This window comes from Rhineura floridana, chromosome 5 (genome assembly GCF_030035675.1).
Source record: "Rhineura floridana isolate rRhiFlo1 chromosome 5, rRhiFlo1.hap2, whole genome shotgun sequence".
Lineage (NCBI taxonomy): Eukaryota > Metazoa > Chordata > Lepidosauria > Squamata > Rhineuridae > Rhineura > Rhineura floridana.
In genome coordinates, this window is record NC_084484.1 from 38,975,089 (window position 1) to 39,047,177 (window position 72,089).

Genomic DNA, 72,089 nt, shown 5'->3' on the forward strand with positions numbered 1-72,089 from the left:
TTAACAATTATGGCATTCCTCTAAAACAACTTGCATTTTCCCACCTGGATATAATGGTGGTGTGCTGTGTGGGACATAGTATGGTTTTTGTGCAGTAAGCATATTTTAACAAATAAATAAATATTTCAGGATGAACATAGGAAGCTACATTATACTCCATCAGGCCGTTGGTCCATCTGGATCAGTAATGTCGATGCTGATTAGCAGTAGATTTCCAAGGTATCAGGCAGAAATTTTTCTCATCTCTACCTGGAGATGCCAGGGACTGAACGTAGGACTTTCTGCACACAAAACAACTACTCTCCCACTGAGCCACATCCTTTCCCCCAGTATACCAGGCTACTATTTCTTTAAGAGCTCAAAGAAATAACAAAGATCCACAGGCCAATCATTCTTGTACCACAGGAGGAGAAGGATTCCAGAGATAGGGGAAACACTTTTGCTGAATGTTTCCCTGTTGTGTAGATCTTAAATGACCTGTATCTTTGGAAATGTGTTGTCCTACAGTATAGAGTAGATACACTGCTAATGTTTTATTGCTGCAATCCTAAGCATGGGCAGAAAGTCTCATTTAACTTTATGGGATATACATCTGAGAAACATGTTTAGGGGATTGTGCTGTGGTTTCAGGATTCCTGACAAATCTTTGTAGTAAAGACTATGTAATTACTCAAAACTGTGGTATACTTTGGATAACATAATACATTTTTGATACCTGATTTTCAGCTATTGAAATTATACTCCAAACATGTTTCCTTAGAAATCTTACAGGAAAGAAAGCCCATATGACTGAATCACTTTCGCTGAAAATGAGGGTTGCCAATGTAGATCTCTTACTTTGCAACAGAAGACACATTCTCTTGTAGCCAGTATAATAGACTGCAGTGTGCACTTGGTTGTAGTGTATGTATGGTGCCAAATTTATCCAGTTCACAAATGTGCCCACTAGCCCCAGAAGATTGATGACCTCTGTTTCAGGTCAGCAAACAACTGGAGCTATCCTGCACAATCTGTAACCCACCCAAAATCCCAGAATGCAACACACCAGCAATAAATCAGAGGTACAATAAACCTCCAGTGTTTTGTACCTGCTTGGGATTGCTAAAGAGGACAGTTGTCAAGTTCCCTGACAGGCCACAATACACGACTTGTGAGCTTCAACTTATGCAGGCCTAGAGCAGAGGGATATACTGTTTGGTCACCTGAGTAGAATAGTATCCATGATCTTGCAATGCAAAAAGATGGGCAGCGCAATCCAACTTACAGGTAGCCTGCAGGAGGGGGGCAGAGGTGGAGGAGCCAGCAGAAAGCTCCATGGCATCCATTTTCTGCTCAGGAGCTGCTGGCCCAGCTGAATCGAGGCTCTGTTGGGACCCTCGTGCAGGAGCCAGACAGGAAGAGGCAGCTCAGCAAATACCCCTTCCAGGGGGTAAGTGCTCCCTATAGACCATCATTGTCATTATTTTACTCTGCTGGCCTTTTTGCTGATGGAATTCTCATGTGGACCAGGACCCGGGAGAGCACTTCAAGGGGGACTTGGATCTCATGTAGACCCCCCCACCTGCCACGCCCCCAGAACATCCCACTTTCGTGGCTTATGGCGGCTCTCCATCCGCTGGGCTGTCTGTCTCCAGTGGACTCCCAGTGGTGCCGGCAGGGTCCTGGCAGTGCCATAGCTCAGCTGAGATGGGGGGGTTTATGTTGGCAGAGCCCGGTGGAGCCCAGCAGCTCCAGAAGTCTTCCAGTTCAGCTGGGGGTCTGCCTCAGCCAACTCCCCCCAGTCTGGCACAAAATCAAGTTGGATTGCACCCACAAATGAAGTTCAGAAAGCAGAGAATGAAACCATTACAATAAAAATAATGGCTTGCTTCAACTGCCCTAGGATGCTCTTTTTTATATAAAAGTCAACACACATCATAGCATAAAGAGAAATTAATCTAACTATAGCATATGGGTGTGCCTTGGAGCAATGAACTATAGAACCAACAAGAAGAAAGAAGACTCTTGACTTCATCCCAAATGAGGTGCCGCATGGCATAGCACTGTCAGGTTACAGCAACATTGGCCACAACAATGATCTGTTCAATGTGCATGTGGGTGGGAAATTGCCTGAATGGGTACATTGTTGAGAAAAGAAAGGTGGAAGTTAAACAGGTGAAATCACCTCTGGCTGTGCAGAAGCAATTTAGAGTTGATATGATAAATACAAGTATAAAATCCATACTACACATATTTTTAAAATCTACATTGTAACTGAATGAGGCCAGTATTATTAAATAAATGAACCAGGGAGGCTATAAAAGGCATAATGATTATGACTGCTTTATTCTTGTCCAAATTATTGTTATTATTTTAAAGACTCTTGGTGAAATGAAGAAATTAGAAATGAGTACAAAACCTGGTAATTACATGAAAAACTATGGTCAGGGCTATACTAAGTAGATGTCACTGAAAGAAGGGGCTATCAGCACCTTCATCACTCTTTCTGGTAATGGGTATTAAAGCAAAACACAAGTCACAATAGGTCTCTTCAGATGATGTCCATGCAAAGGGCAACAAAGATACAAAGATACAAAGGGGCTGCAGGGATTCTGCCATAAGTCGTAGTTGACTCGGAGGCACATAACAACAACAAACTTACATGTCCATTTAAAATTCTTGAGAAAAAATAATCCTCCAATGTTGCTTGTAATTACCTATCACAATTTGGTATCTCTTCATCCATCATCTGAGGTGCAGATAGTGGACATCAGGAGAAGGGCCTTTTATGTCATGGTGCCAAGACTTTGGAACATTCTTCTGAAGCATGCACATGTAGTTCCATCTTGACTTGCTTTAGGCACATGGTAAAGACTGAATACTAGTTGATTTTGTGGTTATTTTCTATGGCCTGGATTGAAAGATGAGCTAATTTTAAGGAAGTTCATTGAAGAAAAGTCTCCTCCTTCCCCTCATAGCTCTGAGTACCCATTCCACATGTTCATGAAGATCCCCCATCTAAGGGATTTTTTAGGGGGTACAGGTGGGTGCAGAATGGAGTGGGGTTGGAAAACTTCCATGAATCTCCTTAAGGTAACCTCTTGTAGGATTTAAGATAGTGGTGGGGAATCTTTCAATTTCAGTTTCTCTCAGTTTCTCAGTTTGCTACTCTTACATTCTGTATCAGTTTGCAGTTGTTTTTAAAAAAGTCTACAGTACATGAAAATTCATCTACACATGTGCACATTTGTCTGATTATACACCTCTTGCATACAATTTAACACAGAGATTTTTGCAATCAATTTTCCATAATATAATGCATTTTTGTACACAATTTTCACTCATGTATAACATTTTGTATGAATTGGTGTGTGTGGATTGGAGAACTGCATTGCAAAATTCAGTGAGGTGCAAATTCTGAAGGACAACTGCTTTTCAGTTCACATATTGATTTGGGAATGGGAATCGTAGGTTCACTTTAAAATGTAAACCAAATTTCTTCCCTCTCTCTCATCTAATCCTATGTCTTCCATTTTTCTTTGTAAAATAATGTGCTCTTTTGTATTATATTGTGTGCTTTGCCTTTTATTTCATGTTGGCCACTTTGATCACTGAGGAAAAGCATTCTATAAATATTTTAAATAAACAAAATGAAACTCTGAAGTGTCATGTGTTGCTCCTAGTAACTCTTCCCCAATGTATTAGCTACTGAGTGATTCAATTACTGCTAAGCATTTCCATCTGAGTAAATTGTCTGGAAAACACAGGGAAAATGCTTGTTTATGCATGGAAGATGAAGTCCAAGAATCATTGTAAATAATCTCTGTTTTCCAACATTTTCCATGAATAGAAAAGAGGCAATTGTCCACATAAGCTGAGCAAAAAGCCCCAGGAAGCTTTTTACCAGGCTTAAATGGCCTAAAAATTGTCAATTACCACATGTAGGCTTTAAACACTTAAATTGTCATCCTGAGGCTTTGCATATTGATTCTTCATTGCTGTTAAATCCTTATTCGCCAAGCGAAAGAAATCATTCAAACCTCTCAAATGAAATTGTTTTGTCTTTTACATTACTATTATTCTGTCGGAGTCAGGAACCTAATCCCTTCAACACTTTACTGCCTCTTCATCTGAGAGCTCAAGTTTGTAGTAAAACCTGATTTGGGGGGGGGGGTTGATTTTAAATATAGGTGCAGTATTGTGCCACATACAAAGAACATACAAAAAAATGCATCTGTTTCAAAATATTCTTTTTGAATTTTTGGTCCCTAAATATCTAGGTCCCAGATACTTGTAGGACTGCAGTCATATCCACATAGGGTTGCCAGGCTCAGGACCTGAGACTGATCCTGTATCTTTAGGAGAAGAGAAAGTCAGCCAAGTGCAGGTGTTCTTGCAACACTATAATGAGAAAAACCACAAGGTGGAATTCTCCTTTCCCCCTGCACAACTTTTAAAGATACAGAAGACCTCTTGGTTGCCAGGCCCAGCCTCCAAAAGATTTCCGTATCTTTAAAAGTTGTGCAGGGGGAAGGGAGAATTCCACCTTGTGGTTTTTCCCGTTACAGTGTTGCAAGAACACCTGCACTTGGCTGACTTTCTCTTCTCCTAAATATACAGGATCAGTCTCAGGCCCTGAACCTGGCAACCCTATATCCACACCTTACATTTGAAGCACATTTAAATGACATGGCTTCCCCCAAAGAATCCTGGGAATGGTAGTTTGTTAAGGGTGCTAGGTATTGTAGCTCTGGAGAATAAACTACAGTTGCCAGGATTCTTCTGGGAAAGACCTGTCCTTTACATGTATGGTGTGCCTCACATTCTGTATGTCCATTTGTAGCAGGACCTTTATTTGCTCCCCTCACAACAAATCAGTTCCCACCCAGTTGGGGGAAGGGTCTTAGCTCAGAGGTGAAGGACATGCTTTGCATGCAGAAGATCCCAGTTTCAGTACCTGGTGTCTCCAGGTAGGGCTAGGGAGAACTTTGGAAACTCTGGCAAAGCTGTTGTCAGTCAGTATAGACCAACCAATGTGGTTCCTAGGGCCAATGGTAAGGGAGTTGTAGTCCAGCAACATCTGCAGGGAACCACACTGGTTACCCTTGTCATAGACAGTATTGAGCTAGCTCAGGTATGGTGAACCTTTGGCGCTCCAGATGTTGCTAAACTACAATTCCCATAATCCCTGGCCATTGGCCATGCTTGTTGGGCTGATGGGAGCTGAGGCCCATATCTGAGCTAGATGGATCAGGTTGGACTCGATATAAGGCATATTCTTATGTTCACCTGAATCCCATGAAATAGATTGGAAGGTAGACAGGTGTGTGTGTGTGTGTGTATATTGCACCACAGCTCTGATATAGGAACTGAAAGCCTGTAGATCCGTTTTTGGTGAGAAAAGGTAACTGAATCCATCCTGTCTGTTTTCCACCCCTAAACAGGTGTTCAGTGAGATTTCAGCTTTTTAAAAGGACTGTGCTGTTGGATTCAATTAGGAATCATGCATGCACTTCTAATTTGCACATGCAGTTCCTCATTTAGCTAGGGATACAGATGTCGAAGCCTGTGTCTATGCATGCTGAGTTCCTAAATGAGCTTCATCATCAGCCTAAAAACAAAAATATTAACTTCTAAAATACATAGAGGCATGATTTATGTTACCTGCAGTAAGTATTTGTCCAAGTGACCTTTCCTCACCATATCATATGAATCTGATGATAAAAAAACCCTGCACTTTCCCCCAACTGCTTAAAGCACATATATTCTTTGCTCTGGACTATTTGGCCTTCTGTCCATGGTGACAGCATTCACACTTGACAGCACCTCTGCAATTATTGGGTGACATTCTAATTTGTAGAAACTCCAGGTTCCTGCCTTATTTATGGTACTTGCAGAAGTAATTGGGCCAGTGTTAGCAAGTTCCAACTTGCTTTTTTATAATCAATGGCTGATGGTGAACCTTGGTGAGGAAGTAATGACCATATTTTAAAGTTTGCTGGGAAAGTTTCCCAGATCTTCAAAAGATATGGCCAATTCTTCCGCACCCTGTTTCTTCTGGCTAGCTTGTTTTTATCTTTTATCTTCAACTATAAAGATGGTAGAGATCATTAGGAAATAGATTTTAAAAAATGGAACTGCAAATATCATAATGCCATTATTCCAATGTATGGTGCAACCACACTTAAATTCTGTGTGCAGTTCCAGTCACTGCACTTCAAGAAAGATATCCTAGAGCTGTAAAAGTTTCAGAAAAGGGCAAATAAGATCATCAGGGGGCTGGACCAACTCCCCTATGAGCAGGGCCAGTGCTATCATTAGGCCAACTAGGCAGTCACCTATGGCGCACACCTCAGAGGGGCACAATACTGACCTTGGAGGGGCACAGTTTTATACAGATTAGTTTTTTTAAGCCTTGTAAAAATGCAACTGACAATTTATATTTTTTATTGTAAGATAAATACCACAACAGGGCTATGCAATATAATTAATTATAAAGTCTTATGAAAAGTTGAAGTTAGCAATTTTTGGGTGTGTGTGTGTAAGTAGTTAGCCTTGCCTAGAGTGCAAAATAGCCTGGCACCGGCATTGCCTATGAGGAAAGGATATATCAGTTGTGGCTTTTCAGGTTAGAAAAAAACAACGAATGAGTAAGAGGGGAACGTGATAGGGGTGTGTAACCGTAGGCATGGTATGAGGAAGGTGGATAGAGAGAAGCATTCCTCCTTCATGATAATAGAGCCAGGGATCATAAAGTGAAAGTGAATAGTGAGGTGTTTGGGGCAAACAAATTAGCACATAGTGAGTATATCAAATAACTACCAGAAGATGTGGTGATGGTCACTGTAATGAAAGTGCCACTTGCTCCCTTCTTTCTTCTGAGATAGAACATGTTGAGGAGGTGCATATCTGACTGCCACCACCATGTTAATAATCCTAAATTTGAACACATGAGATCCAACTCTCTGGGATTTTACTTATGGAGAAGGGGCAGACCTTTGACCAGAAATGTAGGTACTCCAAAGCAGAAATCACATGTGGACTGGAATTCTTGGACAGAGTCTAGCAACTCAGTCTGACCTCCCTAGAAAGTGTTCCCTGATGGCTCCTATATTCCCATGTGCCCTTTATTCCTTTGTTTCCTGCTAGAAGCCTTATATTTAAATATATTTCCAGCTTTAGATAGCATTACCAAGCACTAAGTTACTTTATGTGTTCTTGCCTGAATGTCAGACATTTTCTGCAGTCTAGCTGACGAGCTTGTGTGAAATATTTTAACTCTAACTCTGCCCTGAATTGCTTCTCTGTGATGTTTAGAACCCTTTACTTTGTTTCCAAGAACATTTATGTTTTACATTTTAATTTCCTTCTGCTACTTCATATAAGCACATTTACTTCTCAAGTGTTAAGGTCTGATCCTTTTAAATGCCTTTTATATGCTATTTTAATTTTTGCAAGTTTCACCCTCCACACACTCACAAAAAGAAGTGTATGTAACTTGGCATGCATCTCCCCATTCAATGTTTCAATGTCACTCAGATCTTTCGGTAACAAATAGCTTTTGAATCATTTTTATCTCCCCTCTTCATCATCCTTTGCCGGAAGTACTGTCAAGATCTGCCAACAGAAGAATGGAAGGACTGTTATCTAATAATGCTGAAGTTTGAAACTTTGGATATGAATACCCCAGTTCGGAATTGCCAAGCCCGTTCTAATTTGGCTGTCCCCCAGAGTTGAGGTCCCGTTCATAATGTGCTCACTCCTTGCAAGCCCTTTCCCTTGTTGCACCATTGTTGTTGAGAGGTCATAGTTGGGCCGAGCAGCAGACGGCATTGTGGGGATGTGCTGCTCACCTGACCTCCCTCTGGTTGAGTCACTGCAGCATAGCAGGACAGACACAGGAAAGGCTGCAGTGGTGGTGAGGTCAGTGTGATGCAAAAACAGTGGCAGGAGTGATGGATTGGCTCAGCCAGCACATTTGCACTATACTGACCTCACCACTGCTGTGGCCCTCCTCTCCATCCCAGTGTTCTGGAATGAGTCAGCTGGACTAGGTATGGGTGAGAAATTTGATTCAGTTCACATTTCAGGATGAATCTAAATTCACGCCTGCTGAAACAATATGAGAACCAAAACAGAGTAATCCTTCAAAATTCACACTTATTCAAATTTTACAATGCAGCTCATAAACCAATGTTTACAAAAATGCATATGTTAGAGGGAAGGGTGTAGAAACATGAATATATGAATGAAAATAACATAAAATGTGTTATATGATGTGAAATGTCTTACAAAAATGTGTACATTAGTAAAAACTGCTACAAAATATGTTTATTAGGAGACATTCAAACTAAAGTACTGGAGAATTTTCATGAGGATTTTTTTAAAAAAATCATAAATTGCTGCAGAAATGTGGAGAACTGAATTTAAGATTGGAATAACGAGAAACTGAGAGAACTGAAATTGACAGATCTTTCCATCCCTAAGCTGGACAGAGGTCAGGTGAGTGGTGCAGCTCCACAATGCTGTCCATTGCTAGTGGGGATTCTATTAGACTCTAGCTGACAGCCACGAGGAAGCATGGATAATATGGCTCCAATTATTCTTGCAGCACACTGAGCAGTATCTAGGGCAGGAGTGGGAAACCTGAAAGCCACATTCTTTTGTGGACAACCTTCCAGGGGCTGTATGTGTTGCCCTCATAGCAACAGCTACCATGGGGAACAGAATGTTGAGGAGGAAAGAAAAGGAGGGGGAAGGACAGTTGGAAAAGGTCAGTTGGAGAGGAAGGGGGTGGGGCTCTGTGAGAAGAAGACTGAAGAAGAAAAATTGAGGAAGGGAGATGGGAAGAGAGAGGTAATGTGGGACAGAATGGCTATGAGGAGCAGAGGCTCCAGCCACCTGCAACACATGTGTTAAGGAGGAGAGATATTCATCTGATTTACCTGGGCAACAGGCAGGGCCCTGAAAGAGGAAAAGGACTAAGCAGCAGCACTTAGTTCCTTTTATGAGGCCCAATATTTGTGAGGGGGTTGTTTAATAATAAAGTAATTGGGTTTCCCCCCCTAAAAGTCTGAAGTGCTTGCCTGGTTTCAGTATACACCTCCCAGATTCCCTGAGCCTTGTCACACATGCCCAGGTGGGTGTGGCCAGACACACACAACTCTCAATACTGTTTTCAGACAAGCAAGAGATGCTGTATTGTTACAGTTCAATGGCACATTCCAGCCAAGTAGAACCAGTAGACGAGGGCACAGAGCAAGGCCAATGAAGGATGTGGCCAGGAAAGAGTACCAAGGGCCAGGGAGAGAGACTTGGAGGGCTGTATTTGGCTCCTGGGGCTGAAGTTCCCCACTCCTGATCTAGGGCTATGAAAAACCATGGGAAGTATGTTTTTCAGGACTAAGGGAGGCTCACTACAAGCCTTTTCTTTTTACTTCCAGGTATATGAAAGTGAATGAGCCAGAGACACTAAAGGTGGCAGTGAAGGTGAGGAGGTCTATCGTACACCTAGGGAATGACTGAGAACATAACAGAACTGTAGCTCAGAATGGGGCCAAACTTCAAACAGTATATTTGGGTCCAATCAGAATCAGGTGAAATTTACTCACTTGATGTGGGTCCATTATAAACTGTGCCACACACACACTGCATCACAGTTAGCCTTGAAAACAGCCATCTAAACGACACCATAGTGGCTCTTAACAAACACCAATGTGAATCTTTTTTCAAATTTGATTTTCCAGATAGAATTCTGCATACCAATTATGTGCAAAAACAAATTTTATAATGCTAAAATGTCATACTATCTAAACAACGCACCATAGAGCAAAATGTCCCTCTTTGTAACACCGCCTGTCCAAAACCTTTAAAAAAACCATATTTTTCCTTCATACATGTATTAAACACATTTCCTATCATACTTCAAATAATTTCATGTAATATGGTAGAAAATTGGTCAGATTTTGTAAGCAATATTTTATTATTTCTAACATTGTCATTTGATCAAGTGGATGGTAGCCCACGAAAGCTTATGCCATAATTAATTTGTTTGCCTTTAATGTGCCACAATACTTTTTGTTGATTTTGCTGCAACAGACTACCATGGTCACCCCTCTGGATACTGCCATTTCTTTCTTTCACATATACTTATTAATCATGAAATGACTGCCTTTTAAGTGAATGGTGTTCCCTTACTGTCTGTTCTAACTTGTAACATTATTATTATTTGTGGTTACATCCAAAAATGAAAATTAAAAAATGCATGTGTAAAAACAGACTATAGAAACGTGAAATTAGGAAAGAGGCATGGGATATTCTTGCACTGCTCATTCATCATTTGAAGAACTGTTCCCTTCACAATCACACCGTTCTTGACACCAACATGTACATCGAAGTGCATTATCTATGCAAGAGTGTGTGCATATTTTCCTATGCACACAGGATCACTAGTTAATGTGCTGACATCAGGATGTGATGTCCAGAGAAGTTGACAGGCTAAGCTTGTCAATTGCTTTCCATTTTGGTCACATGGATTCTCTGGACCAGAAGATTGCGAGTAATGCAAGCCTCCAGATGTTGAACTGCAAAGTAGGTCGTTGGAATGCTGAAACAAGACTTCTGATATTGAAGGAATACAGTTCCTGCTTTCTGCAGGAACATATTTGCATCTACTCCTCCCTCCATCAAAAGGAGGCTGGTCAGAAGGGAGGAGGCTGGTCACATGGCCTGGGGGTAATCAGGAGGGGGCAGGGAGCATGGCTTATAAGCTCTCCATCATTGCATTTCTGCTGCACCCAGCCTCCCACCCTAGGCATTGCTAGTTCCTGCTTAGGGGCTGAATAGGATTTTTTTTTGTGGGATTCATGATGAGAATCCCTCCCATTTTTGTCTACTCCATACTGCAGGGTTTAATTCAATTGGCTATTGGAGTGGTGTGGTTGCCTTCCCTGTTGGCATGGAATATGGGCAGGAATATGGAATATGAGGTTAGGGGCACCCTTTGGGGATCTCTGGGTGCATTCCTGTGAACGCTGGTACAGTGGGGCCTGTATGTGTAGGGTAGGTGCCTAGCAAGAAGGGAGGTATTTCCTCCCCATCCTTGGCTGGGGATCCACAGCTGGTGACATGCCCAGGGTACTGGGGGAATGCTTCCCCACCAAATGTAGTTATAACCTCATCTGCCTGAATGGTTTTAATTTGGTTAATTTTGTTGATTTTGTCTGCAGGTTCTCCAAAATTCTTGTTATATTTTAATAAATATAACACTTTCCCAGTCTTTGTGTCTCAAGACTTCTTTGGGGTGTGTGGTGGAAATGGTTGTACCATGGTCTAGTTCTCTGGAAATATGATTTGTCCTGTATACACTAACATTTCCTATGCTACTAGGAGGATGATACATTAATGTTTCAAAATGCTGAGATCAACCAAATCCAGGCATTCTGCTGATTGCTAAAGCAAAATTGATAGTTCAAAATGACACTCATATTTTCAACACAATTTTGTTCCACCAGTCTTTAAAAGCAGATATTGTATCAAACTGTAAAAGAAACAAAAGAGGGGAAGCCAATCAGCCATGCCAGCAGGAGAATAATAACGTAACACATAGATGGGAAGATAGTGACAATGGCTTATAGCTCTTAACTCAGTCCATAATTCTGCTAGGCCTGGAACACGTAGGGGCCCAAACAGTGCAAAAACACCACCATCAAAATCCATTGTTTTGATAATAATTATGCAGCCACGAGAGTGGCTGTATACGATAGCCAGCGTGGATTTTTCACATTCCACAATGTTAAATTGAAAATACCCACATGCCATTCTGCTGCTTCCCATAGGCTCATTTCAAAACAAAACCTTACAAAACTTACAGTCCTGAATGCAGAAACGCTTGCTTAACAATGCTCTAAATTTTCATGGTGATACACAAAACAGTCAGAGAGAACAGAGAGTCCAAATTGTAAAAAGAAAGAAAAAAAAAACCCAGAGCCCTTTTGGACTTTTTTCTGACAGAGTTCTCATAATCTGGTGAAATTCATTGAAAATCAGCCATGTTCACAGAGTACCTGTAATCCTAATACTGACCTTGCCCCATACTCTGACCTTAATCTTATGCAGTTTAAAGCTTAAAAAAAATGCCTGGCTGATTTTTAATTAATTTAAGAAATTTTGGCTGGAACCCTTTGATAATGTCAGGCATGCTCAGTAAGAACCAACTGTCAGTGTTCTAAAAGCCAGACTCACAGCTGTTTGGCTTGGCTAATCAGGGGGCCACACCCACACCAGACTTTGATTTCACTTGAGACAGTCATGGCTTCCCTCAGAGAATCCTGGGAAGTGTAGTTTGTGAAGGATGCTGAGAGGAGACTCCTGTTCCATTGAGAGAGCTCCAGTGGCCAGACTGGTTTAACATTCAGCTGCTCTGATTGAAGGTCTGTTAGGGAAACGGGATGTCTCCTAGCAACTCTCAGCACCCTAACTACACTTCCCAGGATTCTTTGAGAGAAGCCATGACTGTCCAAAGTGAAATAAAGGCCTGGTGTGAATGTGGCCAGGGACAGTTTTGGTTTAAATTTGGGTGGGAGGCTACATGTGCCTGCTGTAGAATAAAAAGGTGGGGGGAAAGCTGAAAAGCAATGATACTGTTCAAGGTTTCCTTTTGGAAAGGAAAGGGGGTTCCCCTCTGCCCAGTGCCAACCCACCCAATCTATGCCCCTCCCCCCTCCTCCCCCCTCCTCCCCCTTTCTCCCCCCTCCTCCCCCCTCCCCGGGTCAGTGATGGACTACGACCTAGGAGACCAGGGTTCAAATCCCCACACAGCCATGAAGCTCACTGAGTGTCCTTGGGCTAGTCACTGCCTCTCAGCCTCAGAGGAAGGCAACGGTAAACTGCCTCTGAATACCATTTACCATGAAAACCCTATTCAAAGGGTTGCCATAAGTGCGGTCGACTTGAAGGCAGTCCATTTCCATTTTCAAACATGATTGCACAGAAATAAATCCCATTGAACTCAAAAAGTATGCAAATGATCAAACCCACCCTCCCTTCTCCTCCCTCCTATCCCCTCCCTCTTGCCCCCTCCCTCCCCTTCCTTTGCCCCTCCCTCCCCATCCCCTTCCAATCCCCTCCCCCTTCCTCCTCCTCCCCATGAACAGTTTTACCTGTCTTAAGCATAATTGCACGGAAGTCAATACCATTGAACACTATAAACATTCAAATGATCAAACCTGCCCTCCCTGCCCCCATCCTTTGGCCCCTCCAGTATGCTCCTCCCCTCCCCCTCCCCCTCCCCCTTGATCAGTTTTTCCTATCCTAATCATGATTGCATAGGAGTAAATCCCATTGAACTCAATAAGCATGCAAATGATCAGTCCTGCTTTTTCTCTCTCCTTTTATTTATTTTATTTATTAAATTTATTAGTCGCCCATCTGGCTGGTTGTCCAGCCACTCTCCTCTCTCTTCCTCCTCCCTCCCCCTTCCTTCTTCCTCCTCCCCTGCCCACTCCAGCCCTCCCTCCCCCCATCAGTTTTACCTAACCTAAGCATGATAGCACAGGAGTAAATCACACTAACTGAATAAACATGCAAATGATCAAACATGTCCTTCTCCCCTCCCCCTCCAGCCTGCTCCCATCCCAGTCCTCCCCTCTGCCTTTCCTCCCCCCTCCTCCTCTTCCTCCCCCCCTACCCATTCTCTGTGGTCAGTGTCACCTATCCTAACCATGATTCCAGGTGAGTAAATCCCACTGAACTCAATAAGCATGCAAATGATCAGAGCTGATTTTCCCTCCTTCCCCTCTCGCTCCCCTCCTCCTCCCTCCCTCTTCCTTCTTCTTCCTCCCCTCCTCACTCCAGCCCTCCCTCCGCCCTAGTCAGTTTTACCTACCCTTAGCATGATTACATGGGAGTAAATCACACTAACTCAATAAACATGCAAATAATCAAACCTGTCCTTCTCCCCTCCCCCTACTGCCTGCTCCCATCCCAATCCTCCCCTCTGCCTTTCAGCAGTTGAAGTCATTGATGAAGTAGCAACATTTTGTAATCAGTCTGATTTTACATCAAACTGCAGTTTCAGATTCAACTGTTAATGCACCCAAAATAGAAATAGAACATAACCTCCAATTTGAAACACAAAAGGCTGTCTTCACCATCACATGACATTGACCAATAAAAAGGATTTGAAGTTAATAAAAATAATTTTTACAAAGATTTCTAGGATGAAAAATGAGGGAAATATAATGTTCTAGTTTAGATTCTCTGTAGAAACAGTAATAACCCCAGAAAGAAGCAAAGTAAGAAGAACACCAACAAACATATAAAAATATAATGCTACATCTTTGGAGATGGCAGGTGTTACCACCACTCACCATATGCTCAGAGGCACATGTTACCAAATTATTCCAAGCTACACAGGAAGTGGATTGGACTGTGAAAGACCAATCCAAATGGTGTTTGCATTTTGACCAATTTGTAGGGCAGTCCAATATCTCAGAGAGGAGGTCAGGTCTCCTGCTCCCCTGGTGCATTCACTACAGCTGCCCAATTTCCCTGCTTTTTGAAGTTTGCTAGAAAGATCTGTGGGGTATAGGTTAGTTCTTAAACCACAAGGTTTTTGTATATTAGTGAATTGACTTGTGGTCATTCTTCACAGAAAGCCATGCATGTGACAAAGCCTCACATCTAATTTGTCATGCAATGAGTTTTATAAGGAGGTAATCTTGATATCTTCACTAAGTTCTTCTTAGGTGCAGACACTTGTTTTCTCATTCTTGACTTCAGAATTAGATCCCTTGCTAGAAGGCTGAAAGCATCTTTATTTTTATCAACCAAATGGAATTTGTACCCATCATGTTATGTCACATATACATGAAATGACCCTAATGCACATATGAATAGGATGGTTGTTTTATATGTTGATTGTTGGGGAAGAGAAGAATGAAAGAGTGACATCTTGCTGTATGGTGCATTGTTGGGGTAGTATCACATTTTTTCATATATTTGTTCTTTTAACAACATTGATTACTTAAAGAACAAATATACCAAAAAAGTCATACTACCTCAACAATGCAGTATAGAGCAAGATGTCACTCTTTAATTTATTTTGTTCTTTTAACAACATTGATCCCCCTCTAGGATGCACACCTTAACGTGGTGAAGGGGTTTTAGAGTGTGGAAGAAACTGAAAGCAATGCCGTCTGAGACACCAGACTAAGATGCATCCAAACTCAAGGGAAGGTAATGGTAACCACCCCTGAATACCTCTTACCACGAAAACGCTATGAACAGAGTATCCAAAATGCAACACAAGATAGTGCTGGAAGATGAGACCCTCAGGTGACTTCCGGGAAGGGTGACTTAGCCTGTGCCTGCTTTTGAGACGGGCTCCTGCCTCAAAAGAAGCTTATTCAGATATATCAGTCAGTTTTTTCTTTTTTTTTTGACTGATTAAACTTCTCCCGGGTAGGGAGAAACGAAGAGATTAACCTCAAAGCCTATTTTTGTTGGGACGACCAGATCTCATTAATTTATGGGACGAGGTCCAGCCGACGAAGGTGGGACGGATTTTCAACAGCAAGCTCTATCTGATAAAGCGAACGTTCACCTTATCTTCTAAGAGAGAACGCACTAACAGGCAAGCACCCTTCTTTCTATATTTTTCTTTTACTTGACTTAAATTGTTGCTGTTTAAAAGAGATTTGCCAGATTGATCGGTTTTTGACATCTCACTGGGGAGCCATAACTTCTCTCTGCTACGCACTAATTAATAGCTTATCTCTGTTTTTGTTGCAAAAAGCTGTCCTGGATTTGCATTCTAAAGATATACACAGAAGAGGGATTTCTATTCCAGATTTTTATTTTGAAGAATATTATATTGTCTGAGACTACTCTCTTTTTGGTCTATTTTATTTTGACGAATCTGTTTTCTGACGACTGCCATTAATTGTTTCGATCCTGGGAATTGCATTTTGTTTACTTAACTATGGAGAGATAAGGCTGTCTGCTCTGTTTATACTGTGATGTCACCAAGTTTGGAGTATTAACCCAATTGTTGCTGAAATAAGAAGTGGTTTTCCTATATTTTTCTTTTAAAATGGCAATTAAGAAAGTGGCTGAGAATCTGGAAATAACTATGTTTCAGAAAATAATGGATGAGATTGAGATAACGAAACAAAACCTGCGACAGGGTTGTAAGGAGTTGAAAATTGAATTGAGTAAAATGACGCAGGAGATTAAAGATATAGGGGTCCCTGTGAGAGAGGTGACCCTGGAAGGGGTCCCTGTGAGAGAGGAGACCCCGGAGATTGGAACAAACGTGGAACAGGAAAAAGATTTGGAGTCTATGGACTTTAGAAATAAAATCTATTGTTTGGAGACACAGGAGATTAAAGACATAGGGGTCCTTGTGAGAGAGGAGACCCTGGAGACTGGAACAGGGGTCCCTGTGAGAGAGGAGACCCTGGAGACTGGAACAGGGGTCCCTGTGAGAGAGGAGACCCCGGAGATTGGAACAAACGTGGAACAGGAAAAAGATTTGGAGTCTATGGACTTTAGAAATAAAATCTATTGTTTGGAATTCAATGTTATCTCTGAAGAAATTAATGAAGATTCTAGAGATAAAGTTATCAATGGCATGGATAATCTTCTGGACTGGAATGACGTGATGGAGCCCAATATAGAGAAAATCTATGGAATTAACTGCAGCCATGTGACAATGGAAAAACTTTCAAGAGATGACCCAGTGTATTTTGAAAAAAAGAACAGAGATATGATTTTACAGCAGTATTTCAGCAACCTATTCAGAATGGATGGCAAGAAAATATTTGGGATAGAGGTAATTCCCATCAGACTCTTACTATATGACTATGGCTTTGACAGCAAGATTATTATGGAATACTGATAATGGAAGATTGGATACTGAAATTACTGGACTTAACAAGACTACTGAAGATGGAAGATGGAAAATGGAACTAATAGGGATAATAGAACAATGGCTACTGAAATTACTGAACCTAACAGATTCTGATGTGATGGATTAATTGAAATGTTTATTTTGACTATGGTTATGACAATAAGATTATCATAATTAGTAATGAGATGGATTAATCGATATGCTTATCTGGAAAAAAAAATTGATAGATATATTTCTTAAAGAATTGAAACCTCTCTTTGACTTTTTGTGGAAAGAATAAAGTAATGTTTATGAGATTTGATGATTAAGTAAGATAACTATTGGAGGAAAGTGATTTTATAATATGACTTAAGAGACAGGATTGTTATATATTATAGATTTATAACTGATCTGATCTTTGACAAATGGGAAGTCAATATTTTACTCTTTATTTTTTATTTTTATTTTTATTTTTATTTTTTTTTTTGTTTAACTATTTTTGATTTTGTTTTTTGTCTTTGAATGTTTTATGATTTCGTCTTGTATGTTTTATGAAAATTTGAATAAAAATTATTGAAAAAAAAAAAAAAGAAGATGAGACCCTCAGGTCAGAAGGCACTCATTGAGCTACTGGAGAAGAACAAAGGACTTGGCGTGAATGAATTAAAATGAACAGGAATGGGACATTTTCAATCAGGCAACAACAAAATATTTTATGCAGGAAATGAGAAATGAAGAAGAAATGGGGTGACTTTAATAGTGGGAAGTGATGTGGCAAAAGCAATTAGGAGCTACAACGCAAGGTCTGAGTGAGTGATATCAATGAGATTAAATTGGAATCCTATTAACATAACCAGCATCCAAGTCTATGCTCCAACAGCAAACACAGAAGAGGAATTGGAGAGATTTTACGCAGAAGTATAGGAAGAAATAGATCACACACCAAAACAAGATGAGCTGATAATCATGGAGAACTGGAATGCAAAAGTAGGGATCAGAGAAGAACTAGGAATTGTGGAGAAATGGGAGGAGAAAGCCGGATAAAGACTTATTGAATTCTGTGAAGCAAATAATTTGTTTCTTGCAAACACATTTTTTGAGCAACTGAAAAGACGACTGTACATGTGGACATCACCCAATGGTCAATATAGGAATCAAATTTATTATATAATTGATAGCAGACAATGGAGAAGTGCCATACTTTCTGTGAAAACAAGACCAGGAGCAGACTATGGTACAGATCATGAACTGGTTGTATCAAAAATCAGAGTAAAGCTAAATAAGAACAACAAAGTAATCATAATGGCAAAATACAATTTAAATAACATCCCAGAAGAATATAAAGATCAAATAAGGAACAGGTTTGAGGCTTTAACTTAGTTGACAGAGAACCAGAAGAACTATGGAGTGAAGTCAGAGACATTATGAGGGAAGAATGCAAAAAAGACAATACCTCTAGTTAAAAAGAGAGAAAGACCTCAATGGATGACTGACAAAACTCTAAAAATGGTTAAGGAAAGAAGGAAAGCAAAAGCAAAAGAAGACAGAAACACGGTCAGAACCCTAAATGCAACAATACAACAACTAATAGGTAGGGACAAAGAGAACTATTACAATAGTTATTGTATAGAAATAGAAGAGGACAACAAAAAAGGAAGAACAAGATTAGAGAAATTAAAGGGAAATTTAAACCAAGAGTACAGGGAAACACACTGACTGACTGACCAAGATGAAATAAAAGGAAGATGGAAGCAATACACTGAACAACTCTATAAAAGAGATGCCAGGATGACAGATTCATTCATGGAGGAACTATATATGAAGAACCCAAAAGTTTAGAATGTGAGGTGAAAGCTGCTCTTAAAATACTTGGGGGGGAAATATCACCAGGAACAGATGACATACCAATAGAGTTGCTACAAGCTACTGAGACTGAGTCCGTCCAAAGTTTAACAAAAATTGTCAACAAATATGGAAAACTAAACAATGGCCCACAGACTGGAAGTGTTCAATATACATCCCAATTCCAAAGAATCCCTAGATGGGGTTACACTCCCCCTAAAGGAGCAGGTACGTAGTTTGGGGGTCTTATTAGATCCGCTCCTGTCACTTGAGGTTCAGGTAGCCTCGGTGGCACGGAATGCATTCTACCAGCTTTGGCTGGTAGCCCAACTACGACCCTATCTGAACAGGGAGAATCTCGCCTCAGTTATCCATGCTATGGTAACCTCTAGATTGGACTACTGTAATGCACTCTACGTGGGGCTACCTGTGAAGACGGTTCGGAAACTTCAGCTAGTGCAAAATGCTGCGGCCAGAGTTCTCACTGGGACAAAGAAATTTGACCATATAACACCTGTCCTGGCGCAGCTGCACTGGCTACCGATATGTTTCCGGGCCAGATTCAAAGTGTTGGTTCTTACCTATAAAGCCCTAAACGGCATCGGACCACAATACCTGGTGGAACGCCTCTCTCGCTATGTACCTACCCGTTCACTACGCTCGATGTCGAAGGCCCTTCTCCGGGTCCCAACTCATAAAGAGGCCCGGAGATCAACAACTAGATCTAGGGCCTTCTCGGTGGTGGCCCCCGAACTATGGAATGCCCTCCCAGACGAGATACGCCTGGCGCCTTCTCTGTTATCTTTTCGGCGCCAGGTAAAAACCTACCTTTTCACCCAGGCATTTTAAACATTTTAAATTTAATATTTTAAACCTAATATGGATCTTAATTTATAAACTCAATGGCAATTCTATTTCAGATTTTTATCATGTTTAATGTTTTTATAATTGTACTATATTTTTCACACTTGCTCATATTTTAATTGTGATTTTATTTGTTGTACACCGCCCTGAGAGCTTTCTGCTATAGGGTGGTCTAGAAATGTAATTAAATAAATAAATAAAATAAATAAAGAAAGAAAGGGAATCCCAGGGAATGCAGTAATTATTAAACTAATGCCTTAATATCCCATGCAAGTAAAGTAATGCTCAAGATTCTACAACAAAGGCTCTTACCATATATGGAACGAGAAATGCCAGACATCCAAGCTGGATTTAGAAAGGGAAGAGGCACCAGAGATCATATCGCAAACATACATTGGATAATGGAATGGAGTAAGGAATTTCAGAAGAAAATTGCCCTGTGCTTTATAGATTACAGCAAAGACTTTGACTGTGTAGATCATGAAAAACTATGGAATGCTTTAAGAGGAATGGGGGTGCCACAGCATCTGCTTGTCCTGCTGCACAACCTATACTGTGGAGAAGAGGCTACTGTAACGACAGAATATGAAGAAACCAATTGGTTTCCCATTGGAAAGGGTGTGAGACGGGGCTGTATTTAGCAGCCTATTTGTTTAATCTATATGCAGTACACATCATATGGAAAGTGGGATTGTACCAAGATGAAGGAGGTGTGAAAATTGGACGGAGAAATATCAATAATTTATGAAATGCAGATGATTCCATACTACTACCAGAAACCAGGAATGATTTGAAATGAATGCTGATGAAAGTTAAAGAAGAAAGCACAAAAGCAGGACTAGAGCTGAATATCAAAAAGTCTAAAGTAATGACAACAGAAGATTTATGTAACTTTACAGTTGACAATGAGGACATTGAACTTGTCACGGATTATCAATACCTCGGCACCGTCATTAACCAAAATGGAGACAATAGCCAAGAAATCAGAAGAAGGCTAGGACTGGGGAGAACTAGAAAAGGTCCTCAAATGCAAAGATGTATCACTGAACACTAAAGTCAGGATCATTCAGACCATGGTATTCCCGATCTCTATGTATGGATGTGAAAGCTGGACAGGGAAAAAAGTGGATAAGAGAAAAATCAACTCATTTGAAATGTGGTGTTAGAGGAGAGCTGTGAAAAAGACAAATAATTGGGTGTTAGAACAAATTAAACCAGAACTATCACTAGAAGCTAAAATGATGAAACTGAGGTTATCATACTTTGGACACATCATGAGAAGACATGATTCACTGGAAAAGACAACAATGCTGGGAAAAAGAGGAAGGCCAAACAAGAGATGTATTGATTCCATAAAGGAAGCCACAGACCTGAATTTACAAGATCTGAACAGGGTGGTTCATGACAGATGGTCTTGGAGGTCACTGATTCATAGGGTTGCCATAAGTTGTAATTGACTTGAAGGCACATAACAACAACAGAGCAACATTGATTCACTAATAGGCAAAAAAACACACACCATTTGGTTAAGAATATACCTATAACCATCCGATATTTCTGTCAAACTCTAATAAACAGGGGACCTGGGCTGCTATAGGGAATCACCAGGAAAATGGGAGACCTGACCACTTCTCTGAGATGTTGTACTGCCCTACAAATTTGTAAAAATGCAAATATAATTTGTGTTGGTCTTTTACAGTCCAATTCACATCTTGTATTGCTTGGAAGCATTTGGTAACATGTGCCTCTGAGCAAATTCTTGCAAGCTACACAGAAGTGGATTGGACTGTGAAAGATCAACCCAAACTATATTTGCAATTTTTCAAATGTGTAGGCCAGCATAATATCTCACATAGGAGTTCTGGTCTCCCACTCCCTTCATGCATTCACTATAGCCATTTAATCCCCCTGCTTTTTAAACTTCGATGGAAATATCTGCAGCTATAGGGACATTCTTAAACTGCCTATTAGTGAATTTGCCTGCTTTTTATAAGAGGTAGGAAATGGAGTTACTTTGCAAGTTTGCTGAGAATCGTTTGATCATTTGCATGCTTATTGAATTCAATGGGATTTATTCCTGTGCAATCATGCTTAGGATTGCAGCTTTAGATTTCACCAAAAATATTTTAACATAGTATGCAAATCTGTGCCTCTTTCTTGCTGGCCTTTTCTCTTATAATGTAGAAACTGCTGTATTTGCAATACAAGGAATCATGAAGCAATGCCATTATTCTGAGATTAGAGGGTGTTTCTTTAACATGCTGCAGCAACTTTTACTTCTGTGTGCAGTCGTTCATACCTTAGGATCTCTTTGGTCAAAATCCTAACTCATTGTTCATGGTTTGAATAATACAGTCTTGCTTTGATAATCTACATTCTTAGACAGTTAAAATTATCCAGTCAACTAAACAAAGCAAGGAGAAAGTATTCCCAGTCTCCTAGGTAACAATGCCTCCAGACTTAGACCTATTGAATTTGGTGGAGCTTTCTCTAAGGTAAGTGGGCTTAGAATTGCAGCCTATGTATTGGTTATAATTCTGGCATATGTGCAGGATTTATAGGCATATCCTCTCTATATGTTCATCCTGCTTCCTAGCACACTAAACAGGCCTTACAGCAGTTTCTAGAGCCACTGCACATGACATGAGGCAGTCATAGCTGGCTGCCTACATGCATGTGCTGTGATAGAAAAAACTCCTAATATGCAGTGGGCAGGTGCATGAGGGAGTCACAGCCAATTGTAGCTCCCTGGTGCATGCCCACAATGTTACTAAGAATCTGGAGAAGTTCTGCTTCATATAGGACAGCCTTCCCAACGTTTGGGTCCCCAGATGTTGCTGGACTATAATTCCCATCATTCCTGACCATTGGCCATGCTGGCTGGGGTTGATGGGAGTTGTAGTCCAACAACATCTGAGGACCCAAAGGTTGCGAAAGGCTGAACTAGATCTGAATCTGGAAGTGGTAACCTTTTGATCTGATGCAGGTTTGGTCAGACAAAATGGATCAATTAACGTTCCATGTGGCTATGTCATTGCATGCTAAACAGTGATGAAGACATTTTTTAATCTACATCACAGTGTACTTCAAGAAAGACAGAGACAAAAGAGCAGGCTTTGCCTCAAAATCCATTATAACTTTGAAAAGTACAAGGTATTGGAAGTTGAGCACATTCAGCACTTCCCATGAAAGCAGAATTGTATAGGATGGTTCTCAAGTTGTTCTGAAAACAATAAACACAGAAGCATATTGTGTTGTTGACTAGTTGGCCAATATGGACCATGGAAAGATCCATGCTGGTTTCCCCAAAAGAGAATGAATCTGTCCACATAAAAAACCCATATCATGCTGTTCTTCTACTTTTAGCAATCTTTGATAATGATTTGCTCTATTCCCGTACTTAATAATCAACAAATACGGTTTCTCTTCTCTCAGTTCACTAATATCTCGAATATAATGAGAGCTAGACAAACAATGTCCTTCCTTTCCCCCCCTTCAAATTGCACATTTTACTTGCTGCATTTCCTCTCTCATATAGTAGCTTCTTCCAAATGAACACTGTTCCCAGAGTACACAAGTTATATTTGCTGGCTCTCTTTAAATAGATATGCCACAGTAAAATGGTCCAGAACAGCAGTAGTGCCAATGAACTTGCCAGAGGGAGTGAAATTCAGACAGCCAGAATAAAAATTGATACAATCTTTGACAAACAACAACATAAAAAGCAGATTACAGAATCTACCTGTGAAATGTTACACATGTCTGCAGGCAAAATACAGCTGTCCACCTTATCTTCCTGAACCAGTTTGCCAGCCTTTTTTGGGAGAATAATCATTCAAAACAGAAGAGGGAAATTAGAGTAATCAGCTGTTTGTTTGTTACCATCAGTTCAGGCAAATCAATCCACAAAAGCCTGGCCCATTTCATTGGCATATAAGGTAAAACCCTAAAGAAGACAGGTAATTTAACAACAAATTCCACTCCAAACAGAACCCAAGTCAAACCCATCCCCCAAGGTTTTCATTGGAGTGGAACCATTTCTCAGATTGAAGCCAAGAGCTACACACTATTTGCAGTTTCTGAGTTGTATCTAGACAGGGCCGGCTCCCGGAATGCCGGGGCCCTTGGGCATCAGCCTGCCCCAGGCCCCTCTGCTCCCCTTCTGCGATCCGCAGCATGAGCCATGCCACGGATCGCAAGACAAGAGCTTCCGAGCCACCCGCCATCCCCCCGCTTCACCTACCTTTCTCTGTTGTTCGCGCAGGGTTGCTATCAATAAAGATGGTGGCCGAGGTTTCTGTAAGGGACTGAAGCCTCTGCCGCCATCTTGGTTGATGGCATGCAGCCACGCGCATTGCTGCCATCAACCAAGTTGGCAGCAGAGGCTTCAGTCCCTTATGGAAACCTTGGCCAACCCTGCGCGTGCAGTACGTGTAACCGCAAAGAACAGTAGAGAAAGGTAGGTGAAGCAGGGGGGATCGCGGGTGGCTCAGAAGCTCCTCCTGTTCTGCGATCTGCAGCTCCTGCTGCGGATCGTGGAAGGGGAGAAGAGGGCTTCTCAGGGGCTCCTGTAGCTGCAGGACGCTTGGGCCAGTGCCCCACCTGGTCACCCTTTAGAACCAGCCCTGTATCTAGATATACCATGTAACACAAGGCCTAGTTTGAGCTACCACAACCACCAGGCCACTCTAGGCCTCCTCCCTCATTCTTGGTGGTTATTTCAGAATTCACAATCCACACATGAGATTTTGCTGTTGGAATTCATTGATTCTGGTATCCATCCAGTGGTTCTACCCATGGAGGTTCCCTGTTTTTCCTACAGTGTCTTTAAAACACAACTACATTATGATCATTGTGAGGCAAACCTTGCAGCCCATCAGGCCACTGATTGTTGAAGCTTCATCACCACTTGTGGCAGCGAAACAATAAAGTTAAAGAGCAAGGGGGGAGAATCTCCCATTGCTTTCCCAGTAATCCCTCCACTAAGTATGGGTGAATCTATCAATTTTGTTCTCTCACAGTTTCTAATTTTTCAAGTCTTAAGTTCAGTTCTCCACATTTCCACACCAAATCACATCTTTCTTTCTTTTTAATAAAAATTCCTCATAAAAATTCCTTAGCATTTTAATGTGAATTTCTCAGAACATTTTGGATGCAAATTTCCCTAATAAAATGAATTTTTGCATGTTATGTTTGCTAATATTTATTTATTTATTTAATTCAACTTTTATACCATCCATAGCAAGCTCTCTGGGCGGTGTACATCAATAAAAACACATCACATATAATATAAAAACCACTTAATCATCAAATTACAAAAGATATATCAAAAACTGTCTGTTAAAACATTAAATACAAAATACAAATACAAGAATACGAACATGTTAAATATTAAAATATTAAAATGCCTGGGCCAAGAGGAAGGTTTTCACCTGGCGCCGAAAGGATAGTAATGTAGGCGCCAGGCGAACCTTGTCAGGAAGGGTGTTCCATAGTTCGGGGGCCACCACCGAGAAGGCCCTCTTTCTTATAGTTGCCTTCCGGGCGTCTCTCTGTGTCGGCACCCGGAGGAGGGCCTTCGATGTTGAGCGCAGTGTACGGGTAGGCTCATATCGGGAGAGATGTTTCATCATGTATTGCGGGCCCGTGCCGTGTAACTTTACACAGTACATGCATTTTTGTACCCTTTACTTGACTGGAGAACTGCATTGCAAAATTCAGAAAAGTACAATTTGAGTATGGCTGTATTTTGCTTCTTATGTTGTTTCATAAAGTATGAAAGCTCTACTTCTCCTTTTCATCTTCTTCAGGTGAGGCTGTCAATGTACTGAACCAGTGCCTGGCTGCGACAATGGACTGGATGAGGGCTAATAAACTGAGGCTCAATCCAGACAAGACTGAGATGCTGTTAGTGGGTGGTTCTTCTGACCAGATGGTGGATGTCCAACCTGTTCTGGATGGGGTTGCACTCCCCCTGAAGGAGCAGGTTTGTAGCTTGGGGGTTCTCCTAGAACCATCTCTGCCACTTGAAGCTCAGGTAGCCTCGGTGGCATGGAGTGCCTTCTACCAACTTCGGTTCGTGGCCCAGCTATGCCCCTATCTAGACAGGGATAACCTGGCTTCAGTTGTCCATGCTCTGGTAACCTCCAAGTTAGATTACTGCAATGTGCTCTATGTGGGGCTGCCTTTGAAGATGGTTCAGAAACTGCAACTTGTGCAAAATGCAATGGCCAGATTGGTAACAGGGACCAGACAGTTCGACATATAAAACCGATTCTGGCCAGCTTGCATTGGCTGCCTGTATGTTTATGAGCTTGATTCAAGGTGCTATAAAGCCTTACATGGCTTGGGACTACAATACCTGATGGAACACCTCTCCCAACACAAACCCACCCGTACACTACACTCAACATCCAAGGCCCTCCTCTGGGTGCCTACTCGGAGGGAAGCTCGAAGGCTGACAACAAGGGATAGGGCCTTCTCAGTGGTGGCCCCCAAATTATGGAATTATTTTCCTGACAAGGTGCGCCTGGCACCAACACTGTTATCTTTTCAGCACCAGGTCAAGACTTTCCTCTTCTCCCAGGCATTTTAGCATGTGTTTTTAAAATTTGTATATTTGTTTTTAATGTTTTTAATTATTGTAAACCGCCCAGAGAACTTCAGCTATGGGGCGGTATATAAATGTAATAAATAACTACTACAATAACAACAACAACAACAATAATTATTGTTATTATTATGCTCTCTGGCTTAAGAAAATTACAAGTGTCTGAATCCCAGTGGGAAATGATATTTCTGAAGTTAAGCAGATCATCAGGCTGCTGGTCTGACTATCTGATAGTACACTGGGCTCCCACCTGCTGTTGGTCACATCCTCCTTTCACACAGGTGAGGGGTGTGTGCGGGGCAAGGAAGGATATCCAGGAGGGGGGCTAAAATTGCAGTTAATTTTGAGGTTCAGTCCAGAGAATGGGTGATATCCAACATTAGTCATCCTCAGAGTTGTTGTTGTTATGTGCCTTCAAGTCGATTACAACTTATGGTGACCCTATAAATCAGTGACCTCCAAATCCTCAGAGTAGGCCCATTGAAATTAATGGACATTTTTCTTGACAATCGATTTCACTGGGCCTCCTCTGAATATTAATATGATATATCATGCAATGGGTCTGGGTCATCACAAAATTGGTTCCATTTTATTCTACGGGGGGAGTTCCATTTCAAGTCCTCTTTCTCCATTTGAGTGTTCAGCCCATCTTGGCATGCAAAGCATGTGCTCTGCCACTGAGTTATGGGCCGCAAAGTTACAACCTATCTTCCTTGGGAAGAACTTTTCTGAGATATGACACCTTAAACAGGAGGCCAGATGTGAGTCAGCTGCATATTCAAATGATTAATGCAGTCTTGACTGGGACAGGGAGCAGGGAGAAGGTATACATGAATCATCCACCCAGGCAGCTGTGTCATTTATTCCACTGTAGGCCCAAGCATTCATGCTTCTTTGTGCCTGCCACGAAGGGGCTGCTTAGTAGGGTTGCCAGGTTCTTGGCCTGAGACTGATCCTGTATCTTTAGGAGAAGAGAAAGTCAGCCAAGTGCAGGTGCTCTTACAACTCTGTAATGGGAAAAACCACAAGGTGGAATTCTCCCTCCCCCCATCCCAACTTTTAAAGATACAGAAGACCTCTTGGTTGCCGGACCCAGCCTCCAAGAGGTCTTCTGTATCTTTAAAAGTTGTGGAGGGGGGAGGGAAAATTCCACCTTGTGGTTTTTCTCATTACAGAGTTGCAAGAACACCTGCACTTGGCTGACCTTCTCCTATCCTAAAGATACAGGATCAGTCTCAGGCCATGCACCTGGCAACCCTACTGCTTAGGCAAGTGCATCAGCCAGGACTTGTGGAACTGCAAACAGTAAAAGCAAATCCCTCCAGGTGGCAATTACTCCTTGCTATGTAATTACTTTTAGTATTGTAAGGGGGAAATGCAATCATAATTATCTTTAGAGGACAGGAAATGAAGTAGAAGCTAGTACTTCATTGCTAAAGAGTCATTCAACAGTAATGGGTGCAGGAGAGACAAACACAAATGGAATGTAAGATTCACAACCTGACTCCCTGTTAGTACATCTTTGCTATTGTTTATAGTGACAGATGGCCCACATCATTTAATCTTCCTGGGGTGTGACTGCTTTCCACAGATAAATGATTGAAAGTCTCCATGAAATGACATCATTAGAAAAGGCAACATGAAACCAAGTCCCCAGTAAATGAATTATAGAGATTTTTGGACATCGGGACCTAATGTTTGAGGCCAGCTAAATTATGGGGGGAAAGTTAAATAATGAATGATCGTGAATAAATCCATGATAATCCCTTCTGCAGCAAATGATGAGAAATCACCCTCAAAGAATAGCTGGGGAAAGTATGAAGATAAAAATCATAAGTACCATCAGTTCTGCTATAGTCAGGAAAATCATTAGCATGCATGGATATTTTTATAATAGTTTTAAAAATAAAACCACATTGGTAACATTAATTTTACATTTAAAAATGTAATAATGTACATAATTCCTTCATAAATTTGAGTTTTCATTGAGAGTTTGGTTTTATACTAGGGTTGGAGAACCCATGGCTCTCCAGATATCGGACTCCAACTCTCATCATCCCTTCCCAACATGGCCAGTAATAAGGGATTATGGGTTTTGGAGTCCAGCAACATCTGTACAGGCCACAGGTTCCTCACTGCTGTTTTATACATATATATATACAATATTTTATAGAAACATTGGAAATATATAGTTTCCAATATTAATGTAAACCTGGGGGGGCATTGTTATGGAAACATGGAAACTTATTTGTGAGTACAACATTTTCAGGAATATGGGCCAATAGGGCCAATGTATTTATTATAGGGTTCCCAGATGAGAAACATCCCAAACCCTGAGATTTCAGGAGTGGGCCCTAGTGATGTCATAATGGTGGGCCCTAGTGATGTCATTAAACATGATACATTAAGCATCAACCCCAGTTGCTTGGAACTTATTGCTCAAACAAACAAACAAAAATCTCTGATTAGAAATTAAGATAGAAATCTTAGCTAAGTGAGGATGTTTCCAAAACCAGCTGAAGTGATGGGATCATTCCTTCTCACCTGCTTAGACAGCCTGGGAAAGGAACATTTAATCTAGTCTACTTGCTTATGGCAAGAAGGTTTAAGTGCCTTCAAACCAGGCCAGTCACCAGAAGGCCATTATAGGAAGAAAGCCATTGTTGTGAAGAGCTTAGATGGGAGCACTCAGGACTAAAGATGGATGCCCCTGAAGGCTGCAATTCTAAACACACTTACAAAAGGACTAAACCACATAGAATTCAACAGGACTTATTTCTGAGTAGATATTGTTAGGATTGTGCTGTTGATAAGGCTTGACTAGGGATCATCTGCAACAATATCCATATCAAAGCAAGGTTTGCAACCACCCGCCTGGAATGCCCTGCCTGCCTTTTAAAGTGGCTGCTTCAAACTTCTTTGCACACTTGACTCTTCACTGTAGAGAAAGATTTGAGAAATGAGTAACAGTTCAGAAGATTCTCTACTCCTTACTGCCTATTCTGTGGACTGCTATAAACTCACTTTGACAGTCAACCAAATTCCAGTGAGTAATAAATGAAAGAGAGAAAATACACATGGTTTGGTCTATTTTCACAGGCGGTACCCTGGAAACAACTATAGTCACACTTCCCAGCATGTGACTTTTATTTTACCACTACTGGGCAAGAAACAAACCATCATGAAAATAACAAGGTGCATCATTAGTAGGTTTAAGAGGGTTGAGCTGACCACATGGAACCACTGTTGTTGCTTCTATGGATGTAAGAGAGTAAGGTCTAAGGTAAATGAAATGCAAATACAAAAACAAAAACAAAAGATAGTGATGATTTCCTAAATGCACAAAGGAATCTACCTTATACTGAGTCAGACCATAATTTGTAAATCTAGCTCAGTACTGATTGCATGGACTAGCATTGGCTCTCCAGGATTCCAGGCAATAGTCTCTTCCAGATATTGAATTTTGGACCTTTGCATGCTATGCATGTGCCCTATCACTGAGCTACAGCCCTGTTTTAAAAAGTATATTTTAATATTGTTCTTTTCAATTCACTAACGAATGCAAAGCATACTAGGGCAGATCCACACCATGCATTTAAAATACATTCAACATACATTTGAAGCACATGAATTCCACCACAGAATCCTGAGCACTGTAGTTTGTTAAAGGTGGTGGGAACTATAACTGTGAGGGGGAAACTACACTTCGCAAGATTCTTTGGGGGACGTCATGTGCTTTGAATGTGAGTTGAATGTGCTTTAAATGTATTATGTGGATCTGCATTACTTCATACACTTTACCTGCATATAAATCATTTTAATTACATCTTAAAATGGAAATATGCTACAAAGTTTACTGGATGACCATGGGCTACTCACCATCTATCAGCCTAATCTGCCCCTCAGGGTGAAAACAACAGAGAGGGACCATGACCACCCCAAGAAAGAAGGACACACAATCTAGAGGAAATAATCATTTGTAAATAATAATTTACAACCATAGTGTGAAATCAGATACACAGTATAAAGAAATATTTATATATACATGAATGTCAAAGATGTTTATTAAAGATACTTATAGTGCAATCCTATGCATGTTTACTCAGAAGCAAGTCCCAATGTATTCAATGGAGCTTACTCAGACAGGGAAGCACACAGAGGACTGTAATTCAGTGATAAGAAACTTCATTCACCCAATCCAAAATTCAGAACCATGCCAGTTCAAGCTGTTTTTGCAATTGTTTTATACTTGTTTTATGGTTATTGGATTTTAAATAGCCTTATTACTTGTCGTGAGCTGCCTTGGTTTCCAACCCTACATCCATAAACACACACACACAGGAAATGTAAAAATACATACACCCCATATAATAGTTTATTGTCAAAACTAGTTGGCCAGTGCAGAATATTTTTTTTAAAAAATAGGTATTAGTTTCCTGCCAAATAAAAGAAATGACACTTGAGTAAGCTCTGCCTAACTGCTCAAAAAAAAAAAAAGGATCAGAGGGGGAAAGATTTACAACACAATCCTTTTCTATATTCACACAAATGTCCCATTGATTTTCAGCACAATCCTAACCATATCTACTCAAAAGTTAGCTCCCAGGTATGTGGAATTAGCATTGAAGTTTTACTCCCAGAAAAGCTTCATATTGGGAAGGTTTTCAAAACAGTTTATGAATAAGACAAATAAACTGCCCTCTTCAACAGTCCAATAAAATTTAAACTTGTTTAACTCCATAATCAGAAAAGTATAACACTGCAGCATGTACACGTTTTAAAACTTCTGTTCAAAAATCAACTGAAAGATAAAATGTATATGCCATTTTTGCAAGTAATTAAAAAAACTGCATGCACACTTTTATTAAAATTATAACTAAAATTGTTTACTGCGTATGCCCAACAAGATCCTGTTGTGATCTTCTGTTGTAGTGTGATCCTATTAGGGTTACCATATGTCTGGTTTTCAGCCAGAGACTCTGGATATTTGGGGTTGTCTATGGATCTCTGGGTGAGTCACCTTAATCTCTGGTCTCTCAGCTTTCTTTTTTAAAAGAATTAAGTTTCTAGGTGGCTTGGTTCTCAAGATATACACCAAAAAGTCAGTTGCCCCCCCCTGCAACTTCCGTGAAATAATCTCTTAGCTGGCTGCTCTAACCCTGCCCTTTCAGGTTTGCAGCTGATAAGTGAAGTCAGGATTGTGATTGACAAGGGATTTCTGGACCTCCAGACAGTACTTAGACTCCATTGCAAAGGTAGAAAATGATTGTTGTTTTCCTGTTTATCTGAAAATCCTATAAATTGAGTAAGTATATAGCTTTCAGAAGTACCAAATGTCATTTTTTCTGTTGTGTTCACAAGTCAAACAAGTTTAAATTTTCCTGGACTGTTGAAGTTGGCAGTGTTTTGAAAAACTTCCCAATATGAAGCTTTAATCCAATACTTGATTTTCTGAAGGTAAAGCTGCAATGCTAATCTCACATACCCAGAGTAAACTCCACTGAATTCAATAGGTCTTACTTTTGAGTATACATGGTTAGGATTGTGCTGTAAATTAATGGGACTTTTGAGTGAACATAGTAAAGAACTCTGTGTTGTAAATCTTTCTATCCCCCTCCAATCCCATTTTTAAAGCAGTTAGGCAGGGTTTACATAGTTATCACTGCTTCTATTATGTAGGAAACTAATACTGATTTAATTTTTTTTAAAAAATGTTCTGCAATGACCAACTCATTTGGACAATAAACTATTATATGGGGTCTATGTATGTTTACATCTCCAGTGTGTGTGTGTATATGGAGTGTTCCCAACAACTTTGTGAAGTAGGATTGATGACTGGAAACCAAGGCAGCTCACAGTAAGAAATAAATCCCTTTAAAATCCAATAACCATAAAAAGTATAAACAGTTGCAAAACAGTTTAAAGTTGCATGAGTCTGAATTTTGGGTTGGCATGAGTGTTCTTTATCACTTGATGCTGCAGTTCTGTGCATGCTTCCCTGTTTGAGTAAGCCCCATTGAATTCCTTGAGACTTATATAGGGTTGCACTAAAATATCTTTACAGGTTGTGTAAATAATAAACATCGTTGACAGTCATGCTTATATAAATATTTCTTCATTTAAAGCACATGACTTCCCCTAAAGAATCCTGGGAAGTGTAGTTTCCCCCTCACAGTTATTGTTCCCACTACCCTTAACAAATTACAGTTCCCATGATTCTGTGGTTGGGTTCATCTGCTTCAAATGTGTGTTGAATGTGCTTTAAATGCATGGTGTGTAGGGCCGGCTGCAGGCATGCGGGGGCCCTTGGCCATCAGTTTGCCCTGCCCCTCAGTGTGTGTGTGTGTGCAAGCATGCATACACACACACGTGTGCCCCCCTGTGTGCCCCCCACGCCCCCCTACCTGTCTAGTCTTTACCATTGCCCTTAATGAAGATGGCGGCCACGGTTTCCCTAAGGGGAATGAAGCCTCTGCCGCCATCTTTGTTGATGGCACATGTGCGTGCTATGCGCGCACATCTCTGCCATCAACTAAGATGGTGGCAGTGGCTTCAGTACCTTAGGGAAGCTGGGGCTGCCATCTTCATTAAGGGCAATGCTAAAAAGCCGGCTGACAGGTAAGTGGGGGGCGTGGGGGTGGCACAGATCACGGAAGGGGAGCAGAGGGCCCCTCAGGGGCCCCTCAGGGGCTCCTGTAGCTCCAGAACCCTCAGGTCAGTGCCCAACCTGGCTGCCCTTTAGAACCGGCCCTGATGGTGTGGATCTGCCCTAGGTATGATATGCATTCATTAGTGCAGCCTTTCCCAACCAGTGTGCCTCCAGATGTTGTTGGACCACAATTCCCATCAGCCTCACCCAACATTGCCAATCATCAGGAAAGATGGGAATTTTGGTCCAACAACATCTGGAGGCACACTGGTTGGGAAAGGCTGCATTAGTGAATTGAAAAGAACAATTTAAAAAGATAATTTAAATTTGAAGTTTGGGTGTGCTCCTGGACTCAGGTCTGAACTTGGAGGCCCAGGTCTCGGCCGTGGCCAGGAGTGCCTTTGCCCATGTAAGACTAGTGTGCCAGCTGTGCCCGTTCCTGGAAATGCCTGATTTGACTATGGTGATGCATGCCTTAGTTACATCCCATTTAAACTACTGTAACACACTCTAGGTGGGGCTGCCTTTGAAGACTGTTCGGAAACTTAAACTGGTACAAAGAGCTACAGCCAGAGTGTCCACAGGGGCTGGTTACAGGGACCATACAACTCCCTTGTTACAACAGCTCCACTGGCTGCCAGTTTGTTTCCGGTCACAATTCAAAGTGCTGGTTTTGACCTTTAAAGCCCTATACGGCCCAGGTCCAGGCTATTTGTCAGACCGTATTTCCCTATATGAGCCTGCCCGGGCCCTGAGATCTTCAGGAGAGGCCCTTCTCTCAGTCCCAACACCCTCGCAACTGCGATTGGTGGGGACGTGAGATAGGGCCTTCTCGGTGGCTGCTCTTAGGTTCTGGAACTCCCTTCCTAGGGAGGCACGAATGGCCCCCTCCTTGCCATCCTTCCGTCGGCAAGTAAAGACTTTTTTATTCCGACAGGCTTTTGGGATAGAAGGTGTTTAGGGTTGGGCTTTACAAGGCTTGTTTTATTGTTTTATATTATTATTTGTCTTATTTTAAATTGTTCTTAGATTTTCAAGTGCCTTTTAAGGTTTTAAGGTTGTGCATAGTTTAATTGTATTTTAATTGTATGTTTTTCTATGCTTTTAACTACATGTAGTTCTATTTGTAAGCTGCCCTGAGTTCCAGTTTGGAAAAAGGGCAGGGTAAAAATAAAGTTTCAATCAATCAATCAATAATTTTTTAAACAGAGAAAAGGCTGAAGCTCAGTGGTAGGGCATATGCTTTGCATGCAAAGATCCAAAATTCAACTTCTGGAAAAGACTATTGCCTGGAATCTTGGAGATCCAATGCTGGTCCGTGTCATCAGTACAGAGCTAGATGGTATCAAATGGCCTGAGTTGGTATAAGGTAGATTCCTTTGTTCCTAAAAATGGAAAGAGACCGAAGGGCCACAGTGACTTTAAAATTTATTTATGTATTTTATTTACAACATGTATATACCGCTTTATTGTAAAAAACCTGAAAGGGGTTTACAGAAGGAGTTAAAACAATAAAATTATTGGCAAAAACAGTTAAAGACAGGTATTCAAAAATATTCAAAATAATAAAAACAACGAGTTAAAAACAGATAAAAAACACAATAGCTTCTACATGCCTGGATAGGCTTGCCTAAACAAGAATGTTTTTAGCTGGTGCCAAAATGAGTGTAATGAAGGCGCCTTCCCAATGTCAATAGGCAGGGAGTTCCAAAGCATAGATACTGACACACTAAATGATCAATTTCTTACAAGAGCAGAAGAAGTACTATGTGGAACCTGTAACATGGAAAGCACACCTTGTGATCTGACAGCATGCCACTTTCCCCCCATACAGATTCAGCAGTCTTTAACAATCTTTGGAAAGTGTTGGACCTTTCCATTCCAGTTTGCCATTCTGAAGCAGGATTAAGCTGGTATAGGGCTTTCCAATGGGATAGTATACTTGCTTTCTTAGAACTAAGGTTTACTGTGCCCAATGTGCCTTGATCCATGGTTAGTGTGTTTGGGACTGCCACCCTATAGCCCAATGCTATAAATGTTTGCTGAAAAGTAAATCTCACTGTATTCAGTAGAGCTTACTCCCAAGAAGGAGTGCATAGGATTGCAGTTTCAATGTAGTAAATTATGCTGTATGTGGTCTAATAGGATTTCAAGATGATGTTTTACATTTGTTTCCCCTCCCCCTTCCATTGTTACCTGCTCCATGCCTTAAGAATTTGAGAAGTTATATAGGATTGCCAGGCTCAGGGCCTGAGAATGATTCTGTATCTTTAAGAGAAGAAAAAAATTCAGCTAAGTGCAGGTTTTCTTGCAACACTGTAATGGAAAAACCACAAGGTGGAATTCTCCCTTTCCCCTGCACAACTTTTAAAGATACAGAAGACCTCTTGGTTGCCAGGCCCAGCCTCCAAGAGGTCTTCCGTATCTTTAAAAGTTGTGCAGGGGAGAGGGAGAATTCCACCTTGTGGTTTTTCCTATTACAGTGTTGCAAGAAACCCTGCATTTGGCTCAATTGTCTCTTCTCTTAAAGATACAGAATCATTTTCAGGCCCTGAGCCTGGCAACCCTAATTCAGATAGATAAATGGATGGGTGTGACAGGGAATCCTCAGTCATTTTCTAAAACAGGGAAAGTGATGCAAGAACTTTCTCTGATAATTATACTACAGCAGCGCTCCCAATTTGCATAGGTCCCTACTCTGAAGTATAATTATAATAATGGTTAATCTGGCCATAAAATTTATTTTCTCTTGGCATTGCATCCTTTCATTTTGTTAGTTTGCCTATTTCTCAAAGTCCATATTAATAGTACTTCTTTTCAGGTTCTCCCCCTCCTTTCTTTTTATAGGTAATTTTATTATTTTGCTAATAATAAAATAATAAAATATTATTTATTTAAATAAATAATTTACATTAATAATAATAATAATATTTATGTAAATAATAATATTTATTTATTTATAGCGTATGGACAAAAGCTTGTTTCAAAGTTGTGCTATAGAACAGTAGCATGCTACACTATTTTGGAGACATTCACCAAGGAGTGAAATAAAAAACATGCTGCGTTTTAGTGTGACGTGCCCGTGGCCACATGCGGGATGAAAGAGACCAAGTAGGAAAGGCAATTCCATTTGGGGAAGAAGCTACTGATGGGGAGAGTGCTTGAGCTTCACAAAATACTGGAATAGTGACTTATATCCAAGAGGATTACAGGGAGAGAGTTCCCAAATGGCATAAATGAAAAATATTTTCAGCCTCAGCTTTATACCACATAAGCTCTTTACAATCTATATCAAAAGGCCAATATCAGATGGCCACTTTTCGGCCTTTCCTTTTCAGTCTTTTTATCTTATACCTTGTAACTCAAAAGTTATTAGAAGGTCTGTGCTCCTTTTCAGGGGTAAGAAATTGCTGAAGTCAGCCTACAACCCTTAATAATTTTCAGGGGGGGGGAACCTTTCAGCAATAAAAAAATAATCAAAGACCAGATGTTGGGCACAACCAATTTTATCTGATCAGTTTCATTTATTACTGTTCCACTTAATGCTATATTCTATCCAAGGAAATGGGGTTAATACAATTTTTAATAATTGTTTCTCAACAGCATACCCATTTAAAACTTTTTTTAAAAAAGACCTACTATACATTGTAATCAGCTGGCTTGCATAACTGCAGTGGCCAAGAACAACTGTTTGTAAGTGTTAAATGTCTGATCTGTAATCTACTTTAATGGATAGGCTTCTGCCTCTCTATGTATCTTCTGAGCTACACATTATTCTTGAGCCACACACACACTCACTCACTCTTACTTGGGAAAGTGCTAAAATATCAGCTTCCAGACAGGGGCACCATTCTGAATGTCTTCCAGAATAATGCCACATCATCATGTGGCATTGCCCTAGGGCAACCTTTCCCAACTAGTGGGCCACTAGATGTTGTTGGACCACAATTCCCATCTTTCCAGACCATTGGCAATGCTGGCTGAGGCTGATGGGAGTTGTGGTCCAACAACACCTGGTGGCCCACTAGTTGGGAAAGGCTGTCCTAGGGCTTCTGAGGTAGACAAAATGGCAGCTGAGAAAAGCTGAGAGGAACACTCATGAGTAAGGATGGGCAAATATGTCAGTTTCAGTTTCTGTTAGTGTCCCATTTTTCTAATCTTAAGTTTGGTTCTCCACTTTTCCACATCAGTTTGTGATTTTTTAAATGTTCCTATGGTGTTATGCCTATTTTTCTTTTTGGTTTCTCTTCCATGTACCTTTATTGTTTTTTTGTCACCAGGGTTTATATTGTTTTGTGAATTATAGTTGAAATTTTTGATTAAAATACTTATAGAATAAAAGGTCCCAGTATATGTGGTTTTGTACATCTTACTTGACTCAAGAACTGCATTGCAAATGTCAAAGGATGGCTGTGTTTTGGATCACATAGCGTTTTGGAAAGTGCAAATCTGTTAAGTTCACCTTTAAATGCATAATGGAATCAAATTTCTCCTCTATCCCTACTGATGAATGTTGCCCTCTCCCACTTTTGTAACTCATGAACAGGACCAAAGTTTCTTCCCACGGCTGTCATTGCAAGCCTGCTCCTGGATCACCTGGACTGACTCAGCCCCCGCTATAGAAGTCATGAAAAATTAACTGCTGAGTGGTGTTTTTTTTTGGTGCCATTACTATTACATACTGACCTTTCTCGCCTTGCCCATCTCTCCTCCTGGATCTTTTCATGTGTTGTTGTTTTTTGCTGGGGATGGGATGGGGAGGTTGAGCTCTAAGAGACATGGCCTCATATATACAACTAAATTGGTTTTTTAAAACCTTTATAAACCTTCAGGATATGGCATGATATAAATTCATGTAATAAATAAATATAGAGATATGCAAACCCTTCCCAGAATGGAGCTTAATGGAGCAGTGCAGTCATCACCACAACTGGAGCCCTGATGCTCGTGCTGGCCAGGGTGGAAGGGAGGGCAGCAAAGCAGCCCAGACTGGGCTTGTCACCACAGTTTGCCTGAAGCTGGCCCAGCAGATCCTTGGCTAACCACCTTCTGCCCCCCCACTTTTTCCCTCCCCCAATATGCCATGCTTCATAGATATGTGCACCACCTACCACTGGGAGAAACACCACCAGTCACAGCCTCCATCCACTTGTGATTTAGGAGGGGACTGTTGGGAACTCTGGGACAACAGAGGAAAGCACAGCTGGGAAGATCTGAACAAAGCAGATCAGGGGTTTGGATTGTTCTGCAATACCATTTGTAAAAGGTCAACACATTCCTTTGTCCTTTGAAATTTTAAAATCATTGTCTTGATTTCCTTCCAAGTGGCTTGCGCCTAGAGTGACTTATGGCCATTCTTCATTTTTTTCTGCTGAAGATTTTGTGAATGAAACACATCAGGAAAGTGTTTGTGCATGTTAGATATTGTCAGATACGTGCTGGAATCAGACTGGTTTCTTCTTCTTGATTTTTAACATCTGATTCCACTGCACTACCTTTTAAACTGTTGCTGAAGAAACTTTAAATACTGTAGTGATTGTTGAGCAATTGGGGGAACCAGGAAATGTGCAATTCTGCTGGAAGTAGGTGTGATAATAAGCACTCTCATTGTATGAAGTAGCACCAACACTGTCCTCCTCTGTTCTTTCAGTTTTGGGGCAGCAGGACATCCTGACACATCTCTGTGGGCGGTGTCTCTGTCTGATTGGAATTAAAAACAGGCTGAGTACTAACAGAAGTCACACTTTGAGCGCCCCAGCTGATGTCTCTAAAAGAAGAAAACCCCTCACAAAAAGAACCTCCTTATATAATCACTTGTACCCACATGAGTACAAATAAATAAAGCAAGGTACAAAAGGCAGCAATGAGTTTCCAGTAATTTGTGGTGTGTTTTTTATGGAGTAATTTGACTGAGTGTGATAGGTAGTATGAGCCAAAGAGAACACAACCTTTCCAGCTGACTCTGGTCCAACAGCAGGCCTGTGACTCTGTAGATGGAGTATAGCTGTTCCCTCCCCAAGGTCTGTTTCTGGGACAAGGAGAAAGTCACCATTTCCCCATCAGGTCACATTAGGCTAGCTGAGCATCATTGGGATAGCAAGTCTTCATGTGCATCTATATTGAAGATAATCCATAATTTGGGAAGACTGTACCCTCTTAAGTGTAAATCTGAGTTAGTGATCCGGCCATCCAAGCATTTTTATTGACCCCTGGACACAGCCTACTTTTGGTTGTGGCAGCGGCATATAGTACACAAACTGCATTGATGACTAAACCACAGTATTGGAGGGGGGGGAATTTGCAGAGCTTCAGTGGTCTAAGAAGATTCCACACTTGGAGAAGCAGTGGTTTTAAAATAAGGAGTTTTCCAGGAGGCCTTGTGTCAACTTTGCTGCCACTGCCACCTTCCTGAGCCTTCCATTCCTAGGAAAGCAATTCAGTTGTCACTGTAGGAAAAGTAGCTGTGTTGTCATTAAGAAGCACAGCCACTCAGGCAGGCTGTTGGAAGCAAAGAGAGGCTCTGCAGATGAGTGATTAGCAAGATTAAAGTTGAGTGTGGGTGGCTGGCTGTTCTGCAAAGAGAGGTAAAATTCCAGCCCTTTTCTCTGTTGCTGTGATTTGGATTGGCAAACAAGCTTGGATCTGCTCCTCTTTGCCAAATCCCTATGGATGTATATGGACATGCACACTCTGGTGTATGTGTGCCGTGATGTGTGCCATGCCTATTTTGGGCCATTCCCAATTTTTAGCCACACTCACTGCTAGCATGTGCCCCCTGGATGAATTGCAAGAATATTATTTTTAAAAAATGAAATACAAAGTAAAGCATAAAACCATTAAAAAAGAAAAGGCAGGGAGGATGTGATAATATTAAATTGAATGTTTTATTGTTCTGACCTGTTTGCACAACAATAGATTAATTTTGCAGATATAAATAAAATTTTGATAGAAGGCTGTATATATCCAGGAAGCTTTTACAATAATGCGTTAAAATACATCACCTACACAATACATTGTATTTCTTTCAAAAAACATTGTAGGTGTTTTTTGGCAAAACTTGAAGTGCTGTCAAGATTGCCACCTTGCTGACTTCCGGGAAGGGTGACTTCGCTTGTGCCTGCTTTTGGGACGGGCTCCCGCCTCAAAAGAAGCTTATTCAGATATAAATCAGTCAGAACATTTTTTTTTTTTGACTGATGAAATTTCTCCCGGGCAGGGAGAAACGTAGAGATCAACCTCAAAAGCCTGTTTTTGTTGGGAGGACTGGATTTCATTAATTTATGAGATAAGGTCCAGCCAACAATGCCGGACGGACTTTCGAACAAGCTCTATCTGCTTAAGCGATATGTTTATCTTTTCTTTAAAGAGAGAACGGACTAACAGGCAAGCACCCTTCTTTCTATTATTTTTTTTACTTGGTTTAAATTGTTGCAGCAAAAGGAGATTTGTCAGATTGTTCGGCTTTGGACAGCTTCTGGGTGAGCTATAACTCTTCTCTGTTATCCACGAAATTAACAGCTTATCTCTGTTTCTGTCGCAAAAAGCTGTCCTGGAAGTGCATTCTAAAGATATAAACAGAAGAGGGATTTCTATTCCTGATTTCTATTCCGAGGAATATTATATTGTCTGGGACTATTCTCTTTTTGGTCTATTTTATTTTGACGAATCTGCTTCTTCACGACGCCACTAACTGTTTTGATGCTGGGAACTAAATTTGTTTTGCATTCTTGAACATAGAGAGATAAGGCAGGCTGCTCTGTTTATACTGTGATGTCATCAAGCCTGGAATATTAACCCAATTGTTGCTGAAATAAGAAGTGGTTTTTCTTTATTTTTGTTTTGCTTTGTTTTCGTGGTTTTAAAAATGGCAATCAAGAAAGTGGCTGAGAATCTGGAAGTAACTATGTTTCAGAAAATAATGGATGAGATTGAGATAACGAAACAAACCCTGCGACAGGGTAGTAAGGAGCTGAAAATTGAACTGAGCAAAATGACGCAGGAGTTTAAAGAAATAGGGGATCCTGTGAGAGAGGAGAATGAGATCAGAGATGAGAAAAGAAAAAATAAAGGGAAGATACAAGCCCTGGAGATTGGAACAAATGTGGAATTGGAAAAAGATCTGGAGTTTATGGATTTTAGAAATAAAATCTACTGTTTGGAATTTAACGTTATCTCTGAAGAAATTAATGAAGATATTAGAGATAAAGTTATCAATGGCTTGGATAATCTTCTGGAATGGAATGATGTGATGGAGCTTGATATAGAGAAAATCTATGGAATTAACTGCAGCCATGTGACAATGGAAAAACTCTTAAGAGATGAGCCAGTGCATTTTGTAAAAAAGAAGAACACAGATATGACTTTACAACAGTATTTCAGCAACTTATTCAGAATGGATGGCAAGAAAATATTTGGGATAGAGGAAATTCCCATCAGACTCTTATTATATGACTATGGCTACAACAGCAAGATTATTATGGAATACTGATAATGGAAGATTGGACACTGAAATTACTGGACTTAACAGGACTATTGAAGATGGAAGATGGAACTAATAGGGATAATGGAATAATGGCTATTGAAATTATTGGACCTAACAGATTCTGATGAGATGGATTAATCGAAATGTTTATTTGGACTATGGTTATGACAATAAGATTATTATAATTATTAACGAGATGGATTAATTGACATGTTTATTTGGAGAAAAATTGATATATTTCTTAAAGAATTGAAACCTCTCTTTGACTTTTTGTGGAAAGAATAAAGTAATGTTTATGAGATTTGATGATTAATTAGGATAACTACTGGAGGAAAGTGATTTTATAATATGATTTAAGAGACAGGATTGTTATATATTGTAGACCTATAACTGATTTGATATGTGACAAATGGGAAGTCAACATTTTATTTTTTTTTGTTTAATCATTTTTGTTTTGTTTTGTTTTTTGTCTTTGAATGTTTTATGATTTTGTTTTCTATGTTTTATGAAAATTTGAATAAAAATTATTGTAAAAAAAAAAAGATTGCCACCTTACTAGTGATGTTTTCATCGATACCCTCTAACAGTAAATACATGTTCTGAACAGTTGTTTGAAGTTGCCAGTAAAGTCAGCTCTATTTGAGTTGTGTAGGCTCTATTTAGACAAGTCATGAAGAAGAACCTCAAATAGCCTGTGAAAATTGATACAAATTTGGTTATCATACTGAATTTTGTGGTAATATTAACTGCTGCTTCATACTTTTATACTGGGAAACCTAGTCCAGAATAAGAAAAAAGTAGAGATGGACAGTGGTGCTTATAATTGGCATTGTACATGTATACATTACAACTTTTGCCAACAAAGACAGGACATGTAGGACAGAACATTTCAGCAAGTGCCATTTTTCTTGAATGCCATAATATGACAAGGCGCACCTGCTCATATTCCGTTCTTCAGCACTCTTAAAGGTCAAGGAATGCTGCCCTCTATTGTATTGTCCTCTGCCCTTCACTTTAATTTATATCATGTTCCTTTTTTGTATCAGGTATTATTTTACAGGTTCCAGAGTGATTCTGAAAATGTCCTTGTGGTCCACAAGCCAGGTGCTAGCAATTAGTCATTGATTGCAAACATCATATAATGTATAAGAGAATTAGCATAATAGTTTGAAACAAATGTAAAATTGCTGCATTATCACTCATCAGACAATGTCCTTCTAGGGAAATGTAATCACAACCAAATCACAACCAGATGTGAAAAGCACTTAGGCTAAAGAGAAATCTGCTTTAAACATTTGATTGTTCTGCCATATGTCAGAAGAGCTGGTGATATTCTGATACTGTAAACGGAGGCACAAAGGAGGAGGGGCTTTCCATATTAGTTCTCATTGAGCAGATAGCAGCAGGTTGGCAAACAGATGATCACTAATGAACTTGCAGACATAATAGAGAAACACACCAATAATTAGGTGCACGGTAGGTCAGCATTCAGTGCAAGACTAACAGCTGGATGGCTAGGCTAAAGTCAATAATCATGATACACTGCACGTTGTGCTGTGCTATAGACAACATTATTCAATAACTGTATAATACAGATCAGCAGCTGGCAGCCCCAGGGTCAAATCTCTCCTCCACCTTAATGTTGATACTGTGCCCCATAGCTTACACCTTGGGGTCAAGAGAATCTGTGTATGGAGAGTAACAGCTATGGCCTTGAGACTTTTGTGGGAAGAGCAAGATGGATGGGTCGCTGGCCTGCTACTGTCCATAACCTCCTCAGGTAACACTCCAGGAAAGAAAGAAAGAAAGAAAGAAAGAATTGTTGATCATGACTTTAGAAACACTAACGGTACTCCAAAACACATTCATCCAATGCTGTTCCCTAACTTTAGCTCTTCCTAGGTTCTAGCTTTGCATATTCTTCTTCAGAGAGCCATTCCAAATATTATGCAGAAGGACTTGTAGAATGAGTAAGCCTGATAGTTGAGCTGTATCATAGCAGGTTGCCAGATTTATTTATTTATTTAAATCTTTCAGTTGTCACAAACTCACATAATCTGGTTTGTTACCAGATTTACTAGTGTTAGGGTTGCCACATCTTTGGTTTTCTCCTGGAGACTCTGGTTTTTGAGGGTCCTCTCGAGGTCTCCAGCTGAGTCACCTTAATCTCTGAACTCTTAGCTTTCATTTTTTTAAAAAAAAAAATAATGTTGTTAGGTTGTCTGGTTCAAAAGATATAAACCAAAATGTCAGCCACCCCTCCGTAACTTCTGTGAGTACTGACTGCTCTAATCTCTGCCCCTTCAGGTTTCTAGCCCATAAATGAAGTCAGGATTGTGATTGTCAAGATTTGTTGAACCCCCCCCCCAGGCAATACCTAAATCTACTCTTTCCTTTTCCTGCTTGTCTCACATCAGGAATTCAGTAAATGCATTGCTTTCAGCAGCATAAAGAGTACTTTCTCTGTACAGGATTGGGACTTGCTTCTGAGTAACCATGCATAGATTGCACTACAACAGAAGATCACAGCAGGATCTTGCTAGTCTTCCAGCCACACATACACCAAATTCCCCTGGGCTTCACCTTCATGGCCACTTTGGCGCCTCCTTCCTTCACCTCAGCGGGGATGGGTAGGTGGCTGGCTGGAGGGGTGCCAACCACCCCAATGGCCTCCCTCTCTCTCCTTTGCATGTGCACCACTTTAGTACATGCATGCACAACCTGCCCTGGTGAGTGGAGAGGGTCTCATAGCAGGACAACCCACCAAGCAGACAATGGGATGGGAGGTGCTGGGGAAGGACTCTGCACACCTCCCCAACAATTGCCACCCCACATTCTCATTGGCTGCCTCTGAGGCCCAATGAGAGCCCAGGCTTCCGCAGTGGTGCACCCATTCGAGAGAGGAAGGGAGGGAGAAGTGTCTGTTTTCTTATCTATCAGAAAGGAAAGGAGGAAGGGAGGAAAAGAGGTTAAGAGGAGGAATAAGGAAAAGCCTATTCTACGGGGGGGAGGAAGGAATGGCAGTGACATCATAGTTTTGCAGCTCATCTCTGTCCCGTGGGGCTTTATTAATTTGTTTTTATTGGCTTTCTATGGAAAATATTTGCAACAGGGGGAACAGACGCACAATGATTTTGCTCAAAGGCTTTTTTATTTTATCTATAAAAATCTTTGTATACTGCTGTTTTGTTAAAAATCATCAAAGCAGTTTACAACATGTTTTTTAAAAAACAACCACCATAGAATAAAAACAATAAAATTCAGTAAAAACAAAGGTCACATATCTCTGTTTTAGGGTTGCCAGGTTCTTGGCCTGAGACTGATCCTGTATCTTTAGGAGAAGAGAAAGTCAGCCAAGTGCAGGTGTTCTTGCAACTCTGTAATGGGAAAAACCACAAGGTGGAATTCTCCCTTCCCCCTGCACACCTTTTAAAGATACAGAAGACCTCTTGGTTGCCAGGCGCGGCCTCCAAGAGGTCTTCTGTATCTTTACAAGTTGTGGAGGGGGGAGGGAGAATTCCACCTTGTGGTTTTTCCCATTACAGTGTTGCAAGAACACCTGCACTTGTCTGACCTTCTCTTCTCCTCAAGATACAGGATAAGTCTCAGGCCATGGACCTGGCAACCCTACTCTGTTTGGTAAGTGTCTGTAAATACATGCTTTGAGGCTGCAATCCTAACTCCACTTAATATGAAAGTAAACCCCGCTGGATGCAATAGAATATACATCTGCACAGACGTGGTTAGGAATGCGCTGTAAGTGATCAAGGCTGCAATCCAATACACACTTACCAGGGAGTAAGTCCCATTGAAGCCAAAGCCAGTGGAGCTTTCTTATGAGTAGACATGTATTGGATTACAATGTAAGGGTACAATCCAATACCTGCCTACTCAGAAGAAAGCTCCATTTGCTTCAATGACACTTACTCCCAGGCAAATGTGTATTGGATTGCAGCCTAACTGCATCCTTCCACCAGGATCCACAACAACCTTGACTGATGTCCTCTTTGATACTTTAAATAAAGTGTATGTATACAACTGAAATATGTTATAGTGACTAACGAAATGGCTTCTGCCTTCTTCATGTGAGAACTTTCAACAGCAAGGCACCTGTGGCCATATCGTGAACTGCTGCTGAAAACCTGTTTCAAATAATGATCTGCCAGGCAGTTTGGGAGCTGCTATTTGATAAACAGAAGGGCCCAAGCCTTTCGTGATTGGCCCTGTCCACATGGCAGACGGAGGCCTTTCAGAGCTGTCAGGGTGAGAGATGGCCTTCTCATTAGGCCAGGGCTGGAAACCTACAGCGCTAGGACCAATGCAGCCCTGGCTTTGAAACTTCAGGGCGTTTTGCAAGCAATCAGTTCTGGTGGCAAAGGCGATCTGCTCCTTCCCCTGGCAGTCCACAGTCAGGAAGAGAGAGAGAAATGGAAAGGGGTGTCCAAAACCGAGAGAAAGGGGTGGCAGAAAAAGAGAGGAAGAACATTCTGCTCTGATCCACCCTTTAATGGCTTCTGTCCACCCACCAGGGCCAACCCATGACATTTTGCTACTTCAAGCATGGACGAGATGGCACCTCCTCCCATTCCACATACAGGAACCGACTGGACTGGGATTCAAACAGTGTGATGGGTCACTTGAGGCAGCAGAATAGTTTAGGGCCCCAGGACAGACTGTTTGGTGTCTACAGCTCTATCCTCCAACAGGAGGCAATGGTGGGTTGGCAGGCTGCCACTATTGCCACTTGTGGAGGTTGCCTCACTCTTCCTAATAGCAGGGCTGGCTCTGCCACTCACTACTGGCAATCACCCCTAGCAGATGACCCCAAGGGAAATGGTGGCCCTTACAGAAAAAAGGTTGCTCATCCCTGCAGCAGACCAAAAACAGAGAACGAATCTCAAAGATGCTGAAGAGTCATGCACTTTTTATTCATGTGTTTCAGTCCAAACAAGCCTTTGTCAAGGGCTATTATTTTTTCTTGTAAACAGCACAAAAATACCTTGTTTTAAGATCACTGCAGGCAAAACTCACAAAACACTCCTGCATTAGACAAAAAAAATGTAGTTTATTTAATCGAATGTAATTGCATTTTTACTGGCCAGGAGGAGGAGAGGAGCTTCTGAGGACTTTCTGCCTCAGACGTGAAAATAATTTGGCTGACCTTCAGTAGTACTTGGGGGACAGGGCACCATTTGAGTTCTATGGGGCTTAGTTCCTTAGTAAGCATGTTTAGAATTGCAGCCTTAACAGGTATCCATGTGTACTCCTGAGTGCTCCCATCTAACATCTCTGAAACACTAGGCTCCTTTCTTCCTACAATGGCCTTCTAGTGATTGGTCTGGCCTGAGGGCACATAAACCCTTCTTGCCAGAAGCAAATAGGCTAGATTAAATGTTCCCTATCCATGCTCCCTAAGATGGTGAGAAGGAATAACTCATCACTTCTGCTGGACCTGGGAACACCCTCTTTTAGCTAAGATTTCTATCTTAAATTTCCAATCAGAGATTTTTTGTTTGTTTGAATGGTATGCTCCAAGCAGCTGTGGTTGATACTTAATGTATCATCCTTAATGACATATCTAGGGCCCACCCTGTGATGTCACTAGGGCCCACTCCATGACATCACTAGGCCTACCCCATGACATCTCAGGTTTTTGGATGCTTCTGACCTGGCAAGCCTAGTTCCCAGGATTTTGTGGGTGGATTCATGTGCTTCAAATGAATGTTGAATGTGCTTTAAATGCATGGTGTGGATCTGCCCTAGTATGTTGTGCATTCATTAGTGAATTGAAAAGAACAATTTTGAAATGACATTACTAGGGCCCACTCCCTGACATCACTAGGGCCCACTCCCTGTGACATCACTAAGGCATGCTACTGCAATCTCAGGGTTTGGGATGCTTCTGACCTGGCAACCTTAACTAGTATTCACATGTACACATCTTACATATGTTTTTGCTAAGTGTCTAATTTTGGGGAACTCTTGGGACAATTGCGCATGCACAGGCATTGGTTATGATAGCCTTGCTTAATTTATGGAATTTAGCACAGGTCACTCTTAGTGTACTTGCTCTAGAAAGCCAGTATTAAACACACTTCAGCTGCAAATTAGAATATTTATTTATACATGAATATAGAGTTTAAAGGTGAAAACATTCCAGTATAAAATGATTTAGAAGCAGCTTTGCAGCTTGAAATGCCACTAGAGAAAAATACAGAAAAGATTGGGTTAAGAATGCATACATAGGCAAGCTCACCCATGTGTTCTCTGGACCATGTTGTACAGAAAGAGGGGAGAGCTGAGAAGCAGATAATCACCTAAGAGCTGTGAGGCTCAGTCTTAAGACCTTGCTATGCTATAGAGAACATGAAATAACCAGGAATGAGGAAAGGTTATATGTCAAATAATTTCTAGGGCTGTGCATGCCCCTCTCCAATCTGATGTGCGGCCTCATACAGCACATTGGGTCAACCTCCCTCCAACCCTGTCTAATCCAAGAGCAACCTGAGCTGGATCCAGGATCCAAATTGATTCAGGAGCCCAGCCTAGGGTTTGAAACCCTAATTAAAGATGTGGTCAGGTTGGGGGGAGAAGAAGCAGTAGCAGCTCATGGGGCAGTGTGGACAGGGTGGCATTTTTTACCTGGCTCCCAATGCTACATGCTGCAGCAAGCTACTGGTGGGGAGTCGTGGTAGGCTTGTTTACCTGGCATCCCAATACAATGTGTTGCTGCCAGTTACCAAGACCAAACTGGGGAGGGGTAAAGTAATGGGGATCATGATGCAGGTGCAGTGCCAGAGCCAATGCAATGATCTTGACACTTGCCCACACTACATAGAGCTCCCTGTTGCTTCATCTCTCTCAGTAACCGTCAGTGATGTGGGCTGTTGAAGCCAGGTAAGCAACACTGATCCATCAGCTGCTACTGCACATGCTTACTTGAAGGGAAGTCCCACCACTCTGCCAGCCACTACTATACATGTTTACATGAACATCTGAGTGAGAAAAAGGGGTTTACTTTCTAATAAGAATGCATGCATGCCTCTCTTTTATCCCCCTGCCGCTGAACAGGCCCACCTTTTCGCAGCCTTGGGTTACTCTGAGTAGTCTGACCTGGGGTGATCCAGAGTTGTCTTAATCCAATTCCACCAAAATCAGCCCAATTTTAGGTTTATGGAGATCGTTCCATGAAAGGGCCAAAGGAGCTCACTAGGATGAACCACAAATTCTCCCCAAGATTTTGTTGCACACACTTTTTAAGGAATACCCTAAACCTGTTAAGCCTCACACAGACATGGGGTGGCCAATAAAGCAGCCCTGAGCCAAAATTTGTGCCATTTGGGTTCTCTGAACACTGCTAATTAGTTCAGAAATAGACACATTTTTCCCATTAGAAAGATAGGGTGATGTATGGAGTACAGGTCAGAGGGTATCATTGAAAAATGGACTATGAAACTGATTTCCTCCTGGCCACCTGTTCAACCCCTGCTGGGGCATGGACTCTTGCTATGAATGATTTTTGTCTTCGTTCTGTACAACCAAAGAGTTTTTCAATCAAAACAAAAACAAACAAATGCACCTATTATGCATAAATAGATATGCAAATTACTTTGCATTGTGCATTATTCAAATATTCAGTGACATAATTGCTGCTATCTCCAGAGGTGCCTTCCCACTTTTTTCTGAAATGTTTGCTGACTTTGTCTAAATAGCTCAGACTAAATCCAATAAGTTTGCAATCCTAACCATGTTTAGTCAGAAGAAAGTCCCACTGAATTCAATGGGGCTTACTCACAGTTAAGTGAGGTTAGGATTGCAGGCTTAATCTATTTCCTACAGTGAATTTGTAAACAAACTGAATGCATCATTCATTCATTCATGATGTTTATACCCCACCTTTCTCTCATCATAGAAACCCAAGATGACATACATATGGTTCCCAGGTAATTTTCCATCCAGGCACTGACCAGACCCAGACCTGATCTCTTTAGATTCCTCACATGTATTTATTAGCAACATTTTTAACCATCTTTCAACAGAGATGTTCACACTACCCATTTTTGCTACTTCTAATGCAAACATTAATTGCATCAGTAGTGTGGTGGTAATAAATATTCAATTAATGAAACTTGACTTCTTAGCCAAATTTCACATTATATAGGATTCTGAGATTCATTAAACAACAGCAACATCTTACAATGGTTGTTTCAACTGTTTGAAAATACAGTTAGGTTTGTCTGCCTACGAATCCCCAAACTCATATGACACATATGAAACCAAAATTCAGTACTCCTGATTTTAGTTTTGAGAGCTGAAAGAATTGATCATATTTTTTTGAGCAGAAGAGCAGGATAAAAAATGCTACAAAATATAAATGGAAAACAATGGAAAACTATGGGCATGATCTAGCCAATGTTAGATTTAAGCACATGCTTTAACTTTCCAACAGAAATTAATAGGACTTAAACATGCTTAACTTTGGCTGGATCATGCCCATAAGTTTTTTACAATGAGATTTAGTTCTGTCAAGACAGATGGTATTTTCTTACAACTTCATGAACATTTTAGTGCTAATTTCTACATCTTAATTGTATGTACTGAATTGCTCATTTGGATATTACCATACTACTGAGTGGAATTTTTAATGACTTTTCATACACTTGGCAGTTTAATACAATTTAATTCTCTAATAAATAGGATAAAAGTGAGCGCAAGATGATTAGCAAATACCAAAGACAAACATTTCTTTATAATGGCAATATTAACTAGGGATGTTCAATTTAACAACAACCCTGTTTAAGTACATCCTGAATTATACATAGCTAAATACATTTGGGCTTCATTAAAAATTCATCAAGAAATATCATTGGGGCCGTTATAGCATTACCAAATAAAATCCTAACAAAAAAGTAGCAGACTCAATACATCAAATTGTGTACTCAAACTACTACTATAATGACTGGTATAACACAGTTTGTCCTTTGGTGGCATAGAACCAATAATGACATGTGTGCCCATTACGTGATTTCACTATACTTGACAACTACAGCAGATGATATATGCACCAACTATTGAGACTATTTAAAATATCTTTTTTACTTGCAAATTTAACAAAGAGAGAGAAAAAGCAAAATAATAAAAATGAGGGAAAGAAAAAGAAATCATTATCATCATCACAGTGAGCTCATATTTATGATATAAGAACCATCAGTACATCCATCAACCTTATAAGAATATAAGCCCTCTAGATGTCCAAAAAGGGATCTACAAGAAACTGATGTCTCTAGGAAATATGTTCAAATGTAGCCAGGCCAGTAAGGTCCTCAGATCATGGTGTAATGGACACCACCAGGCTTGAAGTATACTTCTTATAGCGGACATATAGAACCCACAGAATCTCATGCTACAGGAATATAATTTAACAGTACAAGAAAATATCAAGGATTTTGCCAGTATGAATTTGATACAAACAGCCAATTCAGAACAATATTTTTAAGCACAAAAGCCACGTTTAAATTGAATACATGTATGTACTTCCCCCTAAAAACACACATTTTTCAATAAAATACAATGTATGTGTGCAGTGCAAAATTCAGAGAAGCGTGCAATCCAATTGTTAACTATATTCCAATCCCCATGTAAAAAAAATCTCTTCCATCCCTACACTTAGCACTCCTAGGCAGAATGCTTCATGGAAAGCAGCAATAGCTGTATCATGCTTTCTGAACAGTTGTGCCTCATTTGTTCTTATTGTAAAGGAAGCAACTAGGGGCCTTGCTATTGTCTAGCAAATATTTCTCAGAATTACTGGAGGATCTTGAAATTATGCTTAAAAGCCATCAGGAGGTCATATAAGAGGCGTAAAACATCCCACAGCAGTAGAGCAATGTGGTTTTCAAAAACAAATGGCACTTTGGACAATATGATACAAATATATTTTTCCCAAGTGTGTTTCAGTGCTTCATATGTATTATTGAAACAATACATGCCAGAATCCATCTTAGAAGAAAAAAATGTGAACACAAAACTGAGGAGAAAAGCCTTTTCTAAGAAATATGTCTGGAATGTGGGGATGGATATTTTAAAGCATGAGAGGCCCCTGCCTACCAAACACCAAAGGTGTGCAGTAGTGCACCCTAATATTACAGCATATAAATTTGAAGCCTCATGTAGCTCTTAATTGTTGCCAATATGTTTAATTGCATCCACCAAGAATCCTGCACCTGAATAGCTCCCCAATACAGAAGAAACGCACAACAAACCCTCCAGCATCATTGCCTTGACTGATAAAGCAGAGGGTGTCACAGTCCAGAATTGATACTGGACATGTGGGGAGCCATCAGCATGGCAAAATAAATTAGCATCCCTCTGATTCCTAACTTTCATGAATGCTTGGAATGCACACACTGGGTAAAACAAAGAGCACAAACTTTCCTTAAGGGCAAATTTAAAACCCCTGTCTTTTTACTCAGGCTTAAAGGAATAATCACGACCACACCCTGACTCAGGCTAATACCACTGGTGGATATCAGTCAGCTTGGCCAAATACTCCTCAACCCTCTGTGTTCCAACCCCCACACACAATATTCCAGCTATTTTGAACATGACCTCATAAGGTGAGCAACAGAACAAACAAAAACATCACACAACTACCTACAAGATTACTTCGGGAATGTGTGTAACACAACTGCCTGATTTCCAGCCTGTCCAGCACCAGAGGGGCTTCCTTGCACCAGCCTTCCAACAACTTCCTGATCCTAAAATAGCTGGAGACATCTTCACAACTGCCAGCTGTAGCCCTAAAAGCTGATGTGGATAGAGTGCCAGCAACTGATCTTAAAAACACTGCATGATATGCTCCATGAGAGTAGGTTAGATATCAGGAGGGCCTACTCTGAAATTCTGAGCTATGTCTGACATAAGAAGCCCTAGTGCTAGCATCAAGAGCTGCAGCTATGGCATACTGCACCTGGCTCCAGAACACAAATGGCACCTGGTTCTCAGACCTTGCTTCTGGTGCCTCAGACCATGCTCTTGATGCCAACTAGTAGTAACAGGCCATCTGCACCACAGCCTGTCTCCATTTTCATCTGTGAATAAGACATAATCTCAGCAAAGTAATTCTGCAGACCTGGAACATGCCTAGCTACAAACGAGTAGTACTCCTTAGGCAGCTCAGTGATAGAACATCTGCCTTGCATGCAGAAGGTCCCAGGTTTGATTGCCAACATCTCCAGGTAAGTCTGGGAATGTCTCTGCCTGAAACCTTAAAGAGCCACTGCCAGTCAGGGCAGATAACAATGAGTTAGATGGACCAATAGTCTGATTCAGAATGAGGCAGCTTTCTATGTTCCTAACTGCATGATACAAGAAAACCAGGAAGCCTGGATATTAATCATTTGCACCGTGACATGGTTGTCACACTAAAACTGCATGGTAGAATTAAAAAAAACGAACTCCTCCACCCATACGTGCACAATCAGTAGATGACTCTATATGCTAAAAAGTAATATAGAACAAGTTGGCTACTAGAGAAGGAACAACACCATTCACAGAATACTACAAATGTACCGAGGGTTGTCTGTATTGCTGCACTGTAACACACATTTAACAAGCAGCCATCTCACTTGCTAAGTTGGTCATCTGTAATTCAATATGAGTCTAGCCTAACTGAAGTCAGGAATTCCCTTCTCCTCTTTATTAATTTTAAATATGCTCAGGCTGCTTTTCTCGGCAAATGCCCATCCAAATTATCATGCTATCAAAAATGACAAAATATAAGAACCATAATATATATATTTAAAACTTAAAACTACCACTCACCAACATTCCATATCCCTTTGGGTGGTGATGGTAGTGAAGCAACTTCAAGTGTTTCTGGATGACACTGATTATCTGAAAACTTCAGTCAGGGCTTCACAGCCCTAATTTAGGTTCTGAAACAGCCTTGGATGCCTGATGGATGGCCTGTATTGAAAGAGATACAAGGGGATTGTGGACCCTGTTACTCCTACTTGCTCTTTCGGTGACTTTTGATACCACTAACTATGATGTTCTTTTGGACCAACATATCAGAATGCATATGAGATACACTGTGTTGTTGTGGTTCCATTCCTACCTTTGCTGTGACATCTAGAGAGTAGCATTGGAGGAATGTTCCTCAGTCCCTTGATGTGATATGGGGTTCCATGGGGGATTGTTATGTCCCCAATGCTATTTAATTATACAGCCACAAGAGTGGCTGTATACTATACTTTTTCATATTCCACCATGTTGAATTAAAAATATCCCCATGCCATTCTGCTGTTTCCCATAAGCTCATTTCAAGACAAAATCTTCAAAACTTAACTCAACCTGAACTCAAAAACACTTGCTTAACAACCCTCTAGGTTTTCATGGTGATACACAAAACGCTCAGAGATAATCTAGAGTTCAAAGTGTAAAATGAGAGGGGAAAAATCCAGATCCCTGCTGGACTTTTTTCTGTCAGTGGTCTCATAATGTGTTGAAATTAAATAATAATTGGCCACATTCGCAGAGTACCTGTAATCCTATTATTGACTTTGTCCCACACTCTGACCTTCATCTTTTACAGTTTATAAGTTAAAAAAATGCATGGGTGATTTTTAATTAATTTAAGAAATTTAACATTGGACTCTATGATAGTGCAGGCATGCTCAGTAAGAACCAACTGTCAGTGTGTCCTAGAAGCCAGACAAACATCTGTTTGGCTTGGCTAATCAGGGGGCCACATCCACATCAGACATTTTTTCCATTTTAAACAGTTATGGCTTCCCCCCAAGAATCCTGGGAAGTGTAGTCTGTGAAGTGTAATGAGAGTTGTTAGGAGACTCCTAGTCCCCTGAGAGCTCCAGCAGTGACAGTGGTTTAACAGTCAGTCCCTCTTCCCACAGATTTCTGGGAATTGTAGCTCTTAGCACCCTTTGGCTTCCTAATCAGAGGGAGTCCTGACATGGCTAACAGTTTCCAGTTCAGTGTGCTCACTATCAGTGTGGAATATGTGACCTATTCACTTCTTTCTTCCCATTTCTTTCTTCCCTTCCAACTTCACCTGGGCAGCCTTTAAAATCCCATTTGCTTTCATATCTTGGGGAGGGATCATAACTCAGTGATAGAGCTTCTGTTTTATATATGGAAGTCCTCAGGTTGAAACTTTGGAATCTCCAGGAAGACTAGGTAGGAAACCCTGGAGAGCTGCTGCCAGTTAGTATAGACCAGGGGTGGGGAGCTGTTTTTTAGCCAGAGAGCCCCATTGTCTCTTGGGCAACCTTCCAGGAGCCCTTTGGGAGCATCAGAAGCAAGAGTGAATGGAGAAATGAATGCACACTTTACTTTTGTAGAGTAAGGTAGCTTCTGCACACACTCATGAACCCCTCTCTGTCTTTCTGCCAGACAGAAAAAGGGATTGAGTTCAATGACATATTCCAGCCAGGCAAAAACACTCAAGGTCAAGGAGGGTGTGAAGCAGAGTTAGTGAGGGGTATGGCCAGAGGCGAGGAGGTGTGGCTGGGGATGTGGCCATGAGAAAATCCTGAAGGCCAGATAGAGAGGCATTGTGGGCTGCATTCAGCTTCTAGGCCTGAGGTTTCTCACATCTGGTATAGATGTTGTTGACACTCTTATTATTGTTTTTAATTATCATTTTATTGGGTTTTAATTTTATAATATTTTATATGTTGTAAGCCATCTTGATCTATTTTTATGAAAGTGCAGCTTATAAACATTTTAATAAAGAAAGAAATAATAACACAGGCAATAAGCATTTAAAAAAAAAAAGTAAATAAGGATGGCACCGGGAAATCCACACAAGTGAACAAGTGCCACCCAATCCCCACCAAATTTAAATGGCTTACAAAAGATTTCTGTATTTTAAGAACTCACCCCTTCCAAGCACTGTCATTGAAGAGTGTTGGGTGGAGTGATAGCATTCTAGACGCCCTCCCTTACTCCCCACCCTGGTGTTCTCTGTATATGGTGTTGTAATTGCTCCATTTCAGAGATACCCTGTCTGGGTTCATTAGAAACTGCTTTGAGCTACAGATCTGTACAGATCTGTACAAATCAATTAGGCACTAGCCAAGCCACTCTGTAGAGATTTGTAGCTGCTTCAGCCCAATCAGGACAAGATACAAATCAGTTTGAGTCAGCCTGATTTGGTTTGAGATTTGTACAAATCCTGTGCATAGCCATACCAGCATCTGCCCTAAGGAATAACAATGAATTTGTAAAAACATTTTTTCCTTTTCTTTTCCTATGGAAGTGTAAAGGAAAAACATATATCCTGCCAAATAAAGAGGCTCCCTCCTGCACACATGAATTTGTATGGAATGGTTGAAACACTGGTAAACTTTCTAACATAATATTTGCATAGGAAAATTGGGGTATTAGAAATAGGATAAAAGTCAAAGTATCCAGTCTATTAAAATGCATAGGGATACTGTTAGGCTTTTAAAATTATTTAAAATTATTATTTTTAGTTTTCACTTCTTGAGTAACTATGAAGAGGATAATTACCAAGGGGAAAATGTCTCCACTCTAGATAACATGTAGCAAATAAAATATTAGTAAATATATATACAAGCTCTTTATTTGTTCATTTTACATGGTTTACAGTATATAGAAAGAGGGAAAGAGATGTTAAATAAAAAAAACAAACTTCTGTCCCCAGTGGGGTTCTTATATGTCAGTTGTGAGGATCTTCAGTAATTAAAATAGCTGACCTTTCTCTACACTTGGCTTCTTCATTTGCATTAGTGAAGATCTAATATGGCTCAAGAGTCAAAAGCACACAAATAGATCTGAAGGGGGGGCAGGTGGTTTTCTCAAACTTCTGTAGGTTCCCCATCTCCAATTTACTCGGGGGGGGGGAGAGATAAGTCATCCGACAAGAAATTCTATGCAGAAGTAAACACAGAGAAGATGGCCAATCAAAATTGCAATGAGAGACTGGAAAAGAATTGAAAGAAAACCATCAGTTCATGATGTCTGAAAATGGCATGTTCACTTTTTCCTATTCATAAGTATGGTGAAGAGAGTTGCTTTATGCAGCAGAGTTCATTGGAGATATAAAAAGAATATGAAAGAGAGTGGTGTTTATCTTAAACAAAATAAACTCATTTCATTAAGAAAGTACATGTGGATAGGAAAGACTAATCACCTACACTAGCTGAATTCAAAAGATAGGGAGTGAGAGAATCGTGGGAAGGGAGAGGAGGAACTGGAAGTGATGATAACCCTGAGAATATCAGTCTAACCAATCAGAGGCATGCTTAAACTTGAGGAAAGTAACAATGAGAGAATTCAGGTAAGCGTGCTTTCAACTGAATAACTATATCTATTGCCCCTAATGGTCAATAGATTCAAAGCACACAGTGAGACAATGCATTCATATGGATCAGTAGTGGATGGGTGGGCTGAGACAGTGGTGCTAACCTGTGCATTTGCACAACACCAACCTTTCTGCTGCTTTGCCCCTCCACTCTCCCTCCCAGTAAGCAGTGCTTTTAAAAATACCATCAAGGTACTGTACACAATTAAAACCACAGGATATCATCAATTATTGTTTTGCAATACAGCTAAATGGATGATTTTACTAGAAAGCATTAGCCAATATTTTGTTTACTATTTCTGTTTCATAAGTAGAATTCAGCTTCATTGGCTCCAGGCTTCTGCCCGCATATTGCCTAGAACCAATTTTCCATCTTATTTAGGGAACTGGAGCTGGTGGATAAGAATAAGGGGGAAGAGGAGGAGTGGTTGCATTGGGAAAATTAGGAAAAGACATTGCATGGCAAGGATATTAGGTGTCCTTCCTCAAGATCTCATCACTTGTCTTATTTGGGGTCATCAGGTGGGTCTGAATTCTCTCCTCTAGAGCTATTGCTTATTTGAGGCCCCTGGCTGTTGCATCAGACAGGGGAACCATGAGCTAATTGTGAATAGGTAGAATATGTTTAGACGTGCTTTTATGGTCAGCCCCCTGCTGTCCTTTGAAGGTGTGCGAATAAGATGACTCATTCAACAAATATGCTTGTACTTTGACATAAGAGTACAATTCATTCACCAAGTATGCTCTTGCCTTTGAAGTCTTACACAGAGAGGCCAGTTGACCTAGGACCAACTGTGGCCAGCCTTTTAGCCTTCCGACTGACTCACTGTTTGTCAGCTATAAGACAAGGCAGAGGCAAGCAGAAGTCATTCACTGATTCATTCATCCTCTTAGGAGGAGCATAAGAGAGAAGAGGAAACCCCAGACTCAGACTATAGTCCTGCAGGCAGTGCTGAGTCATCAGAGAGGGTGCACAACCAGGTTGGGGCTATGTTTGGCTTTTCCCATAGCCACTGAGACCTAGCATATAAAATGAATATAAGATCATGCAGCATGATTGTGTAGCTGTTTCACCACCTATCACTTAACCTGGATAATTGCATGGAGGCTTATGATTTTATCTGTTTAGGTTGTGAGTAGGCAATGGTGTATATTTCTGCCTGCTGTGTATTAAGCCTGTAATAAAATTCTGTTTCTTCAACCATAATTGCATTCATTGTCCACATGATCCAAAAGAACCTCTGCTCAGGCTTAGCTACCCTGGGGCAGAACAGCAGTATAAAAAGAAAAAAGTAGATAGCAATTGGTTGAATTGGTTGGCAGGTTTCTTGACATATAATGGGCTGGTGCTGGAGAAACAGCCCACTAAGGGAGCAGTACTGATGAAGTACATTGATATTGTCTTCTGGGCATATAATGATTTCATGGGCAGAGTGTGGTTGGGACCATTTAGGATACAGGTGGCCTTTGACCCTAGTCTGAGGTGGAACAAAAAGAAATCAGGGTTGTGGTTGCAATTCATGTCTGGGGATGGAGCTGTATCCAGGGATGGATCAGACAATGGCCATTTGGCATGTCAGAGCAGGTGACATGATAGAAGTGTATAAAATTATCCCTGGTATGAAGAGAGTGAGTAGATAAAAGCATGAAAAGAGAACAAGACAAATTCATGAAGGATAAGGCTAGTGGCTACTATCAGTGGCTACTAGCCGTAACTGTTATGCTCTGCCTCCATAGTCAGAGGCAGTATGCTTCCGATCACCAGCTGCTGGAAACTACAAGAGGGAGAGTGCTCTTGCACATAGGCCCTGCTTGCTGGCTTCCCACAGGCATCTGGCTGGCCCCTGTGTGAACAGGATGCTGGACTAGATGGGCCACTGGCCTGATCCAGCAGGCACTTATGTTCTTACCTTCTACCAGAATCAAATAAATTTACTTCCAGGTAAATGTATATAGGATCAAGTTGTCAGACGTTATTAGTAGACGAATTCCTTGTAAGCACTGAGGGAAAAACAGGTTTTGAGAAGAGATATCGAGGAGGATTAATGGCCTAATTATATTTAATTTATATATATGGAAGGAGGATTATTACCCTGATTTGACCTATCTTAATGTTGTTATATCAGTGAGAGAAAATGCATTTGCTGACATGTTGAGAAGCTAATAATAAAAGCAACTAATTAATTCTAAGAAATCCAAGATGACATTTCATAACTTATGCTTCTTAGACATGGTCCAATTTTTCCTGACCTCTTGAACAGAGGGTAAGGAATGCATGTGCAATTTTATGCTGTATTCATATTAATACATTCCTCAAAATGAGGACTTTATTTAAGGACCTGTATCGGGGGGGTACACACAAATGCATACACAAAAAACAAACGAACAAGAAAAAATGTATTCACACCAACACAATCCAAACCTGCCCAAGGTATTAAAGTTGTTGTAAAGTCATTATAAAAGTGTTGGTCTAGAATCTGGGAGACCTGTGTTCCAATCCCCACTCAAATCCCTATGCAACTATGCATTGGGAGACCTTGGGCCGGTCATAATCTTTCACAGTCTGTGCACATTCCATTTCCTGTGTTTCTGTAGAAGGCAATTCCTCTAAACCAGTGTCTAAATGCTATTCTTAAGGACTATTCTTAAGGATTATACATAATACATAATAGTATTGATACGTTGATATATAATGCATAATAGTATTTATCTTGCTAGTGAGGGGTCTTGGGGGTGAAAATACAAAGGAAATGATGGAATTTAATTGAGACAGGCCATAGCACCAGCCGTCCCTGCTTTATTTTGTATACTGGGTCAATGTGTGGGACAGAAAGATGGGAATTAAGTGACAGAGTCCTGAGGTGGTAGCAAGGTTTATTCTAACATGCAGCTAGACACATATTTTTCAGCATCAAAAAAAATGTGCAGTATGAAATAAGTTTTGTGCAGCTGGGCATATGGAAGTTAATAAGGAGGCAGGTAGTTTTAAAAAAAGAAATAGATGAGAAAAAATAAAAAGAAATAGAAAATGAAGATGAATAGTGCTCACTTTCAAATCTTTATAACCCTATATTAATATATTATGGAACTGATTACTTGACTGATCAAAGGCGTTATTGATTCATATTGAGATCTACTGAAACAGTATGTAGGTATACAAATATTACATACCAGTACAAAGTAAACACAGAACTTAATTGTTGATGAGGGCACGCGCGTATGCAGTAGGTGTTGCATCAGTAGATTCTTGATGTTTATCAGACAGCAGGTGCCAATGAGAACATAGCTGAAAATATTTTGTTGGCAGTAGTGTATGAGGGACATCAGCTAGCAGAGCCGCTGTAGGTGGTGATTGTGGTGAACTGTTGGATGCTGCTAGCGAGGGCTTTGGGGAGTTGGTTTTTGGAATGATTTTTTGTTCTTGTTCTGGTACAAAGTTCTACAACAATTGACTTAACAAAAGGAACTTTTATGTTGAAAGGATATACAAAAGATTATCAACTAAAGCAGCTGTGTGGGTTAAAAGAAAGCAGTAAAACCATTTTTTCCCTTTTGTCCCAATCTAAACATCCCTACAAACACAAAGTTTGTGCTTGTTCTAACCAGGACTGGCTCCAGGAATGCTGGGGCCCTTGGGCATCAGCTTGCCCTGGCCCCCGGTGTGTGTGTGCATGCGCACTCACACATGCAGCCCCCCACCTACCTGTCTGCTGTCTTTTACCATTGCCCTTAACAAAGATGGCAGCCATGGTTTCCCTAAGAGGATGACGCCTCTGCCGCCATATTTGTTGATGGCACGCGTGCGTGCTACGCATGCACATCTCTGCCATCAACTAAGATGGCGGCAGGGGCTTCAGTGCCTTAAGGAAACTGTGGCTGCCATCTTCGTTAAGGGCAATGGTATAAGACAGCAGACAGGTAGGTGGGGGGGCATGGGGGGTAGGGTTGCCAGATCTCCGGTTTTCAGCTGGAGTCTTCAGCAAAAGGGGGCCATCTCCGGTCTCCGGCCATACTCACGTCAAACACGTGGATCTCTGGCTTTTCAGTGGCCCCCTCAGCCACGCATGCGTGATTGACACACGCATACATTGAAGGCTCTGGCTGGCCGCCTTCCCGCCCTTTCTCAGTCAGCTGGGGACTGCAGACACAGGAGGACGAAGCGGCTGCCAGCAGGTGCCTCAAGACTCGAGCCGCCGCCATCGTTCCTGCGCCTGAGCGAGGCCACCCTCCTGGCCCGCAGCTGCCGCATGGGCACCTTCATCCAGCTGCAGCCCAGCACGTCTAGCTGCTGCCCTGCAGGGACCCCCCCAGCAGCAGACCCGGCCCACTGCCAAGCGGCACACAGCCACATCTGCAGCAGCAGCCCCGCCACCCACACAGCCACAGGTGAGGGTCCTGGAGTGGAGCCCGCAGGCGCCTGGCCTGGGGCCAGAGCCGCCACCGCCACCGTTCCTGCTCCTGAGCGAGGCCAGCCTCCTGGGCCGCATCTGCCATGTGGGCGCCTTCATCTAGCCGCCACCCCTGCAGGGATCCCCCCAGCAGCAGCCCCCACGGGAGCAGTTGCTAGGAGATGGCGTCCGAGCAGCCTGGCAGCCTCAGCAGGGGCCGTGAAGAGGCGGTGGCAGTGGAGGCCAGGCTGGGCCTGCTCCTTCTTAGCCCCGGAGCCGGTTCCCCTGCTCCAGAAAGGACGCCCGGCCGCTTCACCCCTTATGCTGTGGGCGCCGCTGGGTGGGACCGACCGTGATGGGGCTCAGCAGTCTCTGCCTGGGGGGAACCTAACAGCCCATTTTAGGAATTTGTATGAAGGAAAAGGAAAGGACAAAAGTAAGATGCAGAATCATGCATGGAAAAATCAGTTTTAAGTCTATCCCACTGCGGCTATTTCTAAACAAGCTTTTGGTCTCCTCCCCTGTAACATAGCAGCGTTGCTGGTCAGACAGAGGTTGAGGGACAAAGACTGTTGGCAAGAGACATCTTTTCAAAGTTCTTGATCCAGGTGGGTTCTGACTGACAGATGGTTCTGAACCAGCCACTTGCAAGACAGTCATGCCCATCAGGGAGAGGTGCTTGACACTTGTTGGGAGATGGGCAATTGCTTAGAGCAATTTCCCTCTTCCTTTCTAGGTAGAACCCATTCTGCACTGAGTGTATTGAAGGGAGGCATGACTTCTCCGGTTATATGTGATGGAGTAATTTTGATGCATGATTTTAGTACATGAAAAAGTTTTAAAATATAAAATAAAATCAGTAATTTTAAAAACACTTAATTGTCTTTTAAATTACTGATTTTATTTTATATTTTAAACCTTTGTTCATTTAATTTGTTTTTAATGTTTTTATTGGTATTTTAATGAATATTTTAGACTGTCTACTGTAAACTACTTAGAGGTCTTGTTCTCTAAGCAGTATATAAATTTTGTCAAATAAAATAAATGGAAGCCCAGAAAGACTGGGTCATCTTAAAGTCACAGGCTGCCACAGGGCAGGACTGCCTTACAGCATGTTCCATACATTCCTTGTGCATTATGTGAAAAAGGTATTTCCTGAACTTAACTGCATATCCAGCTTCTTTAGGTGACTTCAAGTTTTAGTGTTTGAGACTGCTTGTCCACTATTACCAAATTGTCTCCAAAGTATTCATCCAACAGGTGGAGGGGAAAGGAGAGTTGATGGGTACATTCTAGCATATTCTCTGTTTATGTGTTGCAACATTTAGGTTCAACTGGCCTGACCAGCAGCAGCCCACATTTAGACTGAGACCCAGAATTTGTGCTCACAATTCTTTGCGATACATGGAAAAATTTAGTGACAGATTTACAAGGGCTGTTGTTGCTATGTGCCTTCAAGTCGATTACGACTTATGGCCACCCTATGAATCAGTGACCTCCAAGAGCATCTGTCATGAACCACCCTGTTCAGATCTTGTAAATTCAGGTCTGTGGCTTCCTTTATGGAATCAATCCATCTCTTCTTTGGCCTACTTTTTCTACCCCCTTCTGTTTTTCCCAGCATTACTGTCTTTTCTAGTGAATCATGTCTTCTCATTATGTGTACAAAGTACGATAACCTCAGTTTTATCATTTTAGCTTCTAGTGATAGTTCTGGTTTAATTTGTTTAACATGGCTGCAACCATATCTACTCAGAAGTAAGTCCTATTGAGTTCTATGGGGCTTAGTTCCTTAATAAGCATGTTTACAGTTGCTGCCTTCAGGGGCATCCATCTGTGCTCCCATCTAACATCTCTGCAACACTAAGCTCCTTTCTTCCAATAATGGCCTGGCCTGAGGGCACGTAAACCCTTCTTGCCAGAAGCAAGTAAGCTAGATTAAATGTTCCCTAAAGGCATTGAACTGTGACCTGGCAGACCAGGGTTTGAATCTCCACACAGCCATGAAGCTCACTGGGTGACCTTGGGCCAGTCACTGCCTCTCAGACTCAGAGGAAGGCAATAGTAAACCACCTCTGTCTGAATACTGCTTACCATGAAGACCCTATCTGGGATCAACTTGAAGGCAGTCCATTTCCATTTTGCATCACCCTAAGCTTGTGAGAAAGAATGACCTTGTCACTTCAGATGGACCTAGGAACACCCTATTTTAGGTAAGATTTCTATTTTAATCTCCAGAGAATTTTTTTTGAATGGTATGCTCCAAGCAACTGTGGTTGATACAATGTATCATGCTTAATGACATCACCAGGGCCGCCCCGTGACATCACTAGGGCCCGCCCCATGACGTCACTAGGCCCCGCCCCATTTTCTCAGGTTTTTGGATGGTTCCGACCTGGCAACCCTAATAGGGGGCCATGGATCACAGAAGGGGAGCACAGGGGCCCCCTGTAGCTCCAGGGGCCATTGGGCCAGTGCCCCACCTGGCCGCCCTTTAGAACCGGCCCTGTTCCTAGCCAGCAAGGAACTCTTTCCAAAAGCAAAATGGTGCAGTTTAACATTCAGCAGCCTGTGGTCTAAAACTGTCTCCAGCACCTAATTCTCCTCAGGCCTTGAAGTGCCTCCTTCCTGCTCAGCCCTTAAGTAGCCCTGGTAGCACAGTGAGTTCTCTCTCTTCCAATAGGCAGCTTAGAAAATCACAAGACAGGCTCCTGACCCTTCTTCCTGCTCTTTTTTCAGGCCCTTTGTCCTTCCTTCTCCAACCCTGCAGTTTTCCTTTCTCAAGTTAGAAGAGGAGCTACAGGCAGGCCCCGCTTATACAGCAGGTTCCATTCCGGACTGCCGTCGAAAAGCAGAAACCACCGAAAAGCGGAACCCATAGATAATAATGGTGTGCGTTGCGTGAAAATGATGCAAAAATGGCACGCAACGAGAAAAACCACCGGAAAAGTGGAACAAGCGCCTTAAAGCGGGGACTTTCCGCATTTGTGCAATGCCGCATTAGTGGAACGCCGAAAAGCGAAGCACCGAAAAGTGGGGCCTGTCTGTATACCATAGTGCAGGTCTCTATTGTGTCATACTACAGTTCCCAGGATTCCTGGAACCTTGTTCCTGTTTGCCAGTATTAGTTTTGTCCTTCACCTATCCTGGAGAACTAATCCTTGAAGAAGACCCATATCACATGACTAGACTACTACAAAGTTCAGTTCAATAGAAGGCAACATCTCAGAGAGGCTACCAGACTGCGAGAAGGCCTTCCTCCCTCTGCTAGGCCCAACAGATTGCAAGGCATTACAGATTGAACAAGGCATGCCAAGAAGCACAAGGTCCCCAGACAAGCTGAAGGACAGGAAGATATATCGATATTAATTTGTGGCCTGGACCTTATTCCACATAGTGTTGTAAATAATATGTGGGTTTGAGGCAACGTGTGCAGTTTTTGAGCAGTCATTTTATGAAGATCCTCCATTAACCCTTAGTATACCATAACAGTAAATATAAACAGAACATTCACCATAATTTAGAAGAATAATAGCCATTTTGTAACCGAGGGCAAATCCTAGTTACAAAAGTTATAATTTGAGGTGGGAGGCTCAGCTTCATAGTTATGCTATGTGGAGGAATGGAGTCTCAGTACCTAACTATGGGTTAAGAAAGGGAGTTTATCTCTTTCACCAAATAACTGGGAGGGAGGGAATCACCTTACTACCACATTCTTTTCAAAGCACCTCTTTTTTTCTTGCTCCCACACTGTCTTTTTCATTTCCCCAAATTTCCTGTTTTTCCTTCTGTTAGTTTCCCCTTCCTGTCTCTTTCTCTGTTAATTCTTATTTTCTCTTCCATCTTTCATGTTCTTACTTGGGGTTACAAAAAGGTAGGGGACAGGCAGTGTGTTGGCTGCTTATGCAGTAGGGGAAAAAAAATCTTAGCCCTGGGTGGTAGAATGGAATGTTGTTGGAAGATCACTTTTTTGAATGCTCTCTGCAAAGAGAAAGCTAGAACAGCAGAGTGACAGCTGGACTGTCTGCCATGTGTGAGACAGAATAAGTTTTTTTATGTAAATGTGTCTGTTCATCCTTCACCTTATTTTTGTTTCAGGTAAATGAGGGGAGGTAAATTGGTGACATCATAAGCACTAGCCAATTTGTGCCCATTACATCCTATTTTCCCATTGTTTAAGCTGAACGTAGGGCTGCCTTTGAAGACAGTTCGGAAACTACAGCTTGTCCAAAATGCGGCGGCCAGATTAATAACGGGGACCAGGCTGTCGGAACACATAACACCTGTTCTGGCTCGCTTGCACTGGCTGCCAATATGCTTCCGGGCTAGATTCAAAGTGTTGGTTTTGACCTATAAAGCCCTATGCGGCACGGGACCACAATACCTATCGGAACGCCTGTCCCGATATGAACCTGCTCGTACACTACGCTCCACATCGAAGGCCCTCCTCCGAGTTCCGTCTCATAGGGAGGCTCGGAGGACGGTGACAAGATCTAGGGCCTTCTCAGTGGTGGCCCCCGAACTGTGGAACAGTCTCCCCGAAAAGGTGCGTATGGCGCCGACACTGCTCTCCTTTTGGTGCCAGGTTAAGACTTGCCTCTTTGCTATGGCGTTTTAATATGTAATTCGTTTTAGTTTTAAATTTTGTTGTAATTGTTTTTGATTTCTTGTTTTATATATGTTTATGCTGTATTTATTATGAGATCTGAGATGTTTTGTATTTTTATATTCTGTTGCTCACCGCCCAGAGAGCTAATGCTAGTCGGGCGGTATATAAATCTAATAAAATAAATAAAATAAATAAATAAACCACAATGACAACGTACAGGACACCCCCCACCACAAGAGCTCACTCTGGGACACAGTAACATGCACATTTGACTGGAGAGCAATAATAGTGTTATCAAGCCATTTCCACTATTAAAATGGTAATAAGCCTTAACCTTATGTTACTTTGTTATGTAGATTCATAAGCCAACGTCTCATGTTAATTGCACGAAGGGAGGCATGGAATTAAGGGGTTAGTGGGACCATGCTGCTGGTCTATCTCTGAAGTCAGGAGGCTTCCTTGTTTAGCCTCCCACCCCGCAAGATCCATGTGTTGAACTTGTGGGTCTCTATGCTTATAGGCTACCATGAGACCTGGAACCCTGGTCACACATGTGATCACACATAGACCTAGAGGTCTATATCTACAAGCTTTTCCCCTGAAGATGGACATCAGGGTGTGTGATAAGGAAACTGTGCAGCCTTGGAGATGGGGCCAACAGAGTGGCCCTGTGAACCTTCTAATGGTGTGGACCCCTTCTGTATAAAATGGCTTATACAGGAATACCCCGCTATACGGACCTTCACATTACGGACACTCGCGAGTATGGACAACCATGGGGCTGTCTCAATATGCTGTTGGCCCAACACATACAGCAGGACACACTCTAGATTTAATTTTTGCCACTGGACAGGGAGATGGTGATCTGAATGTAGGGAACTTTACATCGGTCCCTTTGTCATGGACAGATCACCGCTTGTTGAGGTTTAGACTTGCAGTGACCTCTTCCCTCTGCAAGGGTGGGGGACCCATTAAGATGGTCCGCCCCCAGAGACTAATGATTCCTGAGGATTGTCAAAGGGCTCTGGGGAGTTTTTCGGCTGATAAGGCTGGCGCTCCTGTTGAAGCCCTGGTGGAACTGTGGAATGCAGAAATGACCCGGGCAGTTGACACGATCGCCCCTGTGCGCCCTCTTCAGTGTAGAGCTCATGCAGCTCCATGGTATACTCTGGAGTTGAGAGCGATGAAACAGCAAAGAAGACGGCTTGAGTGCAGATGGAGGAGAACTCCTGATGGATGCAATTATGCACTGGTAAGTGCCTATACTAAGTTGTACTTGGGGGCAGTGAAGGCAGCAAAGAAGCAACACTTTGCTGCCACCATTAAATCATCTATCTGCCGTCCAGCAGAGCTTTTTAAAATTGTCCGAGGGCTATTACATTCTGGCCCTACAGACATGATGGAGTCATCGCAGGCGCACTGTAATGAATTTGCTAGGCACTTCCAGGATAAAATCTCTTGCATCCGCCAGGACTTAAGACTCCAATGTTGTAGCAGTTGAATCGAATGAGGTGTCCAGCACACAGTCTTGTCCTAATTTTTTGGATGAGTTTCAGTTGGTACAGCTTGAGGACGTTGACAAGGTGCTTGGACTGGTGCGTGCGACCACTTCTAGGTTGGATCCTTGCCCTTCTTGGCTAATAAAAGCTAGCAGGAATGGAACAGCCGGCTGGGCCAGGGCAGTGATTAACGCTTCATTGTGGGAGGGAGTGGTCCCTAGCCTCCTGAAAGAGGCAATAGTAAGACCACTTCTGAAGAAATCGTCCCTGGACCCAGAAAACCTTAACAACTATAGGCCAGTAGCTAATGTTCTATTCCTGGGCAAGGTCTTGGAACGAGTGGTTGCCGACCAGCTCCAGACACTTTTGGATGAAACCGATTATCTGGATCCATTTCAGTCGGGTTTTAGACTCGGTTTTGGCATGGAGACAGACTTGGTCGCCCTGTATGATGTCCTTTGTCGGGAGACAGACAGGGGGAGTGTGACCCTGCTGATTCTCCTTGATCTCTCAGCGGCTTTTGATACCATCGACCATGGTATCCTTCTGGGACGACTCACTGATCTGGGAGTGGGCGGTACTGTGTGGCAGTGGTTCCGCTCCTACTTGGTGGGTCGTCTCCAGAAGGTAGTACTTGGGGAGCATTGCTCGACACCCTGGGATCTCCAGTATGGAGTCCCGCAGGGGTCAGTTCTGTCCCCCATGCTTTTTAATATCTATATGAAGCTGCTGGGTGTGGTCATCAGGAGTTTTGGAGTGTGTTGCCATCAGTACGCTGATGACACGCAGCTCTATTTCTCCTTTTCATCTTTTTCAGGTGAGTCTGTCAACGTGCTGAACCGATGTCTAGCTGCGACAATGGACTGGATGAGAGCTAACAAACTGAGTCTTAATCCAGACAAGACTGAGATGCTGCTGGTGGATGGTTCTCCTGACAGAATGGTGGATGTTTGACCTGTTCTGGATGGGGTTACACTCCCCCTGAATGAACAGGTTCATAGCTTGGGAGTCCTTTTAGACCCATCCCTGTCACTTGAGGCTCAGATAGCCTCGGTGGCTCGGGGTGCTTTTTACCAACTTCGGCTGGTGGCCCAGCTACTCCCCTATTTGGACAGAGAGAACCTCGCTTCAGTAGTTCATGCGCTGGTAACCTCGAAATTAGATTACTGCAATGCGCTCTATGTGAGGCTGCCTCTGAAGACAGTTCGGAAACTGCAGCTTGTGCAGAATGCAGCGGCCAGACTATTAACAGGGACCAGACGGTCCGACCATATAACACCGATTCTGGCCCGCCTGCACTGGCTGCCTATTTGTTTCCGGGCCCGGTTCAAAGTGCTGGTTTTAACCTACAAAGCCCTACACGGCACAGGACCACAATACCTGTTGGAATGCCTTCCCCGATATGAACCTGCCTGTATACTACGTTCATCATCAAAGACTCTCCTCCGAGTTCCTACATATAGGGAAGCTCGGAGGGTGGCAACGTGGAAAAGGGCTTTTTCTGTGGTGGCCCCCGAACTGTGGAACAACCTCCCAGAGAAGATACACCTGGCGCCAACGTTACTATCTTTTTGGCACCAGGTTAAAACGTTCCTCTTTGCCCAGGCATTTTAATATGTTTAGTATGCGCTGACATTGTTTTAATCTTTTTAACATTTTAAATTTTTAATGTGTTTTATATTGTTACATGTTTATTGTATTTTTGATGTTTTCTTGTTCTTGTGAACCACCCAGAGAGCTTCGGCTATGAGGCGGTCTATAAGTTTAATGAAATAAATAAATAAAAAATAAATAAATATTTACAGTAGCACCCTTCCCCTGTTTACGTACGCTCGCTTTGCAAGAACGAACACTTAACGGCATGACGCCACTGCCTGATCAGTTTCCAACTACAAACTTGCGTACAGTATGTACTGTTAAAATAAGGCCTACTGTGTTTATTTTAGTTATAAATGAGTTATTTACATCAGTTATGCCCATATATGATGATTGCAGTGCAGTACATGCATCAATAAGTGAAAAAGGTAGTGCTTCACTTTAAGTACATTTTCGGTTTACATACTCGCTCTGGACCCATTGCGTACATTAATGCGGGGTATTCCTGTATAGTAAACTATAAAAAGTTCTATAAAGATTTTTGGTATCACCAGTCCTAGTTCACTTGATTTATATAATTTTAAATACAGCTGATATGAAAAATACAAAAAGGGAATCCTTTCTAATAGTCAATGGATATCAGACTTAGCCTGCAGAAATAGCTTTTCATTTTGTCTCAGAACCAGACTAGTGCTCTTTGAAGACAATGTTCTGTCAATGTTCACTTTTGTCAGTGGACTAGTTCAATAGTAAGAAACACAAGGGCTTCCTCAGAACATACATAGTAAAAATATATGGAATCTGTTTATTTCATTTTCATTAATTAGCCTTTTAATTAAGATTGCCAACAGTAGTCCAGAGGAGAAAATGGGTATCAATTAATCCTTAAATACAGAGTTTTAATAACTATGTTAATTTCCAATTTACTTATTCTAATTATCCTCTTAAACACCAATAAAATGAGATTTTACATTTGAATATAACAGTTGCAATTACACTGAGAATGCAGACGTAATTTGGGCAAGCTGAAGAGTAACATGATCTAGATCAGCTTTCTGGAATCTATTCAGTGCTTATTAATTAACCGACAATTAATATTGTATAAATATTATCTAGAATCCTTTACTCAAGGTGTAGAATCTTAGCATCTTCTTAGGAAGAACTAAACATTTGGGGAAAGGTTGCTGCTGAAAGCTAGAGTCTTACATCTGCTCCCCCCCTGACTCTAGTAATATGAATGAAAACAACCCACTTTTGTTTATATACCGCCTTTCCATAAAATATAAGGTTGGTGTGCTATAATGTCTAATTCCAATGTATGTATATTTGAACAACAAAACAAAAATCAGATCAACATTTTGGTGTGATCTGGGAGAGAGTTGTTGTTGCATTAGTGGACATCAATATGTTTTATTCTCGTATAACTAGAACTTGGCTGCAGTCAGATATGGGGCTCACAGTGTTAGTTTTCCAGAATATAATGGTAATGCTTCTGTCCTGCTTTCTAAAATTCATTTCACACTGCAAAAACCTGGAATTGTGGCTTATTGGCCGATATACTGCCATGTTGTGCTAAATGTCTTTCACACAGCTGCAACAAACAATAACTTGTTTCTATTGCTCATCTGTTACGCACATGTGCACTGCAATTCCCTCATAATTCACTGTGCAAATGTATCTTGTCATGTCTCCATATGCCATTTTTGTGGGGGGGGGATTGCTACTTGCACCTATGCTGGAATTGTTATGTGCCTTCAAGTTGATTACTACTTATTGTGACCCTATGAATCAGCGACCTCCAATAGCATCTGTCGTGAACCACCCTGTTCAAATCTTGTAGGTTCAGATCTGTGGCTTCCTTTAGGAATCAATCCATCTCTTGTTTGACCTTCCTCTTTTTCTACTCCCTTCTGTTTCTCCCAGCATTGTTGTCTTTTCTAGTGAATCATGCCTTCTCATTATGTGTCCAAAGTATGATAACCTCAGTTTCATCATTTTAGCTTTTAGTGATAGTTCTGGTTTAATTTGTTCTAACACCCAATTATTTGTCTTTTTCACAGTCCATGATATGCTCAAAGCTCTCCTCCAACACCACATTTCAAATGAGTTGATATTTCTCTTATCAGCTTTTTTCACTGTCCAACTTTCACATCCATACATAGAGATCAGGCATACAAAGGTCTGAATGATCCTGACTTTAGTGCTCAGTGATACATCTTTGTATTTGAAGATGTTTTCTAATTCTCTCATAACTGCTCTTCCCAGTCCTAGCCTTTATCTGATTTCTTGACTATTATCTCCATTTTGGTTAATGACTGTGCCAAGGTATAGATAATCCTTGACAAGTTCAATGTCCTCATTGTCAACTTTAAAGTTACATAAATCTTCTGTTGTCATTACTTTAGCCTTCTTGACATTCAGATGTAGTCCTGCTTTTGTGCTTTCCTCTTTAACTTTCAACAGCATTCGTTTCAAATCATTACTGCTTTCTGCTTATATTCCTCCAATTTTCACACTTACCTCTTCTTGGTCCAATCCTGCTTTCCGTATGATATGTTCGGTGTATAGATTAAACAAATAGGATGATAAAATACACCCCGTCTGACACCCTTTCCGATGGGGAACCAATCAGTTTCTCCATATTCTGTCCTGCTGGAATACAGGCACAATTTTCATGAGGTAAAAAAATAGGGGTAGGAGCAAATTGCATGCTGGGATACTGCACCCCAGTTGGTCACATGTGTGGCGGTAGCATGATTGTGGGAAAATGACAGTGCAAAAATCCCAGATGTTAGGGTTTGCAAATGGAATATTTCTGGAATCATTTATCACAGAAACAAGCACTGAACTTGCACTATATTCTGTTAGCTTCTACATTGTGTGAAAGACAAAGGGGGGGAAAGCAAAAATAATGAGGTAAGGAACCATCAGGGAAATGGATTAAAGTAGTGCCTGAAAGCACCTCTTGTGGTCTTCCAGATGTTGTTGGACTACAACTGCCATCACCTCCTGCCACCATGGCCAATGGATGATTGGAGTTGTAGTCCAGCAGTATGTGGTGGTCACAGGTTTCCCATTCCTGATGTAAATTAATTATATTATCTTTCATTGTAGCCCCTTTGTTCACATCTTGTTTGTCAGTATAAAGCTAAAGGTGAAAAAATAGTCATAGAACTGTATATTGCTAAATGTCCAGACTGAGTAGAGGGTTAACAGCACTCTGCAGAAGGTCTTTCTCATCAGCTGCTAATTTATCCTTTTAAGTGATGATGCTAGGAACTGACTCTTGAATTTTCGGTAGACAAAACATGTGGTCTGATCCTCAGTTTCA